General features: G+C 35.3%; 1 protein-coding gene across 4 annotated transcripts; it reads left to right on the top strand.

Annotated features, from left to right (window-relative positions):
- Positions 1–3,408: 3,408 nt before the first annotated feature.
- On the top strand, positions 3,409–32,393 carry LOC124365857 (UDP-glycosyltransferase UGT5-like). Of its 4 annotated transcripts, none has more exons than XM_046821937.1 (4): positions 3,421–4,445; positions 13,384–13,606; positions 24,249–24,468; positions 31,332–32,393. In XM_046821937.1, exons 1-4 carry the CDS (start codon positions 3,609–3,611, stop codon positions 31,612–31,614), a joined length of 1,563 nt encoding a protein of 520 aa, XP_046677893.1. In that variant the 5' UTR covers positions 3,421–3,608; the 3' UTR covers positions 31,615–32,393. The 4 variants fall into 4 exon arrangements, 3 of the variants coding, with proteins under 3 accessions (XP_046677894.1, XP_046677893.1, XP_046677895.1); XM_046821939.1 differs by lacking the exon at positions 3,421–4,445 and adding an exon at positions 10,347–10,433; XR_006922751.1 differs by lacking the exons at positions 24,249–24,468; positions 31,332–32,393 and adding an exon at positions 10,347–10,433 and having other exon boundaries at positions 3,409–4,445; positions 13,384–13,511.
- Positions 32,394–56,362: the final 23,969 nt, after the last annotated feature.

Here is a 56,362-nt window from a genome sequence, read left to right as displayed (position 1 = left end):
TACCAGAATCAGGTTCTCCGAGGTAATGTTTCCTGAAACAACCACTAGCTCTGCGCGCTGTGCTTCGAATCGGGGGCACGTAAAGAAAACATGCTCTTCCAAACACACGGTCGGCAGGTAAAAAACTATGTCCGGGTACGGGGAAATACAATAAAATCTTTTGAATTGATGTTTTGTCTGTTTCCAAAAAATGAATCAGTGTTCTCAGGACAACATTATTTTTATTTTGAGAAACACAACTATCACTAAACAACCTTAGTACCGAACAGTCCTGAGAATCAGCTTCTGTCAAATAGTTAAAGAGAGCCGATGATATTTCGACACTGCCTTTCTCTGCCTGCTCCTCTATCCAAGTGTAGAATATGGGGTTTTGAGTTTTTAGATCAGTAATACAAAAGTTATAAACCCCAATTTGTCTCGCGTAATATGCTTCTTGAATCGATGTTTTCGGTAGTGGCTGGATGTGTTGAAGATCGAAGCAAAGGCTAACAGAATGAGGCACATCCATTTTCATGAACTCATAAAACGCTTTTGCTCTTCTAGAATGAACTCGCTTTTCAACCATTAGCTGCGCCCATTCAGCAGACTGTGCTGTTACACTTTTAATTTGTTCTTTGAGAAGGCACACGTACTGCAAGTATCGGAGGCAGGTAACTTAAAACCTATGTTAAACTCGTTTACAAAAATCCTCCTAAAAATGCTGCATTTCACTTTTAACTCCTCTTCACACTGATCATTATACATTTTACTTAGTTTACTAATAGTTAACTCACTACACTCAGATATAATCTTTTGGACTTCTTTCTGCTGTAATGTAATTCAGTTCCTCTGAGTTTCTTTACGTACTCTCTAACACTTTCCTTCTTCAGATAGTTCTTATTTTTTGTTGTGTCACCTCCTCGTTTCTCTTCAACAGCAACCCCAAAATGCACTTTTTTGCTATGTTTTTAATTCTAGTTTCTCCAACACCAATAACAGTGCGAAAAAACTTTAAACATAGGTACAGAGGTTTTAGAACCAGACACAGTTGGGAAAAAGTATTGTATTGAGTACTTTCGCTCAGGGCCAGGTTTTTTCTTTTTGTTTTTGTTTGCCGGTCTAGGCCTATGGCTTTTAATTTGTGTTGTATGTATGAATCAGACTAGCAATTATATTGTCTTGCCTTTTCTTGTCTGGAACTTTATAAAACTCTTCTTTGAAAGCTTTAATGTCATTAGGTCTTATTTTTACGCACATGAAACGTTTATTGTTGTGTTTACACGGTACAAAAACTACGGCTCTTTTAGGAGCTGCATACCTGGTAATCTGTTCACTTTTTCTTTTTCCTCCTGTAACTCTTCTCTTTCTAGTCCCTTCATTTCCTTCACCAACACTTACACTTCCATCTGCACCATTCATTATCCTTGAAATAATAATGTAACTACTAATTGTAAAATAATACTTTGTCAGTCTAACCAGTAGACACAAACACTTCCAATACAAAACCCTCACATAACCTAAACATTTGCAAAACTCAACTGGGTCAGCTGAGTGGCAGTTGCAGCGCTCCTATTGGTTGGTTGAAAATAAGTTGGTTTGCATGAACCAGTACAGTGGAAATAAGTTTTTTTGCATGTAAAGGAGGTTTTAACATGCTTTTACCATTGGAAATAAATTTTTGTGCATGAAACAGATAGAATAAACCACTTTGGCTTCAACAGAACAATGCATTGGTACATCTAACTCATCTTTGATTTTTGTGTGACCTAAGCCTGTTTGCATGTTACCTCCTCACTTATTCAATGTCTAAGAACAATAAAGCTAAAGACTAGTGGTGGGAATAACTGAATGAAAATAACTGGTTAGTTCAGTTATTTTATTTTAACCGATTAGTCGGTTATTTTTGCTGCATCCGGTTAAATTAGTCTATAGACTAATTTTTCTACCGACTAATTTTTCTATAAGTTAACTGATTGTGCAGACTTAGTCTATATTTGAATTAATAGTTGATTCTGATCAGTTATTTTAAATTAGTCTTTAGATTAGTTTTTCTACCGAATTATTTTCTGTAAGTTAACTAGTTGTGCAGACAGTCTATACTTGAATTGCTCGTTTATTATAATAAGTTATTTTTATTACTGAAATATCGTTCTTTAGCGATTAACTTTCGGTTAACTTTGGTGATTCGTAATTAAAATAAATTATAATTTTGCAATTTGAACGGCAATTATCTTGTAGTGTTATAGATGATATATGATAATATAACATTTTAAAATGTTATGACTATAACGTATGCACAGAAAAAAAGTAATAATACAATTACAGAATTTCGTTTTCAATTACGGTTCTGCCAGTGCGGGTTTGCTTGGAATTTTTGGTTGTATATTCAGGTCCGAACTCAGGCCGGGTTTTCGTACAATTTCTTCCGGAGCCAGTCACATGTCTATATGAAGGGACTGTGTCTGGTGGGGGGACACGACGGGGCCCGACCGAATATCTTTACCAGGGCTCGCCAAAGCTAAGTACGGCCGTGAGTAAATTGGCCGCGCCGCGCCGCGCCGCATACCTGTCTCAACAGGAATGGTTCATTCCCCCACCACCCCATCCCTTTGACTCTCCATACCTATCAAAGAATATAAATAATCAGTTCAGTTCGCACCTACTTATCTCCAATAGAAGATCTTCTTTTATCAAACTTTGATGTTTGATTTTTTATAAGACATACAAAAATAATTGTGTAGGTATTATGGTTAAGGTGTTTCGTGAATAATAGTGTTTTGTTTAAATACAAAAATGAAATGCGTTATATTGAGAGTAAGTTAAGCAGAGCATTAGGCTAATTGTTTAGGTGTAATTGTTATCTGTAAATAAACTCTGAAATTGTGTACTAAAATGTGGATTGAATTTAAAAGGTAATCGGTTATTCATTCGACTAAAATAACCGATTAACTAGAAAAATAACTGACTGGTTAGTCGGTTATAAAATCCATTCGGTTATCCCATCACTACTAAAGACTAATAAAACACGAAGTCATGAAGTGGAGCTAACCTCACTAATCACTCTTGAGTTTTTATTTTATTTTTAATTTATTTATTCATTCTGGATGTAAAATAGACTCTAATTTAGAAATTAGAGCTTCCTGTAAAATACATATACAAATTACGGAGTCTAAGAAGAGAACAAAATAAAAGGAAGATCATGTGTCAGGTGTGAATTCGTGTGCTGGTTTTGTTTACAGCAGATAAGCCTAGTTACCTATTTCGTCATTATCATTAATTAATTTTGCTGTTGTGTTGAGGAACGGGTCTTTGAAATGACCCGGCTCTTTCGGATCAGAACGGTAAATGAACCAACCAACCAATGAACCTGATCTTGAGATCACTCAGACCAATGCGCAGTGCCGTCTGCGCAATTAGATCATCGAATGAACTAACAGCTGTTGGCTCGGGATTGGAACATTTTTCAATGTTTGTTTACATTGTCAGTTTATCAGTCACGTAGCCTATTTCTTATTCCATTCTGATTCATGCCGTACAAAAATATAATTATTAATAGAAGTATAGTGTCCGTTGCGTTGTGTTTGTGCACGGAATCGTAAGCTGGTTATATCTTATATCACACCGGAGTGATGAAGGTGTCAACGGTTAAAGTGCAAATACAGATTATAGGGGTTTTAATAATTATTGGTACTGTTTATAGTCATAACATTCTAGGGTTATTCCCCACGACAGCAAAAAGTGCCTTCCTTGCTTCAGAAGCAATTATGAAAGAACTGGCTAGAAGAGGACACAACGTCACTGTAGTTTCTTGTTTTCCTCAACAGAATAAAATTAGTAATTATACTGATATTAGTATTAGATCTGCTAGGGAATCTATGATGTATGAAAGCAGCATTGATATTAAGAAATACAATATCCCTTTGGATATTTTGGATCTCACTCCATTTTTTACCGATTTGATTGAAAGCATGAGAAGTGTTCTTGAATTTAGTGGAATTCAGGAACTTCTATCATCAAATATGTCTTTTGATGTGGTATTTCATGAAATGTTTGTTGATGATATTTTTTTATTGATTTCCAGGAAATTCAATGCTCCGATTATAGCTATAGGTCCATCCTATATTTTACCATGGGCTGCTGATCGCTTTGCGATTCCTCAAAACCCATCTTATATCCCTGTTATTGCTAATGGCTATAGTGCTAAAATGAATTTCTGTGAAAGGCTTTGGAATACAATAACTTTGATAAGAAGTAAAATAGATTATTGGAATATATTAAATCCCAAGTCACTTGAGGTATATAGTAAACACTATAAGGAAACTTTACCTTCATTCCGTGAGGTGTCAAGTTATGTCAGTATGTATTTTGTGAATCAGCATTTCACTTTAAATAGACCACGACCTCTTCCTCCGCAAGTGATAGAGATAGCAGGTGTTCACTTGAAACCAGTAAAAGCATTAGAACAGGTAAGCAAAATGGATATTTAATTTTCTGATATAGTGAACTGTTGCAATCGCTCATATATCAACACACTGCAGTAGTTGTAGTAATTTTAAAGTTTTTGCTTAAACCTTTGATAACAGGGTAATTATTTGCTTTAGCCACTTCGCACTATTTATCTAAATTTCAACTTGAAACTAGAAAATAAATGTATAGGATGTTAGTAAAATAGATATAAAAGAGAGGAAAGCCTAAATAATAACAAATTATAATAGTACAGCCATCGGTGCGGGCTACATTGGCACCTTCGCATAACTCCTTTCGAGGTAAATTCATTGTTTATCAGAGAACCACGAAAACCAAACTTCACTAAAGAAGACGCAAACACAAAATGGCTAATGGTGATGCCAAAACACAAAGTACGTCTTTGTGCCACAGGTGCCATTTTATTTGAGTATGTTTATTGTCAAGGAATCAGTTTTATGTGAATTACTTCAAATATGTATTTTACTCTGTTCTATGACTTTATATTACTCCTCATTAATTTAGTTGATTATATATATATGTTTTACATAATATCTACTCACAAATTTATTTCATACATCCAGGAAATTAATTTTTCAGGAAGTATTAGTTTATTTTGTTATTGTGTTTTTAATAAATTTCATGAAAAGTTACATTTTAGATAATGCACAAATATATATCACATTTTTAACTCAATACAATGAATTCTTCAATATTTTTGGTGCCACTGCGGTGTCGTTAAATTGTGTAGTTCTTATAATTTTATTGGTATATTGTGTGACATGTTAAAAAAAACACTAATGTTACATTTTATTTTTAGGAATAAAATTTGCCACACAATGAATATTTTAGAAAATTTTATAAAAAAGTAATGAAATTTGTAATTATCATTTGAATTTACGACTTTCTACAAACAGTTTTGGTTGTAAAATACTTCAGATTTTGATCAATGTTTTTTACTTTCGTGAAAAATAAAAATGTAAACTGTTATACTTTCTTATTGTGCTTTTAATTCTTTATGAAACAATGAATTTTTATTTATGTACTTTTATCTTAGATTATGATAAAAAGTCATTTTTGGAATAATAACCATAGTGCTGCTTCAAATCCTTATAGTAATTAATTATTATTATTATACATAGTGTAAGTACATAGTGTAGTAATTATAATAAGTATACATAGTGTTTCAAAAAAGTTTTTTTATAAAAACTAATACATACAGGGTGTCACAAACTTCTGTGGGTGATAGTACACATAATTTCATATTGTATAAACATAGCTCTATAAATGTCTTGTTTAGCCTCTAGTCGCCATTTTGTATTAAAAAAAAAAATAATATATCTAGAACTAGTAAAGCTACAGATACCAAACTTTGCACATAGCTAGTAACACATCAGAGGAAAATAAAAACAATAATGGTGTGATTTGCTCTAATGTGCATGTTGAAAATGTTTAAAGTCAAATAACAAAATAACCAGTATAGTTATTAAAAAAACATACCAACTATTCAGTAATTTTTATAAAAATTCTAATGGTACCTTTTCCAACGAAATCCGTCAACATATAAGTGAGCACGATCACTTTTTAGGTATGCTTGCACAAACTTGGAGCAATAAAGATTTTATCAGTTGAAAGGTATCAGCTGTTTTGAACCAGTCATACAAAATTACGAGATGTTAACTATTTTTCAATTTTTATAACAATTCTGTGGTTTTTTTCTCAACGAAATCCATTAACGCATAAGCAAGCACGACCGCTTTATAGGCACGCTTGCAAAAGCCAGGAGCAAGAAATAGCTGATGCCTCTCAACTGTGAAATGTTGGTTGCTCCCGACTTTCTTAAGTAAAGTAAGGTCGCGTCTTCTTAACACCCAGATTTTTGGGATATACTTAGTAAGAGTTATATTAAGTGTTCGTTGGTGTAAGCATTGGTCAATGAAACATACTAAAGTACTACAGCTAATTGGTCTGTGTGCAACGTGTCAGGTGTAGAGTCTATGATGAGAGAAAAATAACGAGCTTGTTTGGTTTAATTTAAGATTTTTTGCATTACCTCCTTGTTCATAATATCAATAGAAGGAGAGGAATTGATCAAATTCCTCTATCAACTTACGACAACCTAGATAAAGTCCATTTGATATAGGTCCAAATATTTGACTAACATCTTGAAATGGGATACCTCTTCTCAATAGAAATTTGACAACAGACAAAACTCTATTCAATATTTCTCATCAGTATTCTTTCTGGTATTTGTTATGATTAGTATGGTGACATTAGATGTAGTCTTTCTCCTTGAAATATATTTTAAATCATCAGCCCTGTGGTAATTAGATCATTCATGTTTTTCAGCCAATGCAAACAAATGTTTTCCGTCATTAAAACCTTTAGTAAAAGATTTGGATTTTTCTCGGGTTGAAATATAAGACAAAATTTACAAAATACCTGGCCTGTGAGAGAAATAATATTTTCTCCGTTTGGAAGCTCAACAAAAAAAGTTAACTAAAAGCATATGTTGCATCTTATTATTTTACTGTCTTTATAAAGTTTTGACTTTGAAAAATCAGCTTGCAGAAGATTTTGATCAAAATCTTTATTATCATAAAACACATTACAATTGTGTACTAGATTGTCAAAATTAATTACATATTATGTTTACATATTACATATCATATTATTACAAAGATTAAAAATAATTCTAAAACTATACAATTTAATATGTCACCATTAAAATTCAAGTAGGCTACTCACTCACTGAATGAAAAGTTTGCTTTAAGAGCCATCTAGACAGTTAACCTTTGAAAGTAGAGCAACTTACGTTTTAAAAACTTAAAAGAAGTTTATTCAATATTCAGATTTTTAATAATTTATGGCTATTTAAACACTTACATAATCTAGAATAAGGAATGTTAATACTATTGTTGTTTCTAGTGCAATGTCCATGGATTTCATTTCTTAATGTAAAGTTTTGTAAATTCTCTTTTACAAATACCAAATATTTAATAACAAAAATGCCAGTTACTGTCATGATTTGATATTGTACTAATAGAGGTCTGCAGCTCTTCCTGTTAGAAATACCAGCAATAATCCACAAATCCTTCTTCTGCCGTATGAGCACCTTGCCAACATTCGAATTACCACCCCAAACAATGCTGGCATAAAGCACATGACAATGGAAGAAGCTAAAATAATCCACAAGTAACATACTGGATGACACAAGGTTTCAGCTTTCTTAGCAGAAAACATGCCTTGGAGACAATGTTTTCCGTGTGGGTGCCCTAGGAAAGTTTCGAGTCCAGATAAACACTAATAAGCGAATAGGGTTGATCTTTTCCATTCTCCTAAGTAAAAAGATTTTTTCCATTTTGTCATTATTTATTTCTAAACAATTAGCATTGAACCATTTAGAGGATTGTTTGATCATGTTATTGACGTTCAATTGTACAGATTTCAAGTTATTCTCTGATACAATGAAAAAGGTATCATTGGCATATAAGACAGTCTTACAGGGGATGCTGCTTGGAATATCATTTATAAAATAATACGAAAGTCAAGGGGCCCTAAACCGATACCTGCGGCTCACCTGCATAAAATAAATCAGATTTTGATAGCTGCTTACCCACAACAGTTTTCTGCTGCCTGTTGCATAGATAGGTTTTGAAGAAATTAAGCTCCTGGCTCCCAATTCCATAAAATGCCATTTTCTCCAAAAGCATCCTGTGGGATATACAGTCAAAATCTTTTTTGAGGTCAATGAGTTTAATTCCAAGTTACTCACAGTTTTAAAGTTAAAGTTATTCCAAGTTTAAAGCAGTCAAGTTGTATGGGACCTCTGCATCAACAGCCGTCGCAGAAGATACGCCCGGCATAAACCCAAATTGATTGCTGTACAGGGCATTATTTTGCTTGAGGATCTGACTCTTTGTACTTGTTTCCATTACCTTGGAGATTACTGGAACTATTGGTATTGGGTAATAATTGCCTATACAATCTCTGCTACCCTGTTTGTAAAGTGGAATCATCTTCGACATTTTGAGGCACTCTAGAAAACATGATTGCTGAAAAGTCTAATTTACAAGATATGAGACAAGCTCGAGAATAACGCCCGCCACACCCTTTTGAATAAAATTAGACAAACCAAAAATATTTTCACTTTTTGATGAACCCTTTTAGTATGTTGAGTAGCTCAGGAACAGTAATATCAGTCCAACAAAACTCCTCGAAAACCGGTCTCAAGTTTCCAAGAAATTTCTAAATCAATCACAATTGGATTGATCAGCTGGAATATTCTTCAAATTATTCCCAAAATCTGACTGTCACCAGAGATTCATCAGCTGAAAAATGTGGTAAGGTATCATCTTTTTTGAACATCATACCCGACTCTGACCTAATGACCTTCCAGGCCGCTGAAGATTTATTGTTGGAATTTGGAATAAATTGTTCATTACATTTTATCCTTGCCTCTTTAATGCTAACTCTGTAATCTTTCCTATAATTAATATAAAAAAGTGTTAACATTTCATGGTTCTGATATTTAGGAATTTTTAATATGTTTCTTGTCAACATTACAATATGCTACTGGTTTTGTAATACATCATTAAACCAACAAGAACAATTTCTATTTTTTAATTTATTTCAAGAAACGTTTTTGGCAGTATATATTGTATTTTCCTAATAGAACAGACAAAAAATATTTAAATGCATTGTTACCATCCTGCTTTACAGATTTATCGTGTTAAAACTAAAAAAGTCATATGCAAGCATAGATAGATTGTCAGAGTCTAATTTTCCTATATGACACCTCCTTAAATCCAGAAATGGCAGGTTTCTTGGTCAAAAACTTAAAACTGAGAATCTCATGATCAAATATAGTTTCCTTCCAAAGTGAAAGGTTATATTCACCCTGAGTAATGTTTGTTGCAACATTGTCCAGACAACTACTCTCTCTAGTGACAAATTTACATGTGCAACAAATGTCATATGATTTTAAAATATTTAGAAACTATATACTAACATATCAAAATCATTATTTACAATGTTTATGTTTAAGTCTCCAGCTAGAATTATTTTACTTGTAGGCTTCTTGTTTGATATGAAACATAATAGGCTAACTATAGCAATAAAAAATATTTATATCACACTATAGACTTCTGTAAGCAGAAATAACAGGTACATTATTACAAGGTATATGCAAGTAGCCACAAGGATTTGGACCAGCACATACCCGGAAACATCAATTTTAGCAAAATTTAAGTTTTGACTTACCAGAATAGAGGAACCACCATAGCCTCCATCTATACAAAAAGCTGATGCCACCATAAAATTGATAGGAACATATAGCTGAACCTCATCATCACATAACCAGTGTTCTCTAATCAAAGAAATGTTACAACCAAAATCCTCTAAAACTGTAGATAATTCATTAATTCTACTTCTAATTGACTGAACATTCATTACCATAACTCTGATTCAATTTTTCTTGCTAATCGTATTTTTAGTTATTATTGTACTTCTACTGCATGTGAAGATAGTTTAAAAAATGTGTATTTTTACATTGTGCAATGTTCTCCGAAGGGGAATCCCGGTGGGAATTGCAACGCTGTTGACCCAGGTAGATAACTCAGGGGCAGAATGACTGGTAGGAACCTTACGAGTGAAGTTGGTTGCACTGGAAACATTGCTGTCTGCAGAAAACCAGCAGCTCCATTCAGCCCCAAAACATCATTGTAGAGGAAGTGATCCGGACTGATGGCACCAATCGGCTGGGAAGGTGTGTGAGGTTGATTGGTTTCAGAAGAAATTCCTCACTTATATCCTGACATGGATGATAATGAACACTAGAAGTAATGTGAATCAGTATATCAGCTTTGGATCCCACAGTTAGGCATACAGTCTTCTGGTTTCAGATACAACAGAGATGGAGTCTTCATGAATGTTAATATCCGTCAGGTCCTTAAGGCTTTCTTACTGAATTTCTGAGACAGAAGATGAAGGTAAGCTTCCAGAACCTAGTGCTGTTTTAGAATGAATAAGGTCTTTTCATTTTCTGGGCTACTGTTTTCTTGTCCCTCTTAACTATGTGAAAGCCATGTCTAGTATGGTCATGGCTACATAGAAGGTAAAGATCAAGGAGAAGTATGTATGTGTTTTTGAGTGATATCTCACGAATCAAAACATTTATGTCATCAATCGCTTGGTTCTCTTTGCACTTCTCGTTCAGGTCAAATCTGTAAGGAAGCGTTGACAAGCGTTGGTTATTGTTCTTATATAATAAAGCCTCCTTTTCTGGAAAGCTCACAAATGTTTCTTTTGTCAGTGGTGACTTATTGAAAGAGTTACTGGCAACATTATTTGCACCTGCATTCCAAACTATATAATCTTTTCTTGTGTATCTGTTGTACGGGACATCTCTTGCTGTAGCTCTGGTGATTTTTTTAAGGGGTGTTCCATTTTGTATGTGACCATAAACCTTGTAACAGTTGTTCGTCTAAATAGTAACCAAGTCCAATTCCTTGACTGTCGCCTTCTATTGATAGATTAGGCTTTTCACCAGACTCTAATTTGGTACTTTCTGAAGAACTAGTTTCTTTGTTGAAACTCTTCTGGTTCGAAATTAATGTTTGTTTCTTTTGAACTAAATATTGGGTACTAGTCTGATGTGCATCTTCAGATGGATTGTTTATGATAATGAGGAAATTCAAATCTTTTATTGCCAAGACATTATAAAAAAATGTATAGCAATAGTCATATTTTATCCTACAATTTTCAGCAAGCACTACACGTCAAGATCACACTCAAACATACAGTATTTTCAGTCACACCACATTCATTCATACCAATTTTCCTATTTTCCAACGCCGGTTGTCAGTCTTCCAATTGTGCAGTCACCAAGTCGAATGCCATAAACTAGTCAGCACTATAAAATGCTTGAAACACCTTAAGCGTTGGAGCATTTTTTTCATGAATTTAGCAATTTGTTGATGAAACGAACTCCTGCCTGCGAGGGCAAGTGTTCTTAAACCCTCGTTCTGTGACTTCCAGTTCAGTAGATATCTCTGCCTCTTGTCACGTATAAATGTATATCTCGGCCATGTGTCATAGCACATTTAGACATACAAAACAACATTGTCTCCAAAATGTAGAGACAAAGCAGAGTCAACTGTTGCAATTTTTTAAAAGCTTCCTTGCATGTTTCTCTGAACCTTAACTGTGCGATTATACGAATTACTTGTTTCTGCAATTTGAATGCTTTGAAGAACTGTTTGCTCTGGTTCCCCACAACACTAAACCGTGGGTGAGGTGAGGTAGATCAAGCCATAATACGCCGTCATCAGTACCTGAATGGAGTAGTATTTGGTTAAAGACCTCAAAGCAAATGCCTGAGGACTGTTTTAAACAAATTTTATAGTTCCAAGTCAATCCCCGATCCAGGAATATTCCGAGGAATTTTGAACAGTTGACTTCATCTAGAAAAGAGTCAATAGAACGGCAGGCCCGTCATCGGAATTTCCTGATCGCAACACAAAAGACAAAGAAATTTGATTTTGAAGAATTCTCTAAAAGATTGAGGCTATTGAAGAGCTGGACAAACAACAATTATATAAACAATAAACAATTATTGTTGGTATTGACAAAAATTTTCTGTTCCAGAATAGATTTTGATTTGTTGATGAAACAAGGTGTCGTGTCATCAGCGTACTCCACTGGTCTTCCATGTAGAAGTAATGACCCCCCTGTCATTGACATAGACAAGGAAAAAAATCAGACTTGAGTACTGATCCCTGAGGCACACCATAGCTCAGTTGAATCGGTTCAGAGAATTTGTTTGATATTTGAACAATTTGTGTTCTGTGGCTTAAAAATGAGCTAACCCATTGAAGAGGCACATCTCTGATGCAATGAGATTCAAGTTTGTCAAGCAATTTTGAATGCTTTAGATAAGTCGAGAAACACACTTAATGTGGAGTTTCGACTTTCTAACTCCTGTACAACCATTTCGACAAGACTCACCAAGGTGTCTATGGTCCTAACCAGGTACTTTCAGTTTACGGCAACTTGTACTCTCTGTACAGATGAGTAACCGGTACTAAAAGTATGTTTTGCAGTAGTCCTGACTTGATCAGTTGTCACAGTAATGAGTGAGTTGCAGAACCCTGAGCAGTTCTGTACTGTAATGGTTTGTTGTCATTCGTTGTCACTATTAGGCAACACCGCCCTGGGCAGTTCGTAACCAGTTAAAGCGAACAATTACTGGTTACGGTGACAACAAAACTTGCTCAATTTAATCTGTGTTAAAAATTTAATGTTTTAATTATTGATTTACAAAATTATACACTCAAGATAATGACCAAGCTCAGTAATGTACACTTGTATCTATTTTGGATAGACATTTGGTCTTAATCGGATGACAAGTTTCTGAGTTAGGAGTTTTCAAAAGTTGGTACATGGTTAAATATTGTCAGAATCTGGTATTTTTCGTTGTTATTGATATATTCAGTCATAAATATTTTATTCAACAAATTTTACAAAGCTTAAAATTTTGCTATACCTAAGCACCCAAAAGGGCTTTGAGGTTTAGGATTATACAAATGTCATATACTTAAAAAGCTTCGTGGCAGTCACACCTTCTTATTCCTGTTTATTAATTGCATTAGCTACTTTGATTGTATTTAGTTTAGCATTTAGAAATTTTACAAATGAAAGGAAATGAAGGAAATAATATTTATTAGATATGTCTGTTCATAATTTAGTCGGCAGGTTTACTTTTAGTTTTGAGTCAGTGGTTAAATAATTGCACTGTTGGCCACAGGAACTCATGTCAGACCTTATATGTTGAAACCACGAAATCTGAAGACCTTTGACTAACTCTAAGTTTAACGTTAAACTAAATTATAGTGATTACTTCAAAAATAACTTGTGAGTAAAGGTAGTTGTTTGATTCAGGAACTCCAAATGTGGATGGACAATGCACCTTTCGGTGTCGTCTACTTTTCCTTTGGTTCAATGCTGCGAGGAGCATCTCTCCCAACTGAGAAAGTGCAGATTTTCCTTGAGGTATTCCGAAGTTTCCCACAAAGAGTGTTGTGGAAATGGGAAGATGACCCTCCATCTGGTGTGCCGGAACATGTAAAAGTGCTTAAATGGCTACCACAGAGAGACATTTTGGGTGAGTTCTTTGTTTAATTTTGTTATTAATGGTGGATATTAATTCAATCACTCAACCAGCAGCCTTATGTTGAGTTGCTTCCACATTGATTGCGGCAGACGTACACAACTGCTACTCCGGCTGTCCTTAAGTGTGAGTGACGCATCACTACTATTCTGGCTGACCTAAAGTTGGTACATGACTAATGTAGCAGTGAAGGTGTTACCTTTATATAACACATCGTATAGGATATTGTCAATTTCCGCTCGAATAATATTGTCCTTTTGATATTCGAGGGTGTTTGGATGAACTTTGTAAACTTGAGATAACTCTACAGAAATTAAGCTCAGGACTTAAATCAGATGATTGTGCAGGCCAGTTTACATCCCATCGTAGGGAGGTTAGACATTCGGGGATGGCTGCTCTCAAAGCTCCCTTGAAAAACTCGAGGTTCTCTAAGAGCTCTGTGGCTCCATCTTGTTGAAACCACACATTGTGGAGATAATATTTTTAGCACAGGTAAGAATAATTGTTGGATCATTGTAACAAACGGTTGGAATTGATGGTAATAACATAACCGTTTACTTGAAAAACAGTTTAGTCCAATGACTCCTACTCTCGATATGGCACAGCATAATATGACATGATCCAATGAAGAAGCCTTTCATAGAGTTTTTTGGGATTTTTGCACTTCAATATCACACGTTCTGTTTATTTACACAGCCACTGAAGTGGAAATGTGCCCTGTCACAGAAGAACACAACTGTATTGTTCGGCAGGCTATCAAACAGCTGCTCACGTAATGTTTGTTGAGTTACTTAATCCTGTTCTATCAGTTGTTTAACTCCAACCATTTTGTAAGGGTGAAAAAGTAGCTCATCAAAAAGAATTCAACAAAGAGAACAGGATTACATCACAAGAGCAATTGCATGTTTACACTCAGAACACTTAGCTGACTGCACAATGGACAGTCTTTCTTTCCACATTTCCATGTGTTCTGTCCTAAATGGTCCTATGCACTCCCCATTTCTTTGAAGACACTATATCTGAAGAATATTTCCCTGACCTTTTGTTTTATTCTTAACGCATCCACCCACATTTAACACATTTCCGATCAGGAACATGACCTCGTGGAGTAATACTGAAGTGACGACAATAGGTACATTGCATTGCAGTCACTGACTGACTGTTAGAGAAATACCCTTGTACAGTGTAATGAAACTAAGAAAACCTTTTTTACAAACTAAGGGCTTTAATCAACAAAATTCAACTAGATAACCTTAGATATTCAATCAGAATGTATAAGCAATTACTTAATATCTTCTTTAAAAATAACAGATGATCTAGTTATGTTTACATGGAGTAAATTATATAACATTCTCCCCCACTGAATTTAGGAGGTAGTCATTGAAACGTTCAGGGATCCTTCTTATTCTTGATCCTCTTCGAGGAGAAACTATTTTATTTTTCTTGATTGAACTGTTCAGATTCAACTTCAGTGTCTTTTGAAGAATCTTCCTTATTTCCTTGTGATGCTTCTTCATGTTCATCCTCCACCTCCTGTTCTTCCGACCAATTTGGATAAGTCTGTCACCATTAGACTTTTATCACCTCGGGGGAGCTAAGTGTTTTAGTGAAACAGTAGATTCTCTTCCATTGGGGTAACGAATTAGTGCGTATTGTGGATTTGCTTCTACTAATTCAACTTCATCAACTAGTGGTTCGTATTTGCTGCTTCTTACATTTCGCCTGGTTAGTACTGGGACCAGGTTGCAGTAACCATGCTGGGTAGTGAAGTACCTTTAGTTGATCGGCCGTGAATGTATGAACATTCTCTCGTGTGGAGTGCAGTTTGGTTGCTGTGCATAGTAAAGAGCGTATCGAATGTAGAGACTCTGGAAGTACAGACTCCCAGTATCGTTGGTCCAGTCCTTTTGGATTTTAGTGACAGTGTAACGGTCTTCCATATAATTCCATTATACCTCTCAATTTGTCCATTTCCTGCAGGATTGTATGGACTGGTTAAACTTGTAGCAATCCCCTTTTGATGAAGATATGTCCTTTATTTCATCAGACAAAAATGATTTGCCTCTATCAGAATGGATGTAATTTGGTATCCATAAACAGAGAACAAGTTTTCCAAACATTCTATCACAGTACTCGAAGTCATCTCTTTGCAGGGGTAAGAGAATGGGAAGCGAGAGTACTCGTCAACAATATTTAACATATAATGATTTCTACTTGACGATGGTAGTGGTCCTTTAAAATCAATATTGAGTCTTTCAAAAGGTGAAGTGGCCTTTATCAATGTGTTGGTTTGTTTGTGGAATCTAGGTTTGACCTCTGAACAAATAGGACAAGATAAAGTCATTGATTTGATCTCACTCAAAGAATATGGCAAATTCTTGCTGCGTACCCAGTGATAGAAACGCGTTATTCCTGGATGACAAAGAGCCTGGTGCATTTCAAAAAAGTTTGTTGTCAGTCGTAGAGGCATTACAGATCCGAGAGAGTGCGTCTGCAGAAACGTTTTCTTTACCAGGTCGATATTGAATGTCGTACGAGAAAGGAGAAAGCTCTAGCGCCAGCGCATGATTTTGTCGTTTTTAATTCTGCTAGAATGTTTTTGGTCAAAAATAAATGACAAAGCTTTTTGATCATTAAGAGAATAAATTGTCTCCCTAACAAAAAATGTCTCCATTTCTTAATAGATTCTACGATGGCCTGTTGCTTCTCTTTCTACTGTTGAGTGTTGTTTTTCACTTCCAGACAAAGTCCTAGAAAAGAAGGCAACAGGACGTCCATTTTGACTCAGTGTAGCAACTATTGCAACTCCTGAAGCATCAGTTTCGACTATCAATTGATTTTTCCGGTTCAACAGTCACAAGAAATGATCTTTCTATATCCTTCTTAATGTTTTGAAAATCACTAGCGGTAATGGAGGTTGGTTCAAATAGGAAAATTCTTACAGCTTACTAAACTTCTAATCTTGTCAGAAAACCTTGGTATCCATTTGGAGTAGTATGATAACAATCCAAGTGTTCGTTTAAGAGAAGCAGCATCATGAGGCAGAGGCATGTCCAAAAGTGGTTGTAATCTCTCTGGGTTCGGGACGTATAGTTCTATTTCTGATTTGATAACCAAGGATAGATATAGTATCTTGAGCAAATTTACATTTCTTCAGTTCAATGTTAGATTGTATTTTCCTTAGCCACAGCCATAAACTTTTCTAAATTTTTATCATGATCTTGTTTACCCATTCCTCCTATTGTAACATCATCAATATATGCGAAAGTACCTTCGAGTCCTTCTTCCTGAAATAACCTTGTTTATAGTCCTTTGGAAAGCGGACACGCTGTTGGTTACTCCAAAAGGAATGCGTTTTTAACTGATACAACTGCCCATTAGCTTCAAAAAGCGGTAAGTTGTTTTTTCATGCTCTGGAATTGGTATCTGATGATAAGCATTAGACAAATCCAATGAACTGAAAGTATCAAATTTAGCAATTTTTAACACAAGTGAATTCGATATCTGGCAAAGGATAAGCATCCAATAATGTTAAATTTATTTACTGTCTGAGAATAGTCTATTACAAGTCGTTTCTTGTGGTTTTCATTTTTGGTAATGAGCACTTGAGCTCGCCATGGAGAAACACTTTCCTCGATAACACCATCTTTCAGAAGAGACTGTATTTCACATTGTATAAATTTTTCATCTTCCCCAAAAAACCGCCTTGTCTTAGTCACAACAGGTCGACAATCTTTAGTCATGTGCTGAAATAATGATGGTGGTTCCACATTAGCACAGGCAACGTTACAAATTGAGAAAGATGATCTTGGTCCCCCCAAAGTCTACAGTAACATTTGTAATGAAGTTTCATGATATCATGTCCTATCAGTACATCAGTACATAACCTTTCAATTACAAGCATTTTGATTTGTTTGTAAGCATTGTCTTTTTACATACAGATCTACCCTAACATACCCTTTAATTGGTGAAACGAGTGATGTAGATGCCATCGACACCTGTTTGACTTCTGGAAATGTTTTAAGGTTGTTAGCCTTTACAAAACTACTATCAATAAAACTATCAGAACTTCCAGTATCAACTAAAAACTTAGCAGAAATTCCGTTTACATTTCCGGATACAATTGCTTTAGATAATACTTTGGGTGTTACTGCTGAAGTTATTACGGGACATGTTGTTAAAGAGGCTGAATTTATCTTACCTTTTTTAAGATTCTTAGATAAACAAAAGTCTGAGAAAATGACCAGTTTTCGAGCAACCTTTACAAATAGCATCTTTTGCAGGGCAGTCATCTCTTAAAATATGTCTTGCTCTTCCACAAAAATAACATTTCTGTCGCAGTCCGTGTGCTGATACAGCAGCAACAGTAGAATTGTCTTCCTGAGTTTTTAGTTTGTCTGAAGGAATCTTTAAATTACTACTCGTATCAACGTTGTGACAATATGATTGAGGTACACCTGAAGTCATGGAATAAGCGTCCGCATGTTTTCTGAGCTGACTCTAAAGGAACGAGCTATTTCTTCAACTTTTTTCCAAGGTTAAAACGTTTATGTTCCAGAATACGTTGTCTGATTTGAGAAGAATTTAAACCACTAATAAAGGCATCTCTGATAGACTCATTACTAATAGGTTTTAGCATCAACATTTACGAAATCACACTCCTTACTAAGAGATTTTAGCATTTGCAAATAGTGATTTATTGATTCTCCTTCTTGTTGTTTATGATTAGCAAGCAAGTGTCTAGCAAAAAGTACATTTTTCTTAGGTATGAATAATGTTTCTAAAGTTTGTATAGCATTGTTGTAATCTTTACACTCTCACTGATAAATTCATAGTTTTTCATAGGTTAGAAAGTTCACTAGTACTCCAAGTTTCTTATCTTCTTTAACTTCAGGCATTTCTATGAATGTATTGAACGTTTGAAACCAATGTTTCCATTGTTTAGAAGCATTTGTTGTTTCAGGGCTGCATGCAAATTTCAGGTTTCAGTAGTTTTTCCATTACAGAGTATTGAAGTTAGTATAGCAAAATTGTTGATTAAATTGTAATGAAACTAAGAAAAACCTTTTTACAAACTAAGGCTTTAATCAACAAAATTCAACTAGATAACCTTAGATATTCAATCAGAATGTATAAACAATTACTTAATATCTTCTTTAAAAATAACAGATGATCTAGTTATGTTTACATGGAGTAAATTATATAACATACAGCAAAATCATGCTGCTGCCTCGACCAAAGAATGTTTGCAATTGAGACGGGCGGTCCACATCACACCACTCTATGCCCTCTCACAACTAACCATGGACTTCTTTGCACCATGATCAATGAAGAAGGTTTCCATGCGCCATCCTTTATTAGAACTATATATCCTATGACTATTTGAAATGGATAGCGACTATTTAGATCAATCTAATAATTTAAGGAAGCGTAACAAAAATATAATAGTTATTTTATTATTATTCGTTACTATGGTGAAGAAAATCTTCAGTATAATGCTCCATACTGAATTTTGTCAGTATAAAAACAAAAGTTTATAAAATAAATCCAACAAACAGTATCTGTATATTTTGTAAATTTATAAATTGAACATTGTGTTGATTTTTTAGGCATTTTCTCCCTCTAAAACGAAGACATAATGTTTTTAACCTACCATACCTTTGGCCATAAAATATACTTTGAAAAAAGTGCAATATATTATAAGTTTAATAATGGATGCTGTTAAGTATATTGTATGATATACATTTTTTAACATTTGGAAAAAATTGCTTCACAATAGTGGTTGTACTGGCCTTGTGTGGTGCACTAGTGTGTATATTGAATTTAAGGAGATATAAATAAAAGTTAATTTTACATAACTGGTTTATTTAATGTTATTAACAAAACAATAGATGACGGAATAATCATGAAAGAAGTTAATTTTTAAGTAACATGTGTTTGTTGACATTGACCCAACATAAATGAATAATAGTACAATATTTGAAACATCTGGTTGAGACACTATAATTCTTTCATGCTTAATAAAAAACGATAAAAGTGGAAAAGTCAACAAAATGAAAAATTAAATTATAACAAAGTCTTTCAGGTAAGCAGGCTGTCGATGTGTTCTATAGGTTGGCGCAGCACTGGAATTTCATTTACGGTTTCATGTTGAGGTTGCTCAATGACTTGAAGAGGTGGTTGCTGTTGTTGAGTTGTTAATACGGTCTTGTCTTCTATGGGTAATTTTGGTCTTTGTGCCTCTTGAGCATCGTCTTGTACGTTACGAAAGAAGGTTATTGTCTTCATTGGTGTTCCACTAAGTCTCAATTGGTGGATATATCGTTTGAAAGGGTAGTCACGTCTAGTCTGATGATATAGTGAAGGAGTCCGTACTTCTGTAAGATTGTTCCTGGTTTCCTTCGAAAGATTCTTGTTGTTTGAATAGTAGCGGGATTGGACTTTGATCTTTATTTTTGTTTCTTCCCAGGTTTCATATGTTAAGTTGATTGTGGTAATGACTTCTGTTGTTAATGCGAAAATTTGATTTAATTCAATGTTTATTGAGTTTTCAGTGTTAGTTGGTGCTCTTGGTAAACAGTCAACATTTGTGTATTCGCTTGGATTGTCAGTTATTAACTTGAAGGGTCTTGCAAACAAGTACTGATAAAAATATCCTACTGAGAATACAATAGCCAAGGCCTCTCTGTCAAACTGTGAGTGATGTTGTTCAGCTTGCGTAAGTGACTTTTGTGCGAAGGCAATGGGTCGCTCTTTTCCCTCGGTGATGTTGAGGGCTGGCATCGCAGGCAAGTTGAACTGGTAAGGTTGGGTCAAACGGTGTAAGAGCTCAATCACTGACAATTTTTGTTCTTGCTTGAGTCAATTGCCAGTTGAACCTGGCATTCTTGGCTAGAAGTTGTCGCAGAGGTGCTGTGAGGGCTGAAAGATTGAAAATAAACCGTGAATAATAGGTTACCATCCCTACAAATCTTCTTACTTCTTAAATTGATGTAGGATGTTTCATTTTCAGTATTGCGTTGATCTTCTCAAGTGATTTTAAGATTTTGTTGTGTTCAACAACGTGGCCTAGATACTCTATGGGTTCTTAAGAAAGAAAACTTTTCAAACAATATTCTATGTAGTATTTTTAACACCTGGTTGAGATACTATAGAGGTTATCCTGTGAACATTGACACTCCCATCACCAGTATCAGCTGTCATATGCACACAATTTAGTTCGTCCTAGTCACAAAAATAACCAAGATAGCTTACTTGCATGCCACACTGTCTGATATCTAGAACTTTTCAGAGCAACAGCCTAATATGACAAACCTGTATACTACTGTTGGTATACATCCTCTTACTCAGGAAGATCTTGGCTTTGTATTCCGGAGCAATAACATGTATTCTGAATTATAATATCATTCTAAGCATAAATAATATTTTTTTGTCTCCGTTGCTGATTAGTCAAAGTAATACCCTCCCAGTGTAGGAGGGTACCTGTCCACTAATTGCGGAGCTTTTAAAGTGTGGAAAGAAGTTCAAGGCATTGCCATACATGAGGTACACAATGCGATCTGATAAATTCAAAACTCGCCCCAGGCCCCCAAAGTGAATGCTTAAAATTCGGGGATAGGAGTGATTTGGTTATAGGTTAAATTTGGACATGAGGTTTAAAGTTACACATTCCCTACTGTGTCCTTTCTCGTGGGTTGTAATGCTTCGCTAACGCTCAGCCAAATTATGTGAGATATATAAAAATAATCAATGTATTTCGTCGAAAAATTAAGTGACGTCATAGCAAATTTATGAGACAAAAGAATTGGGTTGATAACTAAAATCCGAGATTAGGTTTGGCAGGAAATATAAAGTAGAGTGTTTAATTTTAACCTAAAATTTTGAGTTAGAGGTGTTTTTGTGGCTTAACCGTTGGAGATACGATAAAAAGTCACTGAACCTTTCCTGTCGGAAATTTTATTCTGTCTTTTCGATTGTGCCCTCAGATTTGATCTACGACCTATGGTTTAGTCGGTACAACGCTTGGAATAAATGTCTGCACTGGTCAGCTATTGTGTGGACAGAGTTAGTGTAAAGAAAAGGAAAAACTACATTATCAGATTATTAAGTAGATCAGGGGGTGTAATTTTAATTAGGAGTTCATCTACCAGGCAAATTCCAGTGAGGGAGGGTTAATGTTCTCGGGGGTTAAAGAACGCGTGGTACTTTTCTAGTAAATGTGTGGCTGGGCACGAGGAGTTTTTATCAAATAAAAACGTTGATCAGGGGGTTTAAATTACTTCGGAAATTATCATTCCACGCCAGAGTTTTTTGACAATGAACTCTTTATTTCATAAAAATAAATAAAAAAAAACACTGTCCCTATCTACTATTGAAGCTTCACTAACGCTTAGCCAACTCCCGATGTGGAGGGGGGTTTTAGTCACTCGTTAACGTAGTAATACAAGGTCAATCTGGAACCAGCATGAATCGCACTAATTATAGTTTGCAAAATTTAAAACACCTAAAAGTGACGACAAAAATTTGCAATTTAGAGCATTAAATTTTATCAGGGCTTACGGAAAGATAAACGATAGAAAGCTGCAGGACCTTTTTTTGTAGATCCTATCAATAGCTAGTTATAAAAAATTTTACATTTAAGCTAGGGCAAACGGTTCGGCCAATATCAAGCCCGGAAGGTAAGTTTTTAAAGTGAAATTTTCAACATAATCACGTTTTAAAAAAAAAAACGGCTAAACCATGGAAAATAGAGTAAAAAGTCACCAAACCTTTTTTTGTAGATCGCCTTATTTTGTATTGAAATCACATTTTTATTTTTTGCTAAACCTAAACTTCTGGCTGCATTGTAGCCCATAATCACAATTTTCACGTAAAACTTGAAAAGGTAATGTATTTAAGCGCGTTTTGCGGCCCAAACCATTAAGAATAGGGCAAAATGTTACTTGACCTTTTTTGTGTAGATCCCGCTATTTCCTAAATCCTGTTGAAATTTTGTGGTTGAGCTACGACCGATGGTTCGGCCGCTATCGAGCCTGGAAAGTAAATGATTAAGTGAAAATTCTGAAAGTTTTACACATAATTGCGTTTTGCGGCCAAACCAATGGGGATAGAGTAAAAAGTTACTAAAGCTTTTTTTGTAGATCACCTTATTTCCTAAATCCGACTTCTGTTTTATTTTGATGTCCGACCAATGGTTTCACCGCTATCGACCCCAAAAACAAAAATTTCACGTAAAAATTACAAAAAAATTTCACATAATCACGTTTTTTTTTCGGCCAAAGCATTGAAGATAGGGCAAAAAAGTCACTGCACCTTTTCTGTAGATCACGCAATTTGCTAATTTGATGGGTCAATCAGATTTGAGCTACGACCGTTCGGCCGCTATCGAGCTCGAAACATTATTTTTAGTGAAAAAATCTCTGGAATGTCAAATATTCTAGCAGTTTGTCGCTTAACCATGGAAGATAGAGCAAAAAGTCACTGGACCTTTTTTGTAGTTTACTTCATTTCTGACTAACGATTTTCCATCAGATCCGAGCTAGCTCCAACGGTTCGCCCGCTATCAGGCTTACAATAAAGGCCTGCAAAAGGTAAAAAATGTCGTTTTTTTGCGAATTTTTTTGAGGGGTTTTAAAATGAAAAATTCCCGGTTTTCAGACTTTTTCCTGTTGGTTATAAGGCAAAAGGTACCTGCGTGCAAAATTTCAAGTTTCTAGCACTTCTAGAAGTAGGTCTATGTGCAAAATATAGTCTGGGATCCATTAAATATATCACTATAAATTGGTTTCACAGGTCATGTATAACACTCAGTGACAGTTTACTTATCAGTCTCAGCCAACAAGACAAAGAGGCAGAAAATCACCATGTTCTTACAAATAATCTGCCTGTATCTTGTTGGAAAAAGTTGATTTATCTTTTATTTACAAGTTATTTTTGAGTTTGTGAAACTATAACCTGTGAAAGGAATTATTGCTTAATAATCCTCCTATTTGAAATTCTTGTGTTTCAACCCATACTAAAACTGTTGTGGCTGACAATCAATTTCTTTCACAGGGGAAATATCTTTATCAACTTAATGAACAAATGGATTGCATGCTTAACAATGAAAATTGGCTCTCTACTCCCAAACTGAAAGGAACAAAAATATTTTCTCAATGAAATAAAAACATGACCTTTTGTTGTGATTAATTTTATATATATATATATATATATATATATATATATATATATATATATATATATATATAGTTCATGCTCTGTTAATCTATATAAATCCACATCTTTTAGCTACATCTACTTGATACAATTTTAATTATTATACTGTTTTCTTTCCTTTCATTTTTCATGTAGATATATATTTCTACATGAAAAATGAAAGGAAAGAAAACAGTATAATAATTAAAATTGTATCAAGTAGATGTAGCTAAAAGGTGTGGATTTATATAGATTAACAGAGCATGAACTTATTTTTATATACATACGATTTCAGCATCTTAGAAGTTGTTGAGTATAATACTAGCTTCCTTTTTATATCAACACACCTAAGAATGGCTTATGTTACTACAATCCAAATATAAAACAGTGAGAATAACTTCTTTTTTATAAAGTAAAATAAAAACGAAACTGATATTTGCAGGTCATAAAAATATTCGGTTTTTCATCTCACATGGCGGGCTGCTCGGAGTGACAGAAGCAGTGGCAGAAGGAGTCCCGATCTTGGGGATTCCCACAAACATGGACCAGGCTAACAATATTGCTTCCCTTGTAGACCTTGGTGCGGGGATGGTATTGGATTACAACAACATCACCGTGGAGACGCTTTATTACAGTTACAACCAGATGTTGAGTGACAGCAGGTAAGTCAATAGCTTTATATAAAATGTGAATTTTAAAGAGAATTTTAAGCATTAAATTACCATCATGTTAGTGTTGATGTGAAAATGTAATAGTCTCTAAAGTAATAGCTTCAGTTAGTCCCATTTGTCCAGGCTACAATAATAAGAAAATCTATTTTTATATGACTCACATTTTTATTTTATTCCTTACGTACATTAAGAGTATAAGTATGGTAGTCAAATTTAAATTTGTAAATTTGGTGGGGATATGCATTTTGGCAAGTAGAAAAAGTTACAAAAAAAAGTTAAAAGTTGGCAAGTTAGTTAAGTTAAGTAGTTTTTTTTGGTGTTTTGTGTTTTTTTTTTTTTTTTGCAAGTAAAAATAGTAGTTTTTGGAAAATTTGTATATGCATGAATAAGCATCCCCTGTCTGAACAAACTAACTGATAATAGCCAAGTTTGGTATACACGTGTATTGTTTACGGAGATAACATTAAAATGATGGTGTTGTACGTGAATGGTGTAGAAAGTTTAAAGAAGGCCGAAATTACATGCACAATGAAGGAGGTTTATAGAGTGGCCACCCGACCAGGAAATAGGCTGGGAATCTTCCTGTAGAACTAGGAAATTTCAATTTTTCCATCTCCAAGCACTTATAAATTTAAGACATATTTGGCAGCTCTTTTAATAAAAAAGTGAATTGCAAAACATCGTACTGTATTTTACATGATGTGGTTTGAGAAATTGTAAATAAAGATTGACATAATTATGTTTGTGAGTTCCATCTGATGCCGGTTGATCTAAGGTTACCTCCACTGATGCAGTGGAGTTTTTCTTGGTTAGTTCTACTCCTGTGCCGTGACAAGCCAACCCCTCCCCCCTACCAAAAAAAAATACGCATAACAATGCATTGGACAATTAAAGTTGGCCGATCTATCGTCCCGGACTCTTATTATTGAGTGAAAGTAGTATTTCAAAAAGACGTATGTAACATAGATAGCACAGGTCTATCATCCGTCTATCATCTAATCACTGGTCTGTGATCGCTGGTGAAAGTTCGACAGTGCTCAATAGTGTTTTGTCAGATCTTAGTGAAATAAATAAAATTAACCTAGTGATGTCAGAGAAAATACAAAAGCTTGGAGAAGAAAACAGGGAAATCAGTGCCCAATTAAGTCATCTAATGGAAAAATGCTTCGGAACCATGAAATATCGCGGGATCCAGAGTCTGGAACAAATAGCTCGGAACGAACTCCCCAGCGAGTAGCTCAGCGGGCTCGGTACCGAGATACGTAACCCCGAAAAACCATGCCGCTAACCTCAACAAATCTCAGGTCGAAAAATCTGAAGGGGATAAACTTTCGAGAATCAAGACGCCGCTTATGTCGGAGATTCTAAAAAGAAATACAGCTAAATCTAAATCGGCCTCGAAAGTAAATAGGCACAGCCTAAACACTAAAAAAGATTTTTCCGGGACATTTGGCATCGTTCAGTGAAACAAGAAATCAGTAACACTTACGTTTCGAGATCTGCAATCTGATATCTTCTTCAGGTAAAGAACTAACCTAATACATAATTACAAACTAGGTTAAAATAAACAAATCTTACCAAAGCGTTGTGGCACGCCTTAAGTCAGGAATCAACAACCTACATGTTGTTTGTCATATTCACTAACTCTATAAACATGCACTTAATAAAAAACTATACAAAACACTAATCATTAAAACTGAACTACGGAAAACAGGTCACAATACGTCTTCACTCGTCTACTAACCACCTACGACTGACCAGAGGGTCTAGCCAATGGTTTTAAGAAGTTCATCTCGCATGAACCAATAATAACGAAAAGGGCCCATTCCTGTCCACCTTCCCTTTTATTTCCGCCATCTTGTTTTAGCCAGCCGTGACGATCACCATTGGCTAGACTCCTCTGGAAAGGTAGCCAAGGGAACAAAAGAGGAAGATATAAAGGACTTTGTTAGTAAAACCTTTCCGAATATGGCTTTTAGTGTTGATAAATTGGAGAGTAAAGGAGTAAATGAAAGCTTCAAATTAGGTGTAGAGTTTCTACACAAGGATACAGTTATGAATGGCTCCCGTTGGCCTAAAAATGTCACGCTCAAGCGTTTTTTTATTCCTAAGGACGCCAAAAACCTCTCATGAGTTAGGGCAAGGCGTAGGCCTACAAAACTCTAAGCCAAAAACACACCCGTTAACCTAGGCCTTCAGAAACTGTAAATAGTACCCTAGCTATAGCTACATTAAATGTTCAATGTATGAAAACCAAACTACATGTTCTGTCATTATTTATTGAGGACTTAGATCCTAATGTTTTATGTGTTTACCGAGCACTGGCCTGCGGGAATGTGAGTATGAGCCATACAATAGACTCTGTAATTTTACGTTGGCTAGCGTGTACTGCCGTCAAGTCTGCAAACATGGAGGTTCTGCAGTGTATGTACACTCCTCAGTTAACCACAAAGAAATAAATATTCTACAATTTTGTGAAGAATTAACCCTGGAATTGGCGGCAGTGGAGCTCTTGGATAGCTCTGTTTATCGTGATGTCGGTGTACCGTTCTCCGGATGGAAATTTCAATTACTTCTTAGAACGACCTGGAGGACTGTTTGAGTTATCTCTCTCTTAGAAAAAAGAAGATTGTGGTCTGCGGAGATTTCAATATACATCTGGAAACCCCATCCACCGAGGAAAGACGCCTTAGCCAAGGTCTATTTGTGGGCAAATAGGCTCCCTACCAGAGGTCACTCTCTTGTCTCGACACTATGGCTACAAATATTGACTCATGGGACTATAATGTCTCAGTTGTAACCCCTATGGTCGCTGACCATGACGCGGTTGTGATGGACTTAAACTATCCATGCTCAGCCACATCTGAAGGTAAAAACTCCTCCTTCATGGCATGAAGACTACAATTTTTATTAAAAGGGACAGTCAAAGATGACCAGTTACCCCTTGTTATCTTGGCAATTAGGACAACTGGACTGGAGGAAGGAAATGCCTGAAATTTACTGTTCTGGAAACCGGAAATCCTGTTTCAATTCATTTTTCACCTCGTTCATGTTTGAATTTGACAATCTTTTCCCAGCTAAAACACTTAGTAAAAGAAACTAGGCCTACTGCCAAAATTGTGGACAAAAACATAGTACACACGCCGAAATTGCGTCACCTTAAGTCTCTTGTGGTTGCAGTTCATGATCGCTACAAATCTGCCAAGTCAGTGGGAAGAACAAATCAAACTCTACTCGACCTATCTTAGAACAAACAGACTCTACAGGTCGAAGGTTACTGACGCAAAAAGGGCCCACAATGTAAAAGTTCATTGAAAATTCCCCAAACCCCTGCAAGGCTGCTTGGGAAGTGGTTAACGACTCTAGATCTAAAAATTTGTCCAGTTCTTCGAGTCCAGGTCTCTTTAAACAACTTTTTTTGTTGACTCTGTAGAAGAAATTGTGTCAAGCATACCAGCTGCAGTACAGGACCCGTTAAATTTTAGAAAACTATAAATGCCGAGCATGGCCAGGGCCCTTGCCTGAGCCAATGGAAAGAGGTGACCCCATCAGAGGTGAGTCAAAATTGTTAAAAACTTCAAAGCATCAAGTAGCCCTGACATCTACGGAGTGTCATGCAAGGGTATTAAAGGCGGTGATTGATACTGTGGCGGTTTCCTCTGTGTACAGCTATAAAACAGCTGCCTTAGACAGGGTGTTTTCCTGCCAAATTGAAAGTTGCACGTACTGTGCCTATCTTTTAAAAAGGGAAATGCAGAAGACATTGCAAACTACAGGCCTATCTCTGTCCTCCCGGTAATGTCTAAGGTGCTAGAAACAATTCTAAAAAACTCAATTGACAAATTTTCTTTGAATCTCACCTTCTGTTGGGAGATCACCAACATGGCTTCAGAAGAGGGCTCCGTACTGGGACCATTGCTGTTCATCGTCCTAGTCAATGACCTCAGACTAAACGGCCAGGCATTACAGTACTTTTTGTTGATGATACCACACTGGTCTCAAGAGGAGGGTGCATGATGAAGTTCTCAGAGATGCCGAAGATCTGCTGTCTGTGGCAAAAATGTGGTTTGCAGCAAACAAGCTTAAATTAAACGAAGATAAAACCCAGCAGATCTTGTGTGCACTTTGAAGCGGACAAATCCGGAAGATAATGTGGAGGCTGTTAAGCTACTTGGTTTTTGGCTTGATCCTAAGCTGGATTGGAATCAGCATATAACGCAAATCTGCACAAAGCTCTCCAGGGTAGTTTTCCTTCTCTGGAAACTATGTGTGGTGAGGTATTGCTGCTCCAGAATAAGGCTATGTGCACCCTAACATCTGCCAAACACCTGGACCACTGTCGTCCGATCTTCAGACGACTGGGAATTTTGACAGTATATTGGCAGTACGTTTTAAACTCGTTGTTGTACGTAAAGAATAACCAGCAAAATTTTACCCAAAGACAAGACGTTCACAACTACAACACCAGAGGAGCAAAAGCGTTAAATATCCCGAAATGTAGACTGTCAAAGTCCCAAAAGTGTTTCCCTGTAGCAGCATTGAAACTCTTTAACAGCCTACCTGAGAGAAAAAAAGCGTTGAACAGTTTAAAGTTCAGAAGTGAAATCTACAACAAATTAATAGAAAGGCCTCTCTATTCACTCACTGAGCAGGATGCGACGCCAGTCTTCTAGTCCCACCTTCCGGGATCAACCAAACTGACGCAATCTATCTGGAATTCCAGTCATCGATGAGACTTCAAGTATCTAAAATGTACAGTGTTCGCCTTATTATATCACTGGAATGACCTTAAAAAATTCGGAAAGTGACACTTCTCCCAGCTTTCTAGTTTAATTAAGACTTTAAGAGCAATTTCAGAAATGTCCGTTCATGTCTTTTTGGTGAGTTTTTGGAAACTTTGTATAATAGCATTTCATAATTGATTTGAGATCAAACAATTTTTATTTGGCATCTTTATTAGTCTTAGCACTCTCTATGAGTATACCAAATCTTAGCTAAATCTAAAATGGTGAAGTAACATTTTTATCCAAAGTGTGTTAGTTCGACATGGAATGACTCTGTGTTTAGCAATTAACATTGCATTTCTTGACATTTCCGCTAGAATGCTCTCAGCTAGGTTTGGTGCTCTTGTTTTCGCAGTAATTCAATAAACATACGATTGAATGAACTCATATTTTCTATTACATTAGTTTTCTTTGTAAATAGCAATCTATTGCATGTTTTGTTCCCTTGAGAGCTTCAAATAAATGTGGTGATTATAATGTCAGTTTTCTATTAATAGGTTCAGATTTATTTTTCTAAGAAACATACAAACAATGTACAACAATACGTTTTAGAATAGCAATTAGTGCAATAAAGAACTACCCTGAGTAAACTATGAATGTGCTGCTGTTGCTCCAACTGCTGCTGAAAATACCTCCTGCCACCGTATGTTAAGGTTTTTTTCCGCCCGCAATGGGTTAATATTTGAAAGTTCTCTGATTTCTGAAGATTAACTCATTAGATCTTGGTCTCTATAATGTGAGGTTTTTTATATTTATAATCCTATTAATATTGTAAGTGCAAAAATTTGTGAAGATGTTTGGATGTTTCATACTCAATCTTACAAAATCAGTGGATAGATTTAGACGAAATTCGGCATGTATGTTACTTAGATAAAAGAAAACAAAATAGGTATAAGAAAAAAACATATACTGTAAATATTGGTAATATTTTTCACAGCTGACCAAGTCATAGAACATGTGTCAAACACTGGCTCAGTAATTTGTTTTTCCATGAATAATATTAACAGCTGTCGTAAAGTGATGCAAATAGTAATGGCAAATAGTATTATATAATTTAATTATATATGGCAGCAGTGACAAATTCAAATCAATTAGTTTATCCTGGACCATTTTGAACTTTAGTTTAATGAACAAATTTCTGAATGTGTACATCTAGTGTAAGTGAAATATATGTATATTCAAAAATATGTAGCCAATTTAGCTTGTAGATGACTGAAATTCAGCTTACACATTGTAAAGTAAAACACATAAAAGTATAATGACTAATATAATACAGTGCAGAGCGTCAGTATTGACTTTTGTACGAGTTACTTGTGGTGCAATTGAGAAGTCTCAAATAATATGTCCATGTAATGGGCATGAACTGTCCTCAGAGCTCACCAATAGATAACATGGATATGATTGCATCAGTGTTAGACATGGCGCTAACTTGGAAAAGCCCAATTAGGCTACATTAACAGTGATTTTGTAGAACTTAACCATGAAAACAGGTAAGATTGTGGCAGCTATGAAATGTCCGTAACCGGTAGGAGGTCTCAGAAACAACATCATGAACATTTCCACAGCCTTTCATGTTTCCTCATGTGTAGCTTGCTCTGAATCAACACTCCAACTGGAGATGTTTTAAATGAATAAAAGATATCTAAAACATCACAAAATATAAAATTACTCAATTAATAGACATCCATGATAGTTTGTACACGTTAAGTAGGAGCACTATACTCCCTATGAGCCCCATTGGCCTTTAAATGGAAAACAAATGTAGTGATATCACAGTAATAAGCAATGTCTACTGTTATATTTCCCTGGTATTTATGAGATTTCCCTCATCACCCAAGGGTATAAAGATATTTGTATAACAATAATCTACCTTGGTAAAACTTATTTAATTTATTCATATTTATTCCATCCTCCTCGTTGGGTGCACTCCTCCCCCAGATATCCCAATCAGATTCACCCCCACTCCAAAGCCAAGTCCTAGTTATATCAATGATCTGAGGTAGGATGAACATCAGAATAAAAAAATGTTCACTTTCTCGTTTTTTTCAATATTAACTTGATCTGTTCTAGTTATGCTGAGAACGCCAAGAAGCTTTCTGAAAGGTTCCTCGACCGTCCACAGAGTCCCCTGGACACTGCAGTGTACTGGACTGAGTATGTCATCAGACACGGTGGAGCTCCCCACCTCCAGAGCGCTGCCGTACATCTCACCTGGTACCAGTATTATCTGCTAGATGTCATCGCTGTCTGTCTAGCGGCCCTGGCTGCTACCGTAGCTACTGTCGTCTATATCATCAAAACCTCATTGAGGGTATTTTGCTCAAGAACATCCTCCAAGATGAAAGTCAATTAATAACAAGTAGCCTATTCATTTCAGCAATACTAAAGATGTGATTTACATCGTCCAATGAACCCTTTTACCGCCAGGTCATAAGCCACATTTTGTGTGAACTGCCAGAACCTGCCATGGCAGTTTGTTCAGTTTTATACATGTACACATATTCATCCGTTTTTCCACCAATTGTAAAGATAGAATGATAAGTTTAGCACTGTTTATAAATAAATAGACTAAAAGTACCCCCTTAGACCTGTTTGTTATTTTATTTTTAATATTTAATTTATTAGGTTTAAAATATAACAAATATTTTTTTTTATTACTCATGTGGGAATTTCACTGAAAACTGAAAATATTTGTTTGCCAAAAATCTTTATATTATTTTAAATGTAACGATTTCAGCAAGTTTGAAAACACAATACGACTTATTAACACTTTGATTAATTTATTTATTCAACAACTACAAAACGCGAACTTTTATAGAATCATCTACTTCCATGTGTTATGAGTTTGAAATTGTATAATAGCTGAAAATTTGAATAATTTGTATAATAATGTTTTTATTTCTATGTGATAAACTACATTATTGTATTTTAATAATATAACACTTAACATGAAAATTTAGTATATAAACGTATGAACACTGAAAAATCTGATTTTTACTTATAAGTAGAACATAAAAATTAAAGGAAACAGGATTTTTCCGGACATTTTCCATCTTTCAGTGAAACAAGAAATCAGTAACACTAGGTTTTGAGATCTGCAATCTAATCTCTTCTTCAAGTAAATAACTAACCTAATACATAATTACAAACTAGGTTAAAATAAACAAATCATACCAAAGCGTTGTGGCACGCCTAAGTCAAAAATAACCTTCAAACAAAGAATAAAAATTAAGATATCTACTTATATATTACAGTAATAATTTGGCTGAAAAATATAAATATGTTTACTGCGTAAGAATAACAATCTATACATAAACAAAATCACACATGTCTTGGTTTGTCATGTTGCAAGGACTATAAGGAGACACACTTAAAAAGTGATATAAATGTGACAAATCAGTAATGTTCTTGAAGGGTGTGTTATTTAGAATACAATGCAGTCAATCAAACAAAAATCTAACAAAATTATATCATAACATAAGAAAACGTGCCTATCTGAAGGTCTTTGCAGTCTACTATCAACCAGGACCGGGCCTATGTATATATATCCTTGGCGGAAAAAGGGTTAATAAGAAATGTTACCAGTAACTGTGATCATGTGATATTATTGAATTGTATTTTTCGAAATATTATATAGAGACAATATTTTAGGATTAAGTACTTATATAACATAAAAATTTATTCATTTATTTTATATTGTTTAAAAAGTTTATGAATTCTTTCACTGCCAATGTCCAAATCATCATCAGCATCTACATATAAACTTCCAGTGTCTAATTTCACAGATATTTGCAAAAAAAGTATAAAATATGTTATAAGAATATGTTGTTATACTTTATATGTAGATGATTCTTTTACAGAAAGAAATCCATGTATTTGTGTAAAAAAAATTTAAAAGAGTGCATTTTTTAAGTGCTACCCTTTTTCCAACTAAATGTTTGGAATTTTGACTTGTTAAAATGTTAATAATTTTTAAAACTTCTAGTGTCCTGTTTAAGTTTTGCAAGTGAATTTTTAATTTATAAATCCCCAAGATTGAATTTATTATCTTTAAAAAAATTATTTGTTTATGTTCTTGTGAATTCCATTGTTTGTATTTATAAATTAAAATATTTTTATTATTTCATTAAAAAGTTTAACAAAAATTATATTTATAAACTTATTTCAATATCTTTTTTTTGTTTTAGAACAATATTAATTAATGATTGTGGAAGAAATATTGAGTTTGATTTTCAATATTCTATTATAAGCCAAATATTAAAACACCCTAAACAAACGTAGAAGAACTTTATGTTATATTTGTAAAGTTGTAATATAGATTGTTTTACTGTTTAAAATACTACAGTTCTTTATAAAAAAACACAAGACGAACATCAAATTCTAGCTTTATATGGTTATAAATAATGATTATGAATTTTTTATATACAACAATGGTAAATGTCTACAACTGGGCTGGCAGTTTTAGGATATCTCTAGTAAACTGGCTTGGACCTTTGGAGTAAACTCTGATCAAATCACAAGGCAGTGAAAGGATTAATTTAGTAATGTTTTAAGTAATAAGTTGAAATTACTTTTACAAAATATATATCTGTTAAAAAAATTTTTTATATGATATAATAACCTTATTCTAAGATAAGACTGATTAGTACGGAAGCAAGCTGTTAAATGTGGTTTTAAATATTTTATTAAACATAATACAAAATGTGTTGTAGCCATTTTTGTGTACAAATAACCTATTTTTCAGAATAGTATAAATATTTACATGTCAAAACCTTTCAGATACAGCTGTAATTTGGTAGGTATTTGATATTTGGTGTTTAATTTTTGCAAAAATAGAATTATTTCATATTTTAGATGTGCGTTTAAAATGTGTTAAGGATCTGAACTGTATTTTAATAAATGTGTAATTCTGGTTTTGTATTTAATCTTTCTACCTTCCAATTTTTAGAATTCCCATGATTTTTTCAATATTTTTGTAATTATGTTTAGTTTATAATAAATATTGATTTTATTTTATTGTAGACATTTGCTTCAAATATTTTAGGTACTATATTTTGTTCTAAAATTTTAACCAGTTTCTATAATCAAATATAGTTACTGCAGTTGTATTTGGTATATTTCACACCTATGAATATATCTACTATACTCAACTCCTGATCATCCTGGTAAATGTGAATTAACACGTCTACCAGAGCTGCCGTAGCCTGTTATATAACTCTCATGTGATCATGGTCACTGAAGTTCTTTGTGAGAGCAGTCATGCATTTTAGGCTGAGACTAGGTCGCAGCAGGTACTGGGGGGACAATATCAGCCAAAGTAACCTAAATAGGAAAGGAATACATCTCCGATGATGGTGGCCATCTGCAACTTGAATTGTTTAGACTTACAGTATACTACACTATTGGCATGATGTATTGTCAACATTCTCCTTTCTGTATGCTATTATCACCAGCTATGCTGTAAGAGTCTGAGTAAAGCAAAAACTCTACTCATAAATTTTGTGCAAACAATTAATAGTGTCTATACCGCTACCAACTAACATGTAATGTTAATTGAATTTTTAATTTATGGAAAAATTACAAAAATATATAAATAGTGTTTTGAGCTTGGTAAAATGCTTCAATTGGCTACAAAGATAAGTTTATTAAATTTGCCTTAAGTGGTACACTAAATTTTTTGTATTAGTTTTTTCATACACATTTAACCTGTGATGGTTTACAATAATTTCATTTCTCTTACAAGTATTATAACTATGGAATTTTTAAATTAAGTTTTCTTGATTATTTTTTACAAACATTGTAGTCTCATAAATGTACAAGCCATAAACAGTAAAAATCTGTAGCTCTCCAAAATATCTTGACAGATTCTAAATAATTTAAATTGAATATCACCCTCAACGCTTTCTTTTGAACTTTAAGAATTTCACTCAAGTTTTTTTCTCTATAAATGAAGGGACTGTATGAAATATGTGAATGAACTGGAAAAAATATATTTGTTTGAGTATTTCTACACTATACAGTGGTTTCATCATTCTTATTGCAAATAACCTTGAGTTAATTCTATTAAGTATTAATATAAAATGTTCATCCCATGTCAAATTATTGTCAGCGACTTATCCAAGAAATGTAGTTTGTTCATTTTTACTGAATTCAATTTTGTTATTGGACAAAATTAATTGATCTCGTTTTTGTTGTTTTGTTTAGTTTTAAAAAGTATATATTTAGTTTTTTTTAGGATTTAAAATTACAGTTATGTCCTTGAAAAGATTAGATTATACAGGCTTACATCTGCATATTTTTTAACTTCTTCAAATGATTTTCCTGATATTTTTAGATTTGTATTATCTGCATACAAGCAAAAATTAGTGTTAAGTGAAAAACAAATATTTGTCTATACATTTTAGGTAAAATAAGAAGAGTCAAATTAATGTAGAATTAAATTTTATGACATAATTTGAATAGTTTATTTGTGATATTTCCACATATTATTTTCGGTTAAACAAGTACGACTTAATCAATTTAATTAATTTCTTTTGCTTCCCAACAGACTTAATATTGTTATTAATATCTGATGATTTACATTGTCAAGTGCGTTTGATAAGTCCATGAATATTCCGATGAGTGTTTCATTATTGTCAATTGAGTTAATGATAGATTCAGTAAAATTTACTGAGGTAGTGATAGTTGATTTACTTTTCCTAAATCTGTTGTACAGAGTCTAAAATATTATTAGTTTCTAGATATGAGGATAGTCTATTGTAAAACAACCTTCTCATATATTTTTTCAATTCCTGGAATCAGAGAGAATGTTATATAATTATTTTTGTCTTTAGGATCATTGTTTATGTTTTGGGATGGCTTTTGAAATTTTAAGTAAATCTAGAAATTTACCATTAACGAAAGATGAGTTAAAGGTAACTACAGTTACTCTCCAACACAGAACCACTGACGTTGGTGCTTGATGAATTATTACGACCAAATTAATATCAATATCAGCCTTTTTAGCCAAATTCACAAAATAATTATTAAAAATATTACCAACCAAACTTGGATTGGTTACAGTTTAATTATTTTCTAATTATGTTATATTTTTCCAAACTTTAGTTGCCTTATTTCCAGTTTCTAATTTTATTATTTCCCATAATATTTTAGCAATGTTACTAGGTTTTTTAATTTTCTCATAAAACATTTTTTTAGATTTCAATAGATCTTTTTTGTAAAGTTTATTCTTTTCTTCTGAAATTAAAAATATCCAAATCAGAAATAGAACTATTATAAACTCATGTTGGAGAATCAACTAAAGTAATAAAATTGTGTATTTCAAAAACTTTTAAAAGTTTTAAATGTTCGTTACTATCTTTTAAAATATTAATGTGTACATCTCCTGCAAAAACTACCTTGTATACTCTTTTACATGCACATTGAATTAAAGTACTAAATCTACAAAAAAATAATTATATCGGAAGTAAGAGATCGGTATAATCCTATTATAATAAATTTTACATCATCTACGATAAACATAGCAGTGCCAAACACAGCTCACTTACTTCCTTCAGTACTAAAGGGGTTTCTTGAGCTCAGAATAATAACTTCCCCTCTTACAGACTTTTCTCTTGAAATTAAGTACTTACCATCTGACCAGTGCTGTTTAGTCTTTCTACATGTGCAGATTTCATATTATGTTCTGTTAGAAAAACAATGTTTGGTTGTAAATTCATGAAGGACAACTTGAAAAGGTTCTGTGCGATTAGATAAATTATGAATGTTTTGGTGAAGTATTTTAATGGTTTGACTATTTAATTTATTTGATTTTGAACAATATCACCTAAATCACCTATAAATCTGTTGAATATTACTCATATTAAAAGAAATTGGATTAACATCTGAATTTTGCCAGCAAAGAGCATTACGAAGGGAAGGCAGGCTTTACTTTAAAAAATAGTGTTTAAGATACTATCATTATTTCTTAAATTATCATTGAAAATAAGTAGACTCCCTCTTAGCCGCCCATCGGTTTATCTGTCACCGTTCCAAGAAGTGAATTATATACTTTTAGCCACAAAAACTCTGTGCAATAAAAAAGAACAAATCTTTGCTATCTTAGTTATAAATTATCTTGCACAGTACAATAGAGTAAATAATTATGTGGTGTGATCATATTTTTTGTTATCAAAGTGTATTTTATGTTCTACAATTAATTCACATAATGAGCAGAGTAAAATGTATATGAGTTATAGTGACTATAAAATAAGCATTAATGGCTGTAAATAACATTATGCTCATTATGATTTGTGGTAGCCTATGTATTGTGTAATGGTGATTTTTTTCTTTTAAACGAGTTGTCTCTTTTCCAAACAAGCTTCGATCCTATAAGTGGCCGATAAAGATTGTGTCTATTATATTATCAGTTATGTTAGTTCAAGGTAGGAAATGGCAGCCTATATTTTTGCTATTGAAGCTTGAAAGCTACTTCATTCTTCTAAGTTAATTCTTGTATCGCTCTTTATTTTTCTGTTACTAATGTAACAGAAAAATAAATAATAGTAGATAAACGACTCACAGCCAACTACTTCACTTCCTGGTGCGTAGCTGCAGACCATTGCTACCATCAGACTGTTTACTCCTCACATCTCTCCTCATTTCTTCCTCTTAACGCCTTCACCACTGGTCTATATTGATTGTCGATAAGTATTCTATTACAAAGGAAGCGCACTAGAGCATCTGCTGCCATCAATGAACTCTCCTACCGGTCATCAACTAGAATCCAGCCGAATGTGGTATTTCTACACAAGACACCAACTGGAATCTAGTTGGAATTTAAATTAAGAGTCTGAACTTGTCTTGTAGATAAAGAAAGTTTGGGGGCACGTTGTATCACGTGTTGTGTTTGATTTAACACATATTAAACTAATAATAGAGTATTAACTCCTATAAATTAATCATGTGTTCCTAATGAGTTGTGCTATAAAAACCAGGTAGTTATAATTTAAAGAAATGATGCTGTTCTATTATAATAAAGCATAAAAGTTAATGTGCAGGTTTACAGATGGACGTGTTGGATTGAGCTCCAACGTAAAACAACTTCCAACTACTGACATGGAGGGGGTAACAACTTCCATCTACTGACATGGAGGGGGTTTTTAGTGTGCGAGAACAAAAGCTACATCACTGAAGAGACCAGTTTGTTGTGTTTTTGAGGTTATTTTTCATTACATTAGAAGTTATTTTCTATATTACAAAATATTCTGCTGAACAGCTGCAATCAAATGTTTCCTTAATGGCAATTGACTAGGTCTTAGTCAGTTATTTTTTAGTGAAATTGTGGAGTTTACTTGATTATTTGTGTGGAATATTTGTTTTAGTAATGTTTTTAAGAACAAGAAATGATACCTTCATTTAGCAGGTTCATGCAAACGTCAAAATAATGTTAAAATTCGGGGGAAACTTTATATTCTGACATTTCATTGTTTTACTTAACTTTTTAGCTATTCATCAGATTTTCAACAAGTGTATCCTTGATTTATTCAATAAACATTTATGGCGGGAACTAAGGAACTCAAAAGTTATATTTTTACAACATTTTGTAATGTCAACTAGTTTTGTACTTTTTCTACATACAGCAACAATAAAAAGTAGCATTGAGTAGCATTTCAACATTCTATGCTTCATGCTAAAAAAAGCCATATACAACAAGTATACCGGGTGCCTTAAAAGTACCCCTATTAACTTTCTTATAAATAGAGATGGAGTGATTTACTTTGGGGATGTTTATATGACCAACTGAGGAGGTTTTTGGTGTATGAAGAATTTTTGACACCCCTCCCCCCAAAGGGGTATTTTGGATGTAAGCCAAATTTTTTAAATTGGAACCCCAAGCAAGTGACACTTTATTTTGGGGGTATTAAAAAAAAGAAGAATGTTGCAAACTAGAGGTCTCTAATGTTACCCTATCAAATTTGGTGGACAATTAAAATTAGAATTGTTTTATAAAACCCCTACAATTTAAGTTACATTTAAAGTTATTGTAAGGCAGATTAAGTAAGCTCTCAAAATAACTAGTGAGTGAATGTTTCATTTTACCTTGTATTTTTTCTAGGTGATCGATACACTCCCAGAACGTGTGGCTTTTACCAATTTACTACCGATATCGTAGCCACTTCACAGCAGAACTCGTAACAGAGGTGGGATATAGGAATTTCTCTGGTACCATCTGCCAGTGCTTCTTCTGCATAGATAGCTACACCTCCCAGCTTATAGTCTTCTCTGCTGAAGTTTGCTCTTTAAGATTACCCTCCAAGTTTTGTACTCTATTTCTCTTGTTTTGAGGCCATGTTTGATAAAGACCAAAATACTGGGATTTGTGTTAAGAAGATGATCAGGCTATCAATTTTCTTATCTTAATATTTTGAAGCAGTATAGTGGAATTTTTTCTGGAGCTCATATTAGGTTTGAGTTGATGAAGTACCTGGTTTTGAAGTTGGTCCTCTTCTGGTAAGTACGTACTACAAAATGTTTATCAGATTCTGGCTGAAGATCCGGTATGATAATGTGAACTGAAGTTTTAAAGGTTTCATTATGTAAAAATTCTATTAATGTTTGTTTTTACATAGTTGAAATGCCTAAATGTTAGATGTTCCAGTGGCTTTTGAAACCTGGAGACTCTAAAACTTATCTGTCTTAATCCAATTTTGTCTCATTCTGTTGTCAATGTAGGGTTTTGTTTTGTTAGTAGTGTGGTCAGTATATTTTTCAGTTTTTTTTCTGCAGGTTTGACTGACTCTGGGTCTTGTAGTTAGACTTACATCTGTCACTGGTGTAGCAATAGAGGACTCTGCATTTATTTTCCTTACAAATAAAATTAGTTTTGGGTTGCAGGGTGTGGTCAATTAATGTATTTTCAAATTCTTTACAACAGGTTCAACTAACTAACTCCTGGTGTAATTTGGTATAGATTTCAAATGGGTGTAGTCAAAGTGCTATTAATTAGTTTGTAACAGGCATGTGAAGGTAGTCTTAATAATTAGCTCCATTTGATCAAGCTTCATTTCTGAGAGGATATTTGTTCAAACAAACTCTTACAGGTTTTAACCGTTATTTCTATGCTTTGAAATTTATTTAGACAAATTCTTTATTGACATATTCAGTTGAGAATAGTACATTGCGTCATATAGTACATATCATGTTTCTAATTAAATTAAATTATTTAAGAATTCATTTTTTGAATAAAATGGTCTTTCTTGTAGCCAGTTGATTAGTGCATTTTTAAGACGTTTTGGTGGTTTTTTTCTTAGAGGTTCTGGAAGTTTATTGAAGTAAAGAGTTCCTTTGTATGACGGCTTCTTTTCAGAAAGACTCAGGTGGTGGACAGGAAGAGTAAAGTTTAAAGCATTACAAGTGTGATGCTGGTGGAAGTCTCTGTTTCTGGTTTGCAGTCCAGAGTTGGTTTTTTTCTAGTTCTGCTATTTGCATAATCATCAATGATTTGGTCTAATTTAATATCATGATCCTCAGAATTCTGGACCTCTAAGGTAATTTCTTTTCTTTATCATGTTGGGCTTGAATATCTGCATTTAACTGTAGTAGGTTTTCAAATTTGGTCATATATTTGCTCTCATTATTTTACATTTCTTCCATATTTCTTCTCCATAATGATTAGTTTGCTTTTTAGCTCCGATATCAATACTTTTAAAAGTTTGTTTTCGTCTACCAACTTGATCCTAATTGGGTAACCATTTCTAGATTACCCTAACAACTGTTAGAATGCTCTAGAAAGTTGTTTTCAATAAGACTCTTTTTTAGTTTCAGTATGATACCTGAGCTATTTAGTGTTATTGGTTCAAATATTCCCTTGGCTTGAAATTTTATGACAATTTTGTTCAAAGAGACTACTTCCAGGACCTTGAACAGTACTGTTAAAGATGTTTGAACTATCTATTAGAATTTATTTACTTTTCTTCTAGATCTGACACCAATAGTTATTTGGTCACACTGCATTTAAATGTGTCAATATTGTGTGGTAGGTCAGCTATGGAAATTTGCTGTTTGCACTGTCATCTGCAGTAGTTGTCAACAATTTTACTAACTTTAAGAAGGGTAATATAGACCAACTGGAATGCTATCGCCCTATTGCGATGGTTCCTAACTTAAGTAATATTATTGAATCATGTATGTTCATTCAGATTTCCAATTACTTTAGTGAAAATCACTTATCAGATCACTACTCACCTCAGATTACTTAAATACGATAGCAGGTGTCCCACAAGGATTGGTTATTGGGCCTTCCTGTTCTTAATGTTCATTAATGACTTATTATAATCGTCTCTGCTTTCCTAGTTTTATACGTAGATTACACTACTTTGCTATGTTTCAGTAATGACTTAGCTTGCAATCAAAATCAACTTAACATTTCTTGTAATGAGTCTAAACATTGGTTTTCCTGTAGTGAATTAGTCATCAATGAATAAAAAACTGAGTTAATTTATTTGACATTACGTAAAATGTAAATGACTTTGAGGTAAGAAATGTAAAGCTTCTTGGAATGTACATAGATGATAAACTTAGATGGGAATTTCACATATCACATGTAATTAAAAGGCTTTCTCGTGTCATTTATCTATTAAGGAAGCATAAGACTGTTGTTTGTACTGAAGTTTAGGCCTATGTTTATTATGAACTATTCCATTCTGTGATTACATACAAAGTTAGATTTTGGGGGAAGCAACCCTTAGCCATAAAGTGTCTGAGGCATGGTTCTAACCAGGGCAACATCTCTTCTGGCGATAGGGCCTAATAAACAGAATATCTTGCCACTGACAGTCAAAGAATCCAGTGTTAAACAAGTGACTGGGGACTAGAGTTAACAGCGTTTATAGTGAAAATGATAATTTAACTTATTCAGTGGCAGTAAAAAATAGTTCCTTCAGTCATAGGCCTAACGACAGTTCCGGTCAAGGTTCAAACCAGACCATTGAGATGGTCTCTAAGGGTGGTATGGACACCAATGACAACTATCAGGCAGATTTACCCCAAAAAGTCTAAGTCAGCTCCCAACAACTCTCTTAAACCTGTCAGACCTAGCCCACCTGTGGCTAAAAAGAAGATTGTTTTGGGTACTAAATCCACTCAAGACAGAAAAACTAACTGTAGCCAGTGTTAAGAGGAAGTCGTGGGTATTTGTGTCTAGATTGAATACTACTGTGACATGTGAGGTTATGGAGCAGTATCTTAGAGATTCTGATCTATCCGATTTTGTTTGTGTGGAAAACTCAAACCAAAGTTTGGCGACTACAAGTCCTTCAGAATAGGCGTTAAGTGAAGACACTGCTACTGTCATCTTGAATCCAGAGTTTTGGGAAGAGGGAATTCTAGTCAAGGAGTTTGTTTTCCCTCGGCGTTACCAAAACGATTTTTTAGGCCAATAACGGGGTTAGGTTTGGCTTCACCCAACCTATCAGTATGTTCGAGTGATGTCTCCTGCATTACATCTGTAGACACCTTCAATGCTAAAATACTTTATTTAAATGCTCAGTCATTGATGGACAAACGTGACATGCTTGAGATTGTTTCGGCAGAATCTTGCTTTATTGGACTCTGTGTCAGTGAACACTGGTGCTTGGAGCTAACTTCTGATATGGTTAACATCCAAGACTTGTGCCAGCTAGCATGTACTGGCCGATCAATTAGTCAACGGGGTGGCTCGGGTGTACTTCTGAGGCAGGGAATCAAGTTCACTGTTGTAGATGTTGATGAATTTTGCAGTGAGATGAACATTGAAGTGGCAGCAGTTATATTAACGGAGTATAAAAATTATCTTACTTGCACTCTATAGACCTCCTGGGGGGAATATGGACACTTTTATGAGTCTCTTTGAACGATTGTTTGACACCTGATTAAGTTTAAATGTTTTATTATATGTTGTGGTGATTTCAATATTGATTTTTTGAATGTAAACTCTTCCAATGTTCGTGGTTTGAAAGACATTCTAAGATCAGTGGACTGTAAATTGACTATAAATACTCCCACAAGAGGCAATGCTTGCCTAGACAATATTGTGACTAATCGGGATGATAATTACTTTCAAGTTAAGGTCTTAAATGAGTGTCTGTCCGACCACAACATGATTGAAATTTCTTTCGTTCCTGAACCCAGACTAAGAAGAATTGTCAGGAGAAGCAAATCGAGGTGAGATGTTTAGCTCCTAGCAATATTGAAAACTTAATCTCTCATCTGACATTGATTGATTGGCCAACCATTCTTGCAGTAAATAACAAGGAAAAACAATATTATTTTGACATTTTTTTGGACAGATTTTTAACTATTTTTGATCTATGTTGCCCTGTTAAAAACAAAAAATCTTAAAATCGTTAGCAACTCTAAGTTGAAAAGCGTTAAACTCAACTGGTATACCGACCATTTAAGGGATCTTAAGAAACATCTAATGGCAATTTATTACAGTCTACTGTCATACCAAGTCTGAACCTTCACGAAGGGCCTACGTCGGTGAAAAGAAACAAGTATAAAAATGAACTGAAGAAGGCAAAGCTTAAAGCAAATGAGAGGTTAATCAGCTCTGCGTCTAATCCTTGTAAAAACTGCATGGTCCATTATTGCTGCAGTTAAGGAGCCCTACCCCTCCATCCAGTCCAGATATTTCGCCGGAGGCTTTCTCCGACTTCTTCGTTGAGACAGTGAAAGAGGTACGACAAAGCATATCTCCCAGTAACGTGTCTGCTGAGGATCTCCTGGGTCAAGCTCCACGTACTCCTAACACCTTTTAAATGCCCCTCAGGGGCGGTCTTACTTTCGAGGCCGTACGGGTAGTGGCGAACCCCGAGGGTACCCTAGCTAATGCTCCAGATCCCTTCTCTTCTTGTTCTGGAGGCCTATGGCTGGCACACTTTTCTATGTGTAGCCTATCTCTCTTCTTCACTCTCTTCTATCTGAGGTAAAGTTCCTCAACTCTTCGATTTAGTTTCCCTTTCATTTCTCCCCACTAGGGGCCAAGCCACAGGTGGAACAGCGCAGCGTAGGCCAGTCTTTACTATGCGGACTCAGGACACCGGCGACCCTCCAGTTTAAAAGCAGCTTACCAGGCATGCGGGGCTCTGTCTGGGTCGACCTTCCATTCCCTAGCTTCTCGTGGGGAACAATATGAAAAGAAACAGAAACAAAAACCAAAACCAACCAAACCCTTGAAACAGTTCCTGAAGCTGTTTCTAACTACCTCTTCCTGCTGAGGTAGCTCCTGAAGCTACCTCGCACATACCACCACCTGGCAACACAACTCAAGAGGTTGTTATGCCAACATCCCTACCTTTCCCTCAACAAAGTGCCTTAGGAACACAGGAGGTTCCATTGCACACTGAAGCTCCCATACATGGCAAGGCTTTATCTGAGGAAGGCAGTACAAGCGCTGAGGAAGCAAAATCCCTTCAAGATATAGAAGATCAGCTCCTCAACAGCCCAAGCACTCCCATGTCTACAGGTACGCTGGATGATGCCACAGAGCAACTCGGCAACCTCAGAATGAAGAGGCCCAAATCTCACCCACTGCTCAAAGAAGAGAAGCACTAAAGGCTATACTTCTCGAAAAGGGTGAAGCTTTTGACCCTTCCCAAGTGGAGGAGGGGGAAAAAAAGGAAGAAAAAAGAACCCAGAACGGCAGGAGGAGGTCTCAACTCCGGGCCCAACTGCGGGTACCAAGGCGGGGGAGGGGTCGGCCAAACGCCCCCAGAGGCACCTTGGTCACCCCGCCCTCCGCTGAGGGACCCGCAAAGAAGGCTAGGAGGGAAACCCAAAGCCGAAGCCCACGATCCCGAGGCCTCTGGTAGCACACCCAAGGCTACCTACAGAGAGGTCGCTGCGAACAAAATGGCCATAGCCCTCGAAGGCTACCCGGGAAGCGAAGCTTAGTGCAGAGCAAGGAGAAGCCATCGAGGACGCAGTTATGGAAGAAATCCAACCCTGGAGGATGGTTCCGTTCCATCGTTTGCGGACACCTACCTAGAGAAAGGTTGTTTTAATTGCTTCCTGCATCAACGAGCACACCAAACGTTGGCTGGAAGAAGTTTATTCAAAGAATAAAACCTCTGGGAGATGACATCTCTCTGAGAGTGGGTCTGCGTAAGGACATCTTGAGGTCCCACTAGGGTGTTTTTCAGAGCTCACCCGAAGCTTCTGAAGAAGACACCTGAAAAAGGTACTTGAAATGTTCAATAAGCAGACCCCAACCTAAATGTAAACGAGTGGAAAATTCCTTCCATCCAAGCCAGATCCGAAAGGTTACGGATTCGTTCTGCTTCCTGGACGAGGTCTGCTACAAGGCTGGTGAAGGCTTCCAACTGTAGAGCCAACTTAGGACTCTGGCAGGTCTCAATTGTCTCCTCGACAGTCAAGGACAATGCCACGAGTTCTACAAATCAACCTCCAGCACAGTAGGGCTGCCTCGGCAGCCTTCTGCCAGTTCTTCCTCCAGGAGGGATTTGATCTGGCATTGATTCAAGAACCATGGCTTCACCAAGGGAGAGTGGCGGGCCTAAATGAAACCAAAGGTAAGTTAATTTACTGTACCTCTCTAAGGAATGTCAGAACCTGCATCCTGTTGAAGAGAGGCTTGGATTTTTCTAACCCTCAACAAATTCTGCTCCAGAGATCTCACTGTGGGCACACTAACCTGGAAGAATGGAGGCATAGTGCAGAGCACAATTGTAGGCTCCGTATACTTGCCATATGATGCCAGGGAACTCCTCCATCAAGAGACCTAAGAGCTCCTGGTGGAAGAAGCACAAGCCAGACGTCAACAACTTCTTCTAGGTTGTGACGCCAACGCCCATCACTCTGCTGGATGGGGCAGCACGAACACTAACCCCAGAGGTGAGGCACTTTTACAATTTCTTCTAAGTAGAGACCTATTTATATGTAATAAAGGTTAACCGCCCTACGTTCGCAACACGAATTAGACAAGAAGTTATTGACATAACAATCTGCACACAAGGTATACTTGGAATGGTTGATAAGTGGCACGTAAGCGAAGAGGCCTCATTATCGGATCACAGGTATATCCGCTTTAACTTGCAAGATGAGGCTGCACGAGGTCCTCTATCGCAATCCCAGGAGGACTGACTGGTTGGGATATAAGTCTGACCTTCAGTCACAGTTGGGATTGGTAGGCGGAAGGGTGCGATGCTTCACAGACATAGATCAGATAGCTTCTGACCTGCAGAATGCTATAATCAATAGCTTCCATGACAATTGCCCATTGCGACGGGGGGAAGAGTCGAACCAATACTAAGTGGTGGATCTGCGGACCTCGCTCGCAAAAGGGCTAATGTCAGGAAGCTGTACAATCAATGCAAAAGGAGCCGTATCTGGGAGTCATATCATAGAGCTCTAACAGAATACAGCCTAGCAATTAAAAAAGCAAAACAAAGTTCCTGGAGGCAGTTTACACAGAAGGTAAATGAGTTAAGCGCGGCAGCTAGACTGCAACGTTTACTAGCCTCAAGTCCAACCGGTCACTTGGGATCTTTAAGGTCCAGGGAGGTCAACACACTTCCGGGTCTAGTGATAGCCTCAAACTTCTCCTTGAGACTCACTTCCCTGATTGTATCTTTGAGAATGACGACACTGGAACGTCTGGTAACCACGAGGCAGGCTCACGGCCAAGAGCTTATCGTGGTAGCTGGGCCATTGCCAGAAGGATTGTCACTCTCTCTAAAGCCAAATGATGGGCAATTTCTAAATTTGCCCCTTTCAAATCTGCAGGAGGGGATGGAATCTTTCCGGCCCTGCTTCAACAAGGGCCGGAGAAGAATCTCCTTACCCTTCTATGTGAACTATTCAGGGCGAGCCTAGCTTATGGGTACATACCACAAGTCTGGCGTCTCAACAGGGTGGGTCTTCATCCCTAAAAAAGGGAGAGCGGGACTACTCTGTCCCTAAATCTTTTCGTCCCATCCAGTTTTATCTTCGTTTCTACTGAAAACATTAGAAAGACTGGTGGAGAGGCACCTGAGAAAGGGAGTTCTCTCAGACACTCCCCTTTATCGCAACCAACATGCATACCAGCAAGGCAAATCCTGTGAATCAGCACTGCACCAACTAGTCAGTAGGATTGAGGATAGCCTGTCCGCCAAGGAATTGGCATTGTGCACCTTCATAGACATTGAAGGAGCTTTTGACAATGCCAAATTCACTGCAATGGGTAAGTGGAGCACAGCGACGTGGCCTCGAGCCAGCCTTGTGCCGGTGGCTTAGGGCCATGCTGTGCTCCAGACGGATCAGGGGCCGATCTCAATGAAGAAATCGCTTGTGATCGCACCCACAAGGGGATGTCCTCAAGGAGGCATCCTGTCACCTCTACTGTGGAATCTAGTAGTAGATGGTCTACTTGAGGACCTTACTAACAATGGAATCTATGTCCAAGGATATGCAGACGACATAGTCCTTATGGTACAGGGAAAATATACAAATGTTGTTTGTTGATATCATGAATACCAACCTTCAACATGTACACACAACTGGTGTCAGGGAGAGGGACTGAAAGTAAATCCCTCTAAGACAGTAGTTGTACCATTCACTAGGAAAAATAACCCTAGAGTCTCTTTCTAGGCTGAAACTCGCATCCACTCAGCTTGAGTGGTCAAAGACAGTCAAATATTTAGGACTGACTCTAGACCCATAAGCTTACGTGGAATGATCATCTTAATAATATCCTGCACAAAGCAAAGTGGGCGCTCATGACGTCACAGGAGACTTGCAGGAATCTCATGGGGCGTAAAACCCCATATAGCACCATGGCTCTACAAAGCAGTTGTAAGGCCTCAAATCACTTATGGTTCATTAGTCTGGTGGACAAAGATGAATCAGGTAACTGCCAAAGCCAAGCTTGAAAGCTTACAAAGGCTTGGCACAATCTTTGTAACCGGAGCATTCAGGAGCAGTCCCTCAGCGACCCTCGAGGTGGCTTTAGGACTTCTACCTCTTGATGTCCATATAAAAGCTGAAGCACGTAAGTCAGCTTATCGGCTGATGGTTGCTGGCTTGTGGAGGAATGGCGCGTCTAACACGAGCCATGGCGCCATCACTGAAGCTGTAAACCCAAGCGCTATTCTCGAAATGGTCTCCGACATAATGAGAACGGAGTTCGTATTCAATAAGCCATTCTCTGTTGACTTCTACTCCAGAGATGAGTGGAAATCGCAAGATAACATCCCAAACAATAAGAAAGAGCTTTGTCTGGTACACGGATGGCTCGCTTATTAAGGGTAGAAACTGGATATGGAGTGTTTAGTCAATCCCTTAGAAACTGCCCTTTGCGGCAGTTTGGGTCGGAACTGCTCCATATTTCAAGCCGAAATCTATGGTATCCTAGCCTGTGCCAACCTAGGCCTCACCAGAGGGTACCAGGGAATGAACATCTGTATAATGTCTCTTAAAGCTCTTGACTCCAACAGCATTGGATCCAGGCTTGTGTGGGAGTGCTTTAACACTCTCTGCAAGCTTGGATCACGCAACTGTGTTGCGTCTTGGTTGGGTACCGGGCACACACAGGCATAGGTGGCAACGAATGCGCCGACAGGCTTGCCAAAAGCGGAGCAAGCATGCCATACACCGGTCCAGAACCGAGTTGTGGTATAAGCAAGTCAGCCGCTTACCAATGGTCCAGGAAGACACACCGCTTGCGGTGGGCAGAGTCACCAAGGACAAGCACTCGGCAAAAGACTGCTTGCCGATTCTAGCTCCGGCTTCACCAGATGGCTGATGGGGCTGGGCAGGGATCGGGTTAAGCAAGTGATTGCCTTGATCACTGGACACGGCCACTTCAGGGAAACACCTAAACACTCTAGGTTTACGAAATGAGGACTCGGAGTGTAGACTCTGCAATAAGTCTGAAGAGACTGCAAAACACATAATACTGGACTGGTGAGAGACTGGGAGCAAGGAGAAGGGCTCTTTTCAGTGATAAACAACCAGGCGACGAACCAGATGCTAGTATCGGGGAAAAGCTTCTTAGCCTAAATAAGGGCACAAAGATAGGCTTACCCCTCTAACATCAAAGGGGCACACAATAAGCTCAGGTTGACGTTGTGAGGATCTATGAATCCACCCCAATATCCCAAGAAAAAAAAAACCTTTAAATGGAAGCCAGTGTCTTGTGATGAGGTTTTGCAAGTGGTGAAAGATATGAAATCTTCAAATAGTAAAGATATCTATGGCCTGTCTAGTGTTCTTTTAAAGAGAATCTGTTTCTCTATCATATTGCCTCTCACCTGGTGTGTATAAATCAGTGCCTGTGTATTGGTGTTTTCCCAAAATCTTTAAAAACATTTAAAACTGTGCCTATCTATAAGAAGGGTCCCAAAGATTTACCCGGTTCCTATAGACCGATCTCTGTGGTACCTGTTTTTTCAAAAATTTTGGGAAATTCATCATGAATGATCAACTCGGTAAATACTTTGAATGTTTCAACCTTTTCAAAACTCTTAATTCGGCTTTCGAGCAGGAAGAAGTACTTTGGATGCGGTCGGAGCTTTGGTGAGATCGATTTTCGATGGTTTTGAATCTAAAGCTGCCACTTGGCGACTCTTTTCGATCTTACCAGGGCTTTTGATTGTGTCCCGAGAGAAATCCTGCTCTCTAAATTATCTTTTTATGATAAAAAACAACCTGAATTGGCGCTTTTTTAAAATCATTACCTGGCTGAGCGTGGGCAGAGAGTTTGTGTTGGTGGTGTTCTTTCTGCCTATCGCTCGGTCGAGTTTGGCGTGCCGCAGGGATCGGTACTCGGACCCTTGTTATTCTTAATTGTTATTAATGATCTCCCTTGTAATGTTAAGGCCAACGCCATTCTGTATGCTGATGATTCTACTCTGTTTAGCTCTGACAAAAATACCATTAACTTATGTAAGTTTATTGACGAGGCTTGCCTCGAGGCTAAGACATGGTTTCAGGCTAATGAACTTGCTCTGAATGAATGTAAGACACAACAAATATTATTTGCACTACAACCCTTTTTATCAGTGCACTTTTTTACCTAATGTCAAACTGTTGGGAATTGTCTTAGATAGTAAACTAACATGGTCAGATCACATTAGCCAGTTTGTTCTAGATTATCTATAGTTGTATTTTTGTTAAGACAGCTGAAACACTTTGTACCTAAAGAATACTTAAAAAAATACTCTTATTTTGCCTTTTTTAACAGCATACTCTTATACGGCTTACTTTTTTGGGGAAACGGAGTTGGAATTGATAGAGTTCTTCTAATACAAAAGAAAGCAATTAGGATTTTAACAAACTCAGACAGAAGTGCTAGTTGTAGACCTTTATTTATACAAGAATCCATTCTTACAGTAATAAATCTTTATATATACACCTGTCTTGTTTATGTTAAGAAGAATTCAAATGATCTTGTCCATAGGAGTGATGTGCACTCTCACAATACTAGAAATAGGCATTTACTAGACAAAGATTACTGTAGATTAAGCAAAAACTCAAAAGAACTTTGGTTATTTATCCATTACCTTTTTTAATAAACTCGGTCGTATGGCAAGATTCTGTAGACTTAAAGAAATTCAAACAGGTTATTTTCATTTGGCTTGTAAAAAAAACCCTTTTATTCAATCAATGAGTACCTGGACTTGTAAAAATGTAGATGTAGTTTTTTAACTTAAGAAAGTCCACATTTTTATTTATCTACTAAATTTTATCTCGTTGATTCTATCTTGTTGATTTTGTCTTGTTAAATTTTATATTTTTGGATTTTATCTTGTTATCAATTTTATAGATTTTTTTATATTTTTTGTTTATTGACTTGTTGATTATTTGTTTTCGTGTTGACTCAACATTGTTGGTGTTTAGTTTATAAGTTACTCTAGTATATAATATTATGCTGACTGATTAATTGTAAGATGACTGTGTCCATTGCTCACAAGGCCATAAAGACATGAAATAAATTCAATTCAATTCAATTTAAGGCAGAAAAAAGGCACTGAGATTAGTTGATAACTTGGCTCCAAGAGAATCCTATAAACCTAGTTTTAAGAAGCACAAAGTTTTAACTGTGCCTTCAATGTATATTTTTAGTATATCTAGTTCATGTAAGATGTAATATGGATGAATTTGAACAACAATCCAATATTTAGAGCCGTAACACTAGATACAAAGCAAACCTTAACATGCCTCATGTGAGATTGGCATGTACTTTGAAAGCCTCACTTACCAACAGTTGAAACTATTAATAAGTTACCAAACTAGTTTAAAAACTTAGACTTAGTTAATTTTAAGAAAAGTGTTTCAAAATTTTTAAAGATCAGACATTTTACTCTGCAGAAGAATTTATGAACTATGTATGGCGTTGAATCTAATTGATTTCGTTCTTAACTCAATTCTCTGGGGTACTAGTCATTATTTTACTTGTTCGTTGACCTGTGCCTATTGCAATATATGTTTCTTAACGGCATAACTAAATCTTAAAGTCTTAATGATTCTAAACTGGCTTGTTTCTGTTCTTCATAATACGATTTTGTTTAGTTTTGTGATATAAGAGTTGTATTTAGAGATTGGTGCTTTTCTTATTATTAAAATACATTTATTTTGTTTTTAAAAATTGTTCTCTAAAAAGTAACATTTTGTAATTTGGCAAATGTTTGAGAAACTTTGTTATAAATATTATTTAGTTGTAGATAAAACTTCTTCTTGTGTTTCTTTGTAGATTGCTACTTACAGTTGTATTGGACATATGGTGAGTAGTTAGAAGGTGTATTGTTAGTTTAACCCACTAAAACTTTACAAATAAAGAGAGTACTTTTCTAGTTAGTCTTCAGTGTCCGCAATTGTGTTACCCGTTTGAACCAAGTTTATTATTAACAATGGATAGTTTGAAAGGCTATGATTGCCAACATGTACAAAATTATATGCTACAAAATGTATAGTAATATGTTTAAAGGGTTGAAATCTACCTTCTCTTCCTCAGATGTAAAATCCTAATACATAAACATGCACTTAGGATGAAAAATGTGCAACAATGGGCTGCCAATAAAAAGAAATGTGTATCATACTTGACTGCTATAACAACAGCTTGAAGGCAAGGGCACAAATAAGACTGCGCACATGCACCAGCAAAAGTGAAACCCTAATTATAGCTGATTTATGTCAAGATCTAAAGTAGAAAGTACTATAAGATTTGGAGTTGTAATTAAAGTGAAGAATGTTCAGTGTAGAATGCTAAAAAACCGTTTCATTCAATTAAGTACAAAAAAGTCCAATAATAATTTTGTGTACAAATGGAGTAAAATTAAGTTTTTGAGCCTCATCTTTTCACACAGATAAGAACTTAATTATGAAATGAAGGGGTGAGCGTATAAAGGAGGTATTTAACAAAAGTAAGTTCTTGAGTAATTTGTCTTTAAAGTTTCATTACTGGGAACTTTAAATTTGTTGTTGTTTTAAACTTAAAATAACAAATAATAATCAAAATTCCACCTATAATCAAAGGTAACAAAGAATACTCAAAGCTTATCATATTGGCTGAAAGCCATGGTATACAGCTAAGCAACACAATTGAACAAAAACCTTTGTAAATGTGTGCTCTTTTGTTAGACCTGGTGCTCAGTTTTGACAAAGTCACTGAAGAAGTACTCAAGATATCAAAAAACCTTACAAGTAAAGACCATCTTTTGATAGTTGTGTATTAATATTGATGTGTTGAAAAAGTCCAATGCCTGTGAGGTTCTACAAACTACACTGATTTAGCATAATATGCAGTATCTGATAGAGTTTCCTACTAGAACTGCATTGAAATCTTAAAGTGCAATTGATGATATATTACCAAATATTGATAAGACACAATTATCAATTACAGGAGTTGTTACAGAGTTATCGGATCATGATGGTTGCTAGAAGTGAATTTATCAATTGAAAAACACAATCAGCCACTCATCCAGTTTAAAAGAAAATTTAATAGAGAAAATGCTGATGTATTTCTTAAAAAATAGCAACTGAAAATGGTATGATCTGTATCAAGGTCCTGTAGATCAAAAGTATGATAAAAAAAAAATAGTTTTAGCTATTAATTCGACTTTTGTTTTCAATTTGTAAAAGTTAGATTACAAAATTATAACAATGTCTGGGTAACTAGGAGTTAAAGAAAGATAAGTTAGAATTAATAAATATGAGTAAAAATCTAAAAATAACTAAAGCCTTATGTCAAATGTTAAAATACCATAAAAAACTATTACAAAAAAGTTGTTGATGTTAAAAAATATAACAATATCAAAATTAGTAGTTTTTATAATGTTTGTAAATCAACATGGCAAATAATAAATTATTAAATAAAGCCTGTTTTGAGAAATAAAAACGAAATGAGGTTGGTTCTGGGTAGTAAGTAAATTTTGGATCCTAAAAAAGAATGCAAAGTTTTTAATGATCACTTTATTAAGGTTGTGGATAAATATGTCAGTCCAAATCTTCCAAACCATGTAAATGTAAACATTGATGTTAATTCCAGAATAATCCAAAATGCACCAACACGAACTTTTCATCTTAAACCTCTGGATGAAGTAAAGCTAAACAAAATTATATCATAAAAAAAACAAATTTTACAGCAGGGATTTACTGTTATTAAAAACTTAAAATATTTTTTTAATTCAGCCACTGATGTATATACTAACTCCTCTTTTATTATGTGTATATTTCCGAATAAACTAAAAAATCTCTAAAATCAAAACTGTATTTAAAAGTGGAAGGTAACGGATCCTGCTAATTATCGTCAAATTTCTATACTCCCAGCTTTTTCCAAAATTTATGAGTGGGTAATGTGTGTTAGACTTGTGGAATTTCTTGAAATTAATAAATTATATGACGATGAACAACTGGCTTTAGAGAGGGTAAATCTGTTATAACTGCTGGCATTGAATTTGTGAATACAATAAATAGACCATAGACCCCTGTGACCAAGTTGTAAGGATTTTTATGGACTTCAATAAGGCTTTTGATCACATATACCATAGTACCATTATTAATTCATTTAAAAATTTTGGCTTAAGGGGACTGTTACCCAAAAAATTAATAAAATAATATTTTTTTTTTATTTTTCCTTATTTTTCTTTGGAATGTACTGATTTCATTGCAGTAATTAGTTTTTTCCTATGATTACTATAAGTTGGTAAAAAAATATATTATTGAAACCCTTGCATGTCATTTTTCGACACTAACTGAACATCAGTCATGTTCCACTAGCTAACACTTTCATATATTTCATTGTTTTGCTGTATTTAACTTTTTATGTTGGCTATACTGTCTAGCATCTTTATTTCAGGTTACTATTATTGTTACTACTGTCAAAAGAGGATGGGAAAGCGGCTTTTAAAATTAAAATCTGTCTCGGGTAAAGTAAAACTTGAGGATGGTAAGGGATTAGGTGGGCAGGGTAGGCTAAGTGAGCCTAATATTCAAAAACTGCAGACCTATTATGGCCTGGCTATAAGGCGAAATGTGCAGAGTGTTGAAGAGATGAGAAAGGCAATATGGGCAGTGTACTTTCACACGATGTCATCAAATGATAAACCTACTCATCAGCTATGCCCTAAAGACAATGAGACATGGTGTAAATATAACCTGAGTTTACTGACCAATGAAATGTATGACCATGATAAACATTTTCACATCCCTGAGTGTGTTATGAGTTTTATAAAATCCATAATCAAAGACCTTTCAGAAACCAAACTGTTGGAGCGATGTTTGAAAGGGAAAACTCAAAAACCAAAATGAGTCATTGAATAGTGTTATTTGGTCCCTAATACCAAAAACAACTTTTGTAACTCTGCCTACCCTTAAATTTGGTGTTTACTCTGCAGTTTGTAGCTTTAGTGACGGCTTTTCTAGTAAATTACAAGTTTTGGAAGCATTAAACCTATGTCCAGGGAAAAAATTTTGTAAAAGCGATGAAGCGCCTAGAAATAGTGCGAGTGAAGGAAGCGGACAAGAAAGTTCAAGAACTAGAAAAGAAAATAAGGAACAAGAGAGCTTTGAAAAGAAAACGCCTTGAAGACATGTTTACACAAAAGTGAAGACCCAGATAATCCATCCTACAGCTCAGGAAACTACTAGGCTATTGTAGTTAAGACATTTTCTTCGATTCCCGTAAGTTGGTTTTTTTCTATTTAGATGCAAGTTTTCTCAGCCATTTATGAACTCAGACCTCTCAAATTTTTACCACTTGTACTTTGTACTATAATCTAGGTCCTGACCAAAAGGTTTTACAAAATAAAAAGTATTATCTTAGAAATAAAATATATTTTGTGATTTTTTTAGTTTTAAAAAGGTTAACTTTTTAAAATTATTTTTTTAATACTAAAAGATGATAAATTGTAATTTTGGTTGGTCACAAAACTATAAAAAAGGTGTGCTTTTAAAGAAAAAAAAAAATCAAAGCTCTATCATGACTCTTTATTTTAGAAACCTGCATTAAGTTTATATGGACTAAGATAGGCGGTAACAGTCCCCTTAAAGGGTGGATTTTACAATGGTTTACTTCATACCTTGAAAATAGGAAGCAGTATGTAGAACTGGAAAATGTGGATAAAATTAATAAATTAACCAGTGCTAAATCACAAATGGAAACCATTTTGTATGGAGTTTCCCAAGGATATATTTTGGGACCAGTTTTGTTTTTGTGTTATATTAAAAGATTGCTAACAATTTTCACAGGTATAAAAAGCAAAAGGTGTTTATATGCGGATGGTTCTAACCTAATTATTTCAAATAAATCATTAAACGAAATTAAAAGAATATCCAAGTAAAAATTTAACATCAATAAAGAACTACTGCAGCGATAACAATCTTTTACTTAATCCTGATAAAACTTATTTTATTTCATTTCAGAATCAACTAAACAAATCAAAACCAAAACCATCCATTGAAATTGATGATATAGAAACTAAACTAGTAAACCAGACTAAAGTTTTTTGAAAGTTTGACATGGGACACTCATATTTTGTATATCCAAATATTTTACTACAGACACACTAAATATGGTATACTTTTCTTGTATTCAATCCCACATCTCATATGGTGAAGGTTTGTACAGTTTGACTAGTAATAGA

The sequence above is a fragment of the Homalodisca vitripennis genome, chromosome 7, assembly GCF_021130785.1.
Source record: "Homalodisca vitripennis isolate AUS2020 chromosome 7, UT_GWSS_2.1, whole genome shotgun sequence".
In the NCBI taxonomy this organism is placed as follows: Eukaryota; Metazoa; Arthropoda; class Insecta; order Hemiptera; family Cicadellidae; genus Homalodisca; species Homalodisca vitripennis.
Note: the sequence above shows the minus strand (reverse complement) of the source record. Positions and strands in the feature narration are given on the sequence as shown.

Coding starts and splice junctions, on each gene's coding strand:
- LOC124365857 (XM_046821937.1), top strand. CDS start 3,609: ATGAAGGTGTCAACGGTTAAAGTGCAAATACAGATTATAGGGGTTTTA. Junction 13,607..24,248: donor ACCACAGAGAGACATTTTGG/GTGAGTTCTTTG, acceptor TGATATTTGCAG/GTCATAAAAATATTCGGTTT. Junction 24,469..31,331: donor CAGATGTTGAGTGACAGCAG/GTAAGTCAATAG, acceptor GATCTGTTCTAG/TTATGCTGAGAACGCCAAGA.